The sequence below is a fragment of the Etheostoma cragini genome, chromosome 14 (assembly GCF_013103735.1).
Source record: "Etheostoma cragini isolate CJK2018 chromosome 14, CSU_Ecrag_1.0, whole genome shotgun sequence".
Taxonomy (NCBI): domain Eukaryota; kingdom Metazoa; phylum Chordata; class Actinopteri; order Perciformes; family Percidae; genus Etheostoma; species Etheostoma cragini.
In genome coordinates this window covers 6,675,090-6,745,822 of record NC_048420.1, presented here as the reverse complement: position 1 = coordinate 6,745,822, position 70,733 = coordinate 6,675,090, and the positions used below count along the sequence as shown (strand labels likewise).

Here is a 70,733-nt window from a genome sequence, read left to right as displayed (position 1 = left end):
GATTTGCGATGGCGTAATCTGTGTTATGTCCTGCCTGCTGCAGGCTCTACGAAGGCGCCCCCCTCGCCTAAACCAAACTGAGTATTTCCAGTATGTAAAAAACACAAATGACACAGACAATCTTACGTTGTGTGCTACATGTGTGAAAGGGGAACTCCATGTCATGCTAGCAGCTCCATACGACTATACTTAGGCAAAGTGATGCTTGGAGCTTAATGCTAACACAGTTAAGCATGTTAATGTTACATTTGCTAATGAGCACTGAATAGGAATTACAACTGTGGATGATGGGAATGTCAACCAAACCAAAGTACCAGAAACATTTGAACCATTTGACTTGATAATGGCACTACAGAGAAAAAGACAAGCTTGTACTGGATTAAAGTGTCCCAGTATGTACTCAAGCAACTTCACTGCAAAAAGTTTCACTTTATTCCCACACCTCTGAGCATCCTGCCGCGTTGTTCCCTTCTTTATAGAAATTAAGAAACAAAGAAATTAATTAACAAGTAATATCAACAGCAAACATCAGAACAGGGAGGTTTCACATTGATTGTTAAGGTGTTGAGGCTGTTGTTTGTAATAACAATCAGCTGAGAAACGTTGCGAGCGTGTGTACCTGTGTGAAAGTCTGATTAAAATGTGTGGGATGCAGAATAGCAGACAGGCATTGGGGCTAATAAGCATAGGCACTCCTAATCAAGGCTTCGCTTACTACTCAGCAGCAGCTTAAGGTCACCTGTGATTGATTCAAATGAGAGGCGGCATCAGCCCAGTCCTTGCGTGTATTTAAAGCCTACAGAGCTGTGTGAGCTTTAGCATTTTTGTATGCATGTATTGCTGTTACACAGACCGTTCTCACCTTGAAATCGACCGTATAGGTTGATTGTGCAAGCAGCTGTTAGCGACCAATATTTATGCTTCTTGGGGCCTTTGTAGTTATTGCTGTAGCAAACATGGAATTGAGGTATTAGCTAAACGCTAAATTCCGCGTTAAAAAGCAAGTTGTGGTGGATTAACTGATTTTTACGGACGTAGTTCATGACGCAGTTAAGTCTAGATTCAGAGCGATATATCGGCGGGCTGATGTTATCGGCCAATATTAAGCATTTCCCAAACTATTGGTATCAGCATTTATAATGGCCGATAAATAATTAAAACAAAAACAGACCAAAAACCCTTCCAACAGTGTTGGTGTTTGTCCACCAGAGGACGCTCTACACTGTCCTTTGATTTTTTGTTGTTGTCATTGTGTTTCTGTTCAAAGGACTTTAAGTTTCATATCTTAACCCTTGTGTTGTCTTCCCATCAACCATGAAAAAGAAACAAACATTTTGGTCACTTTTTTAACACTATTGCTTTTTCTGACATTCTTGTGACTTTTTCAATGTTAATAATAATTTTAATGTTGACATTTTCGGCTTATTCTGACGGCCCATTTTTTTTTACTGAAAACAGGTCAATTTGACCCAAGAAAAGCATGAGGGTTAAGTTTGTATTTTTATAAATTTTATTTTCCAGAACTTTAATATATTTTGAAGTTCTTCTGTTTAGTTGAACTGCATTATCATATTATGTTTTTATAAATAACTACAAATAACTAATTAGGTTAGGGAAATGTGTTTATGCTTTGTTACTCATTTTTGGATATCGGCCGATATATCGGAATATCAGATTTTTAAATCACCAAATCATTTTCATCAATATTGGCCTTTAAAATCCTTTATCGGTCAGGCTCCAGTTATGCTTATTTAAGTAGTTACTTAACTACTAAAATAACAGTTGTTACATTTGGTGGTACATGACTCATTTTAGGCCAATCCCTCATGATTTCTTACCCTAAGTATTTTTGCCTAACCTAACTAGTTCCATTTTACAACATTAACTACGTGTATGGAACCTAGACTGTTATGCCTACTTTCTAAATGGTTATATTAATAAAACTGCCACGTGGTCACATGTTGTGCTCGTGTATTAACAACGCCCACCGTGTGGGAGTAAATAGAACGATCTTTTACGTATGTTGTCTTTGAAGTCAGTGCTAATCAACCTATTCTGTCGTTTAGGTACGAGGTACGAGGACGTGTTGAGATTATAGTAAAAAAACAGATCACATCAGAGATTTGACTAAAATCCGTTCCATGATCTGTGTTATCCTTCAAGAGGGCAGCTGCACAGAGGAGTGTGTGAGAACAGGTGCACGGTTGTTTGAGAACATCTTGAAATGTGTGGGTGTGTGTCTCAATCATTAAATCCTCTAAATAAAAGACTTGAATGAATGTAGTCCCCTGTTGTTGCTATAACTGTTGTTTTCATATCCAAAGCTCTCTTTTCATCCACAGCTGCAGTTCAAAGCAGTGCGTCTACTGCTTTCAAGATTAAAGTTTATTAATTAAAGTTGAAGCATTCAAAGCTGAGCAACTTTAAAGTGAATCTGTGTTTTATTACCAAAATCCTGGACACTTGGAGCCAGTCCAGTTGGAGTCCTCTTCTGCATGCATAGAAGGTTTATGTAAGTGAGTTCACTTCTTTAAAAAATGTGTCACATTCCTGGAAAATCACTCTCAAACACAGCCTTCAAGTTTTCTATTGTCAATAAAAGAGAGAGAAACTTAATGTTTACAAATCATGGATCAAAGTAAGACGGATAATTCACCCATGTAAGCCTTCGTCAAATCCACAGATACTGAAAAAATATATTATTTAAAGGTCCACACATATGGTTGGCGCTCTGGACGCTATGTATGTTGAGCACAGCGCTTCAACATATATACCGTATGTCAATAATCGCATGAGTTATTTTCAGACAACATCCCATCATACATTTCACCTAAAACTACAAAACTAGATAGCATGGTGGATTGATTCAGTCTGTCTTCTGGATAATGTAATAATCCGATGTCCACCAGTTTACCTTTTTTCAACTTTTTTTCTGATAAGTCCTGCTGTGTCTATCATTTTAGCATGGCAGACCACTCTGAATACTGCAATACCCATGATCCTCTGCTGTTGTTGCTACAGAGAAGCCAGTCAGAATGCACGTGGGGAGTGGTAGTTGAGTTCTCACCTAAGGTCTTTGTTAACACTTCATCCCCAAAGACAGACATTTTAGCATGCAGCTGTTACTCTTTTGCACTGATGATTCAACTCAGACTTTCATTCCCATCCAAACCACGAAGGTGCTTCAACTATGAGTCACTTCACATTGTCTATGGAGTTAATGAGCGGCTCTTACTTCCAGAGCCAACTCTATTACGAATAACATCAACAACGTACACATGCTTTTTTTGATTGGGGTTATTTCACTCACACAGAAAGTGACATTGGACATGCACACACATACTGTACATACCGGTGACTCGCTGTAATCTGCAATCCGCGTCACATACTGTACACACAGTACACTAATAAGTAGCGGTCTGTGGGTATGTTCAATCTCGCAAGCAAAACTCAAACACAGATGTAATCCCGGTCCGGAGTGATTTGCAGACTGAATCCGGACCTTGCTTTGGATTCAGAGGTATCTTGACCTTCATCCTTATGGAGATCTAAATTAGTAAACAGCTCACAAAGCCCTCGTATATTTAGATGCATGAAGCACATTTTGAAGGTAGTTTTCCCTCCACATCTTACCCCATTGGCAGTGTGAAGGTATCTGTGCAGTCTCCCCTTTTCAAAACCTAATCCATAACAGGATACAACAGTTTTATTGGAAAGGTCTACAGCCTTACCGAACCCTATGCTTGGAGGATTTGTCTTTTCTGAATGTATGGGAAACGGTTTTATAGCTCTTTGGGGCTGAGTCGGACTCAAAGGTTCCGGACGAAAACTATTCCCAATCAAAAGCAGTCAATAAAGGTTTCTGAAGTGAGACGCCACGTCAATATTGGAGTTCACTCAACTAAAAGTGGTTCATCTTGAGATCCAAGTTGTCAAAGTCAAAGTCTGCTTTATTGTCAATTTCTTCACATGTCAAAAACATACAAAGAAATCGGTGACAAGACATTTATAACAAATTTGGTCCACAGACAAACATAACATTCAAGTAAACAACATAAAAAAAAACAACATTGTTGAAATCAAGTCGAGTTTTAAGCAGCAAAGTTATGACTAACAGTGACACCCCATATGTTTTGAAAGAACAGGAATAGCAGGCAGTGCTAAATTTGGATTCTGAAGCTGTGAGTGTCTTAATCTCACACGAGCTACTTGGAACTAACACGGGACATCCAGGAGTCAGGAGTACGCAACCGAGTTCTACACCTACAATCATGAACCCTTTCATTAGAGAACGAGAGAGTACAGAAATCTAATTCTGCTCAGAACAATGGCCATTTTAATGGCATTCACCTTTCTCAGTGCTCTGTTTTCTGAAACAGAAGGATGTTGGAGCCCTCTCTGCATGCCAGGTAATTGCAGCTCCTACAACCTTTTCGCTGTAGAAGATTGAAGTCTAAATGAAGCTCTGACCTTCAATTTGCTCAATCTCTTCATCAGTTCCTGTTTTTCTCTAAGAGGCTTGATTTCATCAGTGTTCATCGCTTTTCTCTCTTTATTTTCGTCCTCGCTTTGATTTAATCAAACCCAACGTCTCTTTGTTTCTCAGCTCACACCACATGCTTCCTTACGGTGTTTGCTAAGATGTCTCCACACTCCCCTGGATGTTTGATCTTTGGGAATTCAGCTGAAACACACAACACCACCATGCCCAATTAGTCCTCACACTATGTATTAACCTACTTCATATTTATACTTTACCTTAATCAGTAGCTCAGACCTGTGGAATCGGTGGGTGGGCGGTTCAATTCCAGCACCGACCAAGTACAGAACGTGAATTGGTAGCTGGGGAAAACTCTCCAACTAAGGGCTTCATAACACAAATATGAGGGGACACACAGAATAGCTTTGAATGTAATGCAGCTGGAAATACAGTGGTGTTAATAACATTGTACACACAGGGCCGGCGCTAGACTTATGGGGGCCCTAAGTAGGATTTGGTTTTGGGGCCCTCCACATTGCAACGTTTCGCCACTTCATTTGACACTGAACCAACTTCTATTTTATAAGCATTAATTCAAGCTCTGGCGATAGAGTGAAATACACAAGTAAAGACTAATGTGAGACCTTTCAGCAGCAACCCTATCTTTAAATAGACTACAGTAAATACAATAGTCCCCACAGAGTTTATTGCTGGAAAGCGTGAGTTTCGTGTTGTGCATATGAACAATCTTGTACAACGAGGTTATCTTTTGCGGGTGTTTTTTTAACACTGTTGGCTGTTTCCAAACGTAATAAATAATGCCAATTGTATTTTACTGTCACTTTAAAAAGGGTTTGGGAAGTTGTCTGTACAGCAGGAGAGGAAAAGTTTTAAAGTGAGATTTGTTGAAACAAAATACAGACAGTTGAGCAAAAGAAGGGTTTGTGTTTGTTGAGGTGTGTGTTTTTTCTCCTTTTGGAGAGGACAGTTCAGCTTCATACTGTCATCAGTGTTGTAAACACTGTAACACAAGGGGGAGGCTAAACCTTCCCGTGATTTGCGGATACCCAAACACAACGGGCAGCAGTTTTCCATTTAGCCAACTAAAGTACCATCTCTTAGTTTGCGTTCATAATGGGGGCAGTGCATAATAGGGCCTCTAATAGGCTCTCATGTAGGCTCCATTAATATAAAAAACACTGTACAAAATGGAAAAGCTGGAACCGATCAAATGCCCGGTCTTCTCGTCCTGCTCTTGACAGTCAATTGGAGCTCTTTTAAAATCAGGTGAAGCTCATTTCACATTGCATTTAAACACACATTGTGTTTTAATGAGTGTTAATTAGAGCTTTACAGTACATTTTGTGTTGCCCCCATGATAAATGGTGGCTTTCAAACTGTTAAAACTCTGGCATAGTGCGCTTTTATTGATCCGTCATGAACAATAACACACTGTTTCTAACCAACCGTTTTGACCAATCCTGTATCTTTAGGTGAAGGCAAACAACATGGAGGTGATGGCAAGAGACAAAGAAAAAGAGGAGAAAACAGCAAGGAAACAGCTCATTATTACAGCTAATGCTCTAGAGTCACTTATCACTAAGTAACAGCACTGGTGCAGTCGAGCCATTAGAAACAGCTCCAAGTGTGTCGGGATAATGAACGCACCCCTTTACTTTCTGGTGACGATGGAAACACCTGCAAAGGCAATTACAGACGAGGAGCAACAATGCAATGATTCAAGAGTGTTCTCAGCGCAATTCTAATTAAACTATAGGGCAGAGGGATTGGGAAAAAATCCCCATCACATTGTGTTATTAGACAAACAAAACAAGGGCAAATCTACTGTGGGAACAGTTAGACGAGGAGCAGACGAACTCCCACTTCAGGGAGTGATCAAATACACACAAATTGTAAGGGTGTAATGCATATGCGGTCTTCCTGCCTCTCTGCTGCATACTATGCTGTTGACTGAGAGCTTTAATCGTGCCTGTCTGAATGTACCTGCATACAATCCACTTTGCTGAATTCATTTGCAATCTTCCACATTAGGTAAAGGGTATAGTATGTGCATGCTCAATGTGGATTCATGTGTCTGTCATAGAATGTTATGTTAGATATACCAACCAAAATGTTCTGATGTTTTGCCTTTAAACCGCAGCATAAAGAAAATGTGCGTGTTTCCTAAAATGTCATAAAATCTTTACCTTTAAGGTGGAATGGTTTTACTTTTCTATGCCTTTGTGTTCTTTTTTCAATGTTTATGTGTTGCATTGTTTTAGCTAATCTGTTGTTTTAAGCCACCAACCTGCTAAGAACTGCGGATTAAATTTAGCTTGCCTGACTAAATCTGGCACCGTTACATGTCAAAATTGTTTTCCCTTTTACACACACACACACACACACACACACACACACACACACACACACACACACACACACTGTACATACTGTATATCTAATGTTATTAGTCAAACTGCCCACTGTAAAGTGAGTGAGACTGACTTAACTTTACGCACTATTTCCTGTAGTTCTGTTTCTTTGGTTTATAAATGTAACTGTTTTTGTTTTTTTCACAACCTGTCTTATCGTCAGACTGCTTGTCTGTCTCGCTCCGAGCCCCCATAATGAAGATGACCATACTACTAAAACAAGACCCAAAGTGTTATTCAGAGGGTTTTTTCCATTAAGTATACAAAGCAGCAGGCTATATAAACTCTGACACTTCCATAAAAGAGTCAGAAAAGCATAGATGATGGGGGTGTGAGCGCATATGGGTGTGTGTGTGTGTGTCTGCAGCCACAGGACCGACCCTCTTAGCCCAGCGTGTGCAGAGAGCCAAGCACCTGAAGAGAAGCAGGTGATTACCGGCTGTAATGGGCTTAACAAGCATGACAATGGGAGGTCTGCTGTCTGTCAATCAGAGGTGAGAAGGTCAGAGGAGAACACAAGCCATTAGAGACAAACAGAGAGAGAGAGAAAGAAGAGAAAGTGCTAGAGGGAGTTGAAGGGATGAAGGGATGAAGGGATGAACAAAGAAGAGAGGAAGGGTATGAGGTGCAACGAAGGAAACTCCTGTAATGAGCTGGGTGGCCAAAAACAAGACGGTCATTTAAAGCTCTTTAACGCTGGACAGAGATTTCTCTCTACACTGAAATTAGTCTCTCTCTCTCTCTCTCTCTCTATACATTATATATATATATATATATACACACACACACACACACACACACAGCATATATATAGTGCATATATATATAGCCATCCTGCTATATTTATCAGAGTTAGAACCTTTTCACATCTTTTTGTCACCATAGCCATGTTGCACCCCTCTCTCTCTCATCTGAGAAAAAGATTTGCATATTAACTGCGTGTTTGGCATCTGTTTTTTACATCTGAGATTAAACAGATGTAAACTGTAAAGTGTAAAAATCACTGTAAACATGGATTTATGGTTACGGTGCGCGACCACCGAAGGCCTGTCATGTGGATGGGCCAACAGCGCTGTGGTCATTATTTATACTTCGTTTTGGGGGCAACAGAAACTACAAACTATAGCTTTAATGTTAAAAGCGAATTCTACAAACAAAAACAAGAGACCTCTAAATTGAATCCGGGAGTAAGACAGCTTGTGGGAGCAGGAGGGGGGGTGAACACAACTTTAGCCCCCAGATGATCGTGGAAGTGAGAGACCCAATCTATTAGTTCTACAGCGATACCCCGACCGTCTGTTTCAGAACAATGATCTCTTCTGTGTCCTATTGGAGTCGTGAAAGACTGGAAAACAGGGTGAAGGCAGATGTGTCTGCTCTCTCTGTAGGATGTTTAACAGTGCAGTGTTTTTGTATCAACGCACGGGTTGTTAAGTAAACTGTAATGCTGATGTGTTATCAACGGTGTGGTTTTCATGTCATAAAAGTTTATGTTTCCAACCATGTTAAAAGTCTGGACCCCTCCCGTGAAAACTGAGTGCCTCCCTGTTTAATTTGTTCTGGCTGTGAGTCAGGCTGTACTTCACCCTGATGGGGTTCTATCAATCCCAGCCTCCAGCTCTACACAACATTCCCAGCCCAAACACACTACTCTCATTTGGCTAAGGGAAAATCAAGCTGGTGCTGCAGTCCATTTGCTGGCTACACAAGCTGCTGAGAGCTCTTAGATTAGGCAGAGTACTGTCATGTAATACATGGCGCTGAGTGGACAATACACCACAACTTCAGAATTTCTCTCCAGACTCTTACTTTGGTGATTCCACATTCATGGACATGCTTTTCATTTTAGCTGTAATCACTCACACATACACTTCAACACTTTTTTTTTTGTACTTTACAAAGATGTTCAATAAGGGTAAGGATCTGTGAAGACAAAGTTGTGATGGTGTAGATGAGAATAGATCTGGATGGATGGAAATGTGTCACATTGTGATAAAGAGAATGATAACACCTGTGTCTCACTACTGCAGTTCACAGAGCTTCAGCAGAAGTGGAATCAGCAGGTGGAGTAAGATATTGTCTGGGGTGCTGGCATCAAAGCCTAGAAGTATCAAACCTGATTTCATGTGAGAAAAACGGCACAGCTGATAACAAAGAGCCCCCTACCGTTTTTACTTGAATTCTTTTTTAAATATGTTAGATCCATATGTGTTTGTGTTATGTCGTGAATGTGAAAATGAACTGCTACCTCCTCTGCCAGCTCTAACCACTAGTGATTGCCAAATGAAGCTTTGGGAACCAGTGTCTTTATTTTCTGAGCCCACTAGATGGCACTCTTGGTTTCAAGAGAAAGGCCTAAGGCGTTGCAATTCAGTATATTCTCAACCAATTGTTGAACGGAGAGCGCCATCTAGTGGGCTCAGAAGATAAAGACACTGGGTCATGAAGCTTCATTCGGCCATCACTACCAACCACTGAAAAGGTCAGTGGAGAACTCAGGCCAATTACAACAGCTGGTAGTCTGATGTCATGTTGCTCATTACTATTCATATGCTCGCCCAGTGCTTGGTAAAGCATGCGGATAGCCAGGCTCTCATTGGATAGCTGTTGGCCAATCAGAGTCAAGCAGCTTAGCTCGTTGAATATTAATAAGAACTGGCATGAGCTGAGTCTTCCTGTAGGCTTTCTATAACACAATGGCTTGAAACAAGGTAACCAAGGCATTTTTTTCCAAGAAAACTATTACAGAGTCCATGGTAGAACTTCAGACATTACCACAAAGAATGAAATATGTGTGGCAGAGCCTTTAAGTAAAAATGAACCAACTTGTCGGGACTTTATTTCTTTGTCCTTTTTCGCATGGTTAGGGATGGCAAAGTCACTCGGTCCACCACTTTGGACCAGACTGAAATATCTCAAATAAGATTGATTGCTACAAAATTTGGTACCAAAAAATATTCTCACACCGCCTGTCTGAATTGACTATGTATAAATTACTCTGTTTAAGCGCCTGTCTCTTTAAGCCCCCCTCCTTTCTGCTCTGATTGGACAGCGTTTCTGAGTCTTCTAGATCTGCGCTCTTGGAGTCTGCACCGACACTGCAGCCAGGGAATGACTGTAACAACACTTTCTACCAATATATAGAATACACTTTAACTTCTGACCTCAACCTCAACTGAATGAGAACAAGTATAGTTTAGAACCTTTGCAGACACTTTTATGTGAGTTTCAAGAATTTAAAACTTTCAAATTTCAGCCTTGAACCATTTCAATAAAGTGCAAAACAATTCTTATATTTTGTAAGCAAAACATTATCCGTAGCTTTTGTTTTTTATGGCATTAATGAACCCCCAGAACCTGTTAATGACTTTCAAACAACTGTATCTTAATTAATTGTCTTTCTTAAGGTCTCAAAATAATGAAAAACCTAACTGCAAACAGATTGGTGTCGTTAGCATTTTGTGACTTCCATCTAATTGAATTTTAATGATCAGGCAGTTGTATGACAGTCATGTTAGGGCTATGGGTAAATATACCCATCATTAAGTTGCCCAGTAAAAGCATCCCTCCCATCTGTCCCGCCACAGACAAGTTAAACCAGTTGGTTAGTGTAAAATCTTTTGTTGATCACAAGAATTAATGAAAACATGGAGCAGCAAGCAAAAGAGTGAACATAAGAATTAACTAGCTTTAAGAATGAATGCAGGCAAAAAGAAATGCCAGACCTTTTATTGAGCTGCACTTTGTCTCTTTCTGCTGATTAATCTGGATCTCCTTTACAGGCACTCCCATTCTATCAGCTTGTCTCTGATCAGTCCCCCCCCCTGTTAAGCTGCTGTATAGTTTGCATTCCCTGATGAACTCCTGTCTGGATGGGGCCATTGAACCTCACAGATAAGATAGGGATTCTCACTCTTTCAGGTTGATTATTTCTGTATATAGGCCTTTGTTGCTCTCCAGCATTATTTTGTGGCTAGCTTCTGTTTCACTATTTATTTTTGCACTGACATCTTTCAACTTTCTCAAAAGCTGAACTATTCTTTCCATATTTTACACTTTGTCATCTGTGTGAGTGATCGGTGTCAGGATCCCCAAATTAAAAAAGAAATGACAGCGGCCATGGAACACACACCATCCAAGAGACTTTGGCTCTCCATACTAATACAGCATCATCCTTTTCAGCACTCCCCTCTGCCTTCTGTTCTACCCCCCTTCACTCTCAACCCTTTTTCCTTCTTATGTTCAAACCATCCGGGGATGGCCCACCAACTGTTTGAATATGACCACTAACGCATTTACATGTCATTCAAATTTACCCAGGCAATTTACAGTCTGCTGGACAACATAGAAGGGCCAACCAAGCTTAAAGCTGCCATACAGCACATAATGGGTTACTAGTTGGTACAGGATTCATCAGCTTCGCTCACATACAGTATACAGTCAATGATTGCACACAAGCTGAGATCAATTAACAAGTGACAGTGCCAGCAACTATGATAGTTATGATTCATTAACAGTATTTTTAAATGGAGGGAAAAGATGGAACATGACTGCAAAGCATGTTCCAATTGCGCTGGCACTTTCCATCAACACAGGACTCATAATGTAGTCATTATAAGTCCATCTCACAGTCATGAGATCCAGCTATTTATTATTAGGTTTTGGGCGCAGCTCTTGAACCAGATGTTTCTCAGAAACACTTTACTCCTGGCTTTGCGAATCAACAGCAGTTATAAAAACATTGATTTATGCATTTGTTTCTTTGATTTCTTTTTTTTAGAGAGATTTATTACACTTGAAATCCAGAGTTCCCGCGGGAGCACAATTTGAATCTGCTCAGCAAGTTAATCTCCCGTGGTGCAATGCTGCTCATTAACTATACCCTTATAGCCGAGCTGCACCAATCACAGCATTGTATCTGATACAGGCGGGCTAGAGGCGTGCTAAACAGATGACAACATGTTAATTTACCGGTTAGCTCCCCTGGTAGCTAAGCACATGGAGCTCTGGATTTCCAGAATAGAAATGTAATAGATCTTGTCAAAAAGAGACCATGTTATGTCACTGTTTTTTGGTTGTTGCAACCAGCGGCTAGTATTCATTTTAACATTTGGTCAGTGCAGGGGTGACTAATCTGTCAATCGCAATCTACCTAAAACATTTGTTTTGATTTATTCATTTTAACCATCTGTTCATTTTCACCAATGAGAATGCTCTCCCAGAGTGCTATTGGGAAAGCCTCACCTGCGTTAGGTCCCTGATCATTTTAAAGCAATCACTTTTTGCTCTCGTTCCACATTTAAAGATTCCCATAGACAAACCACATGGGCCTTCGTGGTAAAGAAATGATCAAGGGCAGACATTTCCAGGATGAAGCCTGACCCTCACTTTCCGCTCTGTGTGTTGCCGTTCTCAAAATCTGTTCGCTTCAGGGAACAACAACAAACTTGTGGCCAGCAAGCTACAAGCTAAAAATAGTTTTAAAGAAAATGTGGATCATGCAGCAAGGCAGGCCTGCTTAGTTCATTCAGGAAATTATTTAAAGATTGAAAAAGAATATGTTTACAGCATTTACTATGTACCTGGGCTGTTTTGGAACCTGTTGGTGGGGATTGCAATGGACAAAGTACACGGGTAGGAGCAAATTTCTTGTTTAGCTACGTATCCAAATAATTTAAATAATGTTTTGTGAGAACAGTTCACTTCGTTTAATATTGTATGTGGCGTTTTCTTTTGCAGGGTGCAATTATTCCACAAATACAAGTTCCTTCCCGAGACTATTTTGCAGATCCACCATTGCTGCGTCCAGATCGTTATACCCCAGACGATTATAAATGGTTTGAGGAAATGCAAACAACTCATAGTGTTTTTTCTCCTATCCCAGTCAGACCGTCTCCGCCGCGCCGCATTCTTCTACGAGAGCGTCTCAGAATGGTCTTTGTCATCAAGGTTGGTGCCGAGTGCTTTTTATTTGACAATGTGTTTTCTTTGGAGAAAATAAGGGTCTCTTATTTCATGCTGTACCCTAGCTGTGCTTAAGGGCCAGGCCCTGCTCAAAAAAGAATTAGTTCATACAATAGTGTTGCAAGGCAGAAACGTGTAAAACTGTTTTGAATGGTCACACTTAAAGCCAGAATGAGAAGTCAAAGAGAGAGACACTCTCTCGGTAGTGTTGTGCCCGCTGTTCTCATGAAAAGGTTTAGAGCTTTATTGAGAAGTTCTAACTCTATACTTACTTTTCTCCATGCACAGCTGGCTAATCGCTGCGAAAAGTGTTGCAAATGTGTGATTGTCGGAAAATTACACATATTGTTGGACACAGGGGGGTGTTCTGAAGCTATTTGACCATCTGACAACCATATCTGACAGAGTATTATGGTGTCCTTTTGGCAAAATATGGCAAAAAATGTTCATAGTCAAATCAGCATCTATATTTACTTTGTATTTATATATGTATATATTCCAAACAACTATTGATTTTTTAACATCCTCAATATTATGTAGTATCTGTATATGTAGTCAGGTGTGGGCTTTTACATGTATAGGGTTATGTCTGTACAATCCAGCGCTGTCTGTTTCTCCCAGAGGCTACAGGTGGCTTCAGCTGTCCACAAAGAAACATCAGAGCTGTCCTAGGTCGACATCATTTCATCTGATATGTGCTCTCTTTCTCTCTCCTCCCTCAGCTGAGATGTCTGCTAACATGAAAGAGGCCGACAGAGAGCAGTTCTGAGGGTGTTCATCATAGCGGACTCACGTCAAATGGGGAAAAGCTGGATGTCAAAATATTTTTTTTGCTGGTCTTCACTCAGGCAAACAGTTTTGTTTGCCAGTGGGTCATTCAGCCTCCATGTCAAAGCTGGCAGTCACCCCTCAATCTTTTTTACTTCATGTCATATATATCAGATCAATGCCACTACTGAGTGGTCACCAAACATGTAGTTTTTGCTTTGCCAGACATGACTTACAGCGAGACGGGGGTCTCGCTGGTCCACACAGCAATCCGGGATAGTAGAAAAATCTTGTTTTATTTGGTTCATTGGCATTTTCTCAAACCAATCACAAGTTGGACAGAGCCACAGTGCCGCTGCAAAATAGCCTCGGGAAGGAACTTTTTTGCGTGGAACATGCACTGTACGTTTAAAAGTTGTTTTAGTCATGCAACAGAAAACTGTCCCCTTAGCTGACGATCAACAATGGTTAGAATTGCGTAGCTACATCTCAAAGGCGGCAAGCCCGTGACTAAATCCAGGGCAAATTGTGACCAGGGACAATCATCCCCTGCCTGGTAGGTAGACAATCATCCCCTACCTGGTAGGGTATGATGAAGGCAAGTCAGGGGCCGATGAGACGCCTTGCCCCTGGCGCAGATGGTACTGGCCCCGACAAACTTCCGTACGTCCAAAGCCATGGACGGCCACCAGAAATGCCTTCAGAAGGAGCGAGAGAGTGCAAGCAACACCCGGAGGGCAGGAAAACGTAGGCGTGTCCCCACTGGAGCACCTGGGAGTGGACAGAATCAGGAACAAACATGCACCCCAGCGAGCAACCACTGGGGTCAGGCTTAGTACGTATCCCAATTCCCAACATCATAATTCCTCTCAGCAGGCGAATGTTTATTGGAGAATAATGCACAGCGGTGGAGCTTGTTATTTCCTGCTGAATGTATGTATGGGAAATAACCGCTCCAACCCCAACATCTGATAAGTCCATCTCCACAACGGACTGGTTGGAGGAGAAACAAGCCTTGAGCGGTCTTCCATTCACGCCCTTCCTTGATTCTGACCAGGTGGTAGGCCTTACATAGGTCCAGCTTGGTGAAAACAGTGGCTCCTACCAGAGACTTTAATGCAGAACTAAGCAGAGGTAGGGATACTTGTTCTTTACAGTTATGTTATTTAAGACACCATAATCAATTCAAGGCCTGAGAGTGTTATGTTTTTTAGACAAAGAAAAATCCAGCACCCACAGGAAACGAGGAGGAACGAATGATGCCAGACTTGAGTGACTTACCAATGTACTGCTCCATTGGCTCATGTTCAGGTGCAAATAAGTTGTACAACGTACTGGTGGGATGTGGAGCTCCGGGCAGTAGGTCGATGGGGCAGTAATAGGGTCGATGAGGTGGTAAAGATAAGGCTTTCTCTTTACTAAAGACCTCTGCCAGGTCATGGTAGATAGAAGGAACAGTAGATAAGTTGGCAGATTCTGGTTGTTGTGATTTCGGTTTGTTAATGCATGTAGTGAGGGCTGACTTGAGACAGGTGAAATGACCAAAAAGGCTCCAGCTGGTAACTTTAACAGCAGATCAGTCAATAGTGGGACTGTGGAGCTTATGATGGTTGCTAGCCAGCAACAGGGGCAGAGGGGAAATCTCATGGGAGACTCAAGCTAAAACCTTTCCTTTGAGTGTTCTGACCACTAGGAGTGTCTCAAGCGAGACTAGGCAAATCTGGTGATAGTTGACCAACTCTGAATCCACAATGTTAGCATCAGATCCTGAATCAACTAGAGCCTGGAGGGAAATCTCTTTACCAACAACACATAATACAGCTCTTATGTTAATGCATTGGCAGGGAAGATAAGAAACTATAGACTGACTCACCAGAACCCCGTCCTTTGCCGGTCAGTCTATGGATTTAAATGGTTTGGACAGGAGGGACAGGAAGCTAGTTGGTGATTCTTCTCCCCACAGTATAAGCATAGTCTCTCTTTAAACCACTGGTTCCTCTCAACAGGGGTGAGCCAATTACCTCTCAGCTGCATGGGTTCCTCCTTGGGTAACACGGAAGCAGAGTTAACACTGGTAGAAGGTTAACTGAATGTAACCCGAGAGTTTGGACTGGGTGTTGATGGGTTGGCTAAGGTGGGCAAACTCGCTGCTCTCACTCTATGTCTTTCTCTTAACCGGTTGTCAATACTGATGAATAGGATGATTAAGTCTGGTAAATTACTTGATTGCATCCCCTACCAGCTAAGCCACGCCCACAACTCACAGATAGCACAAGAGGGGGGGGAAATCATGAGGAGAAACAGACAAGGCCCACAAAACAAGGAGGAAAAACTGACTGCCATGATGACATCATGACAGCTAACTTGCAATTAATTGCACATTTTTATCTTTTGCAAATATCCCTTGATTTGTTTTTGTCCCATTATGTTTTTTCATTTTTACGCTCTTACCAACATGAAAAAGTGGATCAGCTTTGTGCAAATAAAGAGAATAGAGAATTGGCATCAGCTGTGTGCTTGGTCATCAACTGGTATTTTGGACTGGACGTGTTGCGATGATAGCTCAGTTCATAACGACAAAGCACACACATTACTTTGGACTTGTCCATGGAACCATTCGGCAACTTTAAAAAAGTGAACTTTCATTGGCATCCATTTCTGCGTCTCGCCCCTCGCCATCCACTCAAAACGTAACGTTACTACTCTTTGGCCGTCTCGCAAGCACAAACAAGTGTGTGCGGCGTGCCTGTTTGTTTTTTTCCAGTTTAGCTAGATCTGGTGTAGTGTTAAGTAGTACTTTAGTAGTTTTTCTAACTTAACCAGTTGTTGCAACAGCATGTGATAAAACGACAACGTTTGTTAGGTCAAAAAGAACGTTAATCTTGCGATAAAAAATTGACACCATTGAAACCGGTTTGCGTTAACACCGTTGAGTCACTGTGTTATTTTGCTGATGAAACGGAAGTGAAAGAAATGTTAGCTGGACATCTAGTCCACTGAGGAAAAGACAGAGACACAAAAAGAGAAATTAGTGCAAGACAAAGCCTTCTGGTTTCCATCAAGCTGGTAAACAGCGGAGTGCAATACCTCTTTTTAAATGACTCACTGATAGGAGCACAATGATAGGACAGCCACTTCGATGCAGGACACAGGAGAGGTGTCTAATGGAAGTGGGATTGCCTTTTCCACCAGCTGAGCCCTGTGGCTTGTCTTTTTTGTCACAAATTAGCAATTTACATGTGTACACTCCTTCTTGATGCTGACCACCTTTTTTGCATTTTAATATGTCTATTTGGGTCGAGGCAATGGGATCGGCGGGGGAAAACAAAAAAAGAACAAATTGAATCGTAAGTGGAGGGTAACCTTGAAAACAATCTGGTCACAATCACGGCAAGATTTTGAGGAGGGATTAGGAGCAAATGAGCAGGGCGCACCTCTCAGTACTGTGGCGCATAATTGGACAAAACAGTTTTGAGTCAACCAGACATTGTCACCTGGGAATGTGCTCCCGCATACGCAATGATCAAAAATGGCATATTATCAGTAAAAGGCCTAACATGCCTAACAAGCCATTTCTAGTCCATTTGGCAGGACATTGCTTCATAATTAGGGCCCTATTGACCCCTTTCCTTTCTTCTGGCAAATGAATCGCCTTTTTGAGGGGCTTAACATACTCAAAAACTCACCGGAATTGGCGATTACTTCAAGTCTTGTGAAAATGGACGTATTTTAAGGGATTCAGTAATAGGAGCATAAAAATGGCTCGCTAGCGCCCCCTAAAAAACTTACAAAATTGAGCCTCTGCAGTACATTTTATATAGACTAACATAACTTAGTAGACAACTGTAGCATGTCGAGACGTAAAAATAATGTCAATGGCGCCATACCCTAAACCCAATAGGAAGTTGGCCATTTTGAATTGAAGATCCACATTAGAGCGATTTTGGCCATTTCCTCGTTTGTACTTTAACAAATTCCTAGAGATTTCATGAGATCAACAACACAAAAACTTTCTGTCCAAGGGCATTGCCATTGAAACCCGAAGTGGGTGTAACTTGAGTGTACGTTGTCCAATTGGCTCGAAACTTTACCAACTCAAAGTCATAGCGCCCCCTAGTGGTAACAGGAAGTAGGCCCAAACGTTGACGCATCTGCCCGAAGTTTCATACAACTGACAAAGGTCCAGACCTGACGACAGCTAAAGGCCGAAATTGACTTTTGGTCATAGCGCCTCCTGCTGGCAACAGGAAAAGGTATATGCCTTTTATGTCAAACATCATCTGATTTCCATGAAACTTATAATGTATGGTCTACACGTGACACTGAGCTTGGCCATTGCCCACATACTCAGACCACGCTCCCTTACATAACATTTGAACCGTTTAAGGTAGAGTCTTGTGTAAGTTATCATTAAACTCAGCTGAGTTCCTTTTTAATTGGTGATAGTTTGACCTGCCACCTATGATTAAGCCACGCCCCTTTATTAACCAGTGACACATTTCTTGTACATTATTGTGTGAGGTATCATTAAACTAAATAGAGAGCGTTCTGTTTGCATTAGTCAAAGTCTGTTCCCCTTTCACAGCTAATGAACTGTATGATGTAGAGTCTTGTATAAGGTATCATTTAGTTCCCTTTTCATTGGTGACGATTTGAGTGCTGCACAAACGCACGGTCGTGAGGAGCAATGTCTGCCAGTAACCCCGACTGCGCAGAGGAGCAAGGGCCCATCCAATGCTGCTTGCAGATTTAATTAGATTTATTTTTTCCTGCTGTTTATAAAGGCTTCTGGAGCTGCTTTGAATATTGATAAGTCAAAGATGCCTGGATGCGTGCGGCAATGCTTGAAACCTCTTTAACAGACCGATATGCAGCATCATGCACATCTGCACTCCATCACACATACACGCAGACACAAACAAACAAGCTGAGCCACTTGTCACAATGAAATGTGCTTGTGTGTGTGCAAGAAGGACGAAGGAAAGGAGGTGCATTTATCAGACGTAACAATCCGCCTCTCTTGTGTTTTTCTACTCGGCCCCTCATCCCACTCTCATCTCACTCTCTCCTGCGCCTATACATCTTTAGCCATTTAATTAGCTGGACAGATAATAAATTCCATGTCTCATGTGCTGCTTTCTAGTTTAGTTATTTATCTACTAGGCCTTTTAGAGCAGTACAGAATCCAAGGGCCAGCCTCCATTATAAGGCATGTAGCATCTCCAGCCTTTTAAGTTTTGAGTCATTAGTTAATCCAGCTGACAGCGTGACAGCATGATGGCTGTTTTGTCAACTTAGGCAGCTATTGCATGCACAAAGAGATATAAGACATCTTGCGAATACATACCGTATATATTTACAGGGCAGGTTAGCTTTTGTGTGACAAATACAGGCAAATTATCATCTATAAGTCACTGAGTGTGTGCGTGTGTGTCTGTGTGTGTATGTTCCTCTGTGTGTCTGCAAAGGTAAGAGCTAGTGTAGCCAGGTCCTGCCATATCGTGTCACATCATTTAAGACTCAATGAGCTGTCAGCGATCTCATTGCCGGAGGACATATGCGTCAACTAATAGGATGTCTTCGAGGTCAGGGCGTTAGGTGTTTCCCTCTGTTCACTAGTCTGGACACAATGCACTGTCAGCAACTCCACCGCTGATGTTTAATATTACATCATATGCATTCATATCAGTGGCTTTGCTTAATCCCTCCCTAATTAAATCAGGCTAGATTTGCAGTGTTTGATAATGTAGACTTTGGTGACAGTAAAGTGTGAAGGCGTGTGCGTGCGCGTGCATGGGAGTAAGCATGTGTTAAAATCATTAGCGCTCATCTCTCACCATTAGTCAGATTGGCAAGAGCTGAAGTGTGGTAGACCTGTTGAAGATGTCCTAATTAAATGCTTACAGTGCATACAGGCATCATAATTGGCGACTCAGCTTTCACTGAGTACAAGAGGTTGGTGTTATCTGAAACATGAGGTACACCCGATGTGTATCTGATCTAATGTGGTACTTGGTATCTACAACTAGCGATTATAGCATGTTCAAGACACATATCTTCCATTTAACTTGGCCCTTTTCCTGCTTTTCCCTTCTATCCTTCAATACTGCAAGTGTTTTTCTTTGCATTTGCAAACGTATGCAAGGATGTGTATAGTATACACAAGCGTGAAAGCATAACTATGTATCCAATTGCATGCAGTGTAAGTTTTTATGCCTTTTTGTTCAAGAACAGCAATATCCCACAAGGGAGTAAGTGTTAGCAATGCCCACCCAGAGTCAGGTCAAACCTCTAAAATTATGAATTTCTGAGACTGAGAGATTTACATAGACCTACAATAGAGGCATGCACTTAACTTTACTAGCGGAACCTCTAATGTCGTAATTTTTTTTTGTATGTACTGCATAAACTTCAGTGCATATATATTCCACTTAGGAGTTCCAGATTCTGCTTCTTTAGAATTGGAAATAGGTCAGGGGACATACGTGTCTAGAATGGGACTTAAGGCAGCTTTTTATTTTGTTCCCAACATTGCATGTCTTGGAGGATTGCCCAGTTGGAGTTTTGGCAGTGTGAGTACTTTTTGTTTGTCTTTTTAAGTAGATGTGTTGCATGTTTTAACAGTTGTTATTTGCATGGTTTTGTGGATTTGCTTTGTTTTTGTTAATTGTTTGTTTGCTGGGAATTAGAATTATGAGAAGCAGAACACTGCAAAGGATTTGGTTCTTACCAAGTATAAAAAAAGTGTTGGATAATTTATCTTGTTTTAAGAGTGGGTATCTTATTTTAATTGTTCAATTTTACATAATAATCTTAATCAAGTTTGTCAAGTTATCTTGCTGCACAGATGGAGAGATAATTTCACTTCATTTGAGCACCTTTACCCTCAAATTTAGTGTTTTATCTTGTTTTTAGACACCCCTTTTTCGCAGTGAAGTGATTGCCTGGACCACACCCCCCACAGCTCATGATCGGCCACAGGATGTAATATGTGCTTGTCAAAGGCGGACACCAAACAGGTGCAGGGAAGGAAAGGTGAGGACAAGGAAAGAGAATCCCTGATGTGACCTGCCGGAGAAGAGTTGTCTTTTGAAGTTTTTTGAGTCATTTTTTATCGCTGTGCAGAAGTAACCGGTTTGACTTTAAATACATTTTTGGTAAAACCATCCTGTTTTGTTTAAACAGTGGCAACGCCTTGTTTTGCTGCTAACAAAGGACCTCACACAACCGTGTGACATATACTCACACTGGCGAGCGGCTGGAGTGCTTGATGGAGGGCCATTACATTCTCGTTAGTTCAGCTTCAGTGCTCTGGGTCTGGAACACAGCTGCCCTTGCTCCCTGAACACCAGCAGAATCCGACCCAAAACACCCCCCCTACTCCCAAATACATCCCTCTCTCCTTCCCTTGCCTCTGCCTCTGCCTCCACCCGAGTGTCTATTACTATATCTCCCACTCTCCGGACTCTCTTCGGGATCACCCAGAGCCCGGTGCCTTCGCAGCCCTCTTCTGAGAGACCGTAGACTGCAAATAGATGACTTAACAGCTAAGTCACATCACTCCGGTTTGATCTGCAAATTGGATTTAAATAGGACATCCTTGAACATCATCCTGCGTCTATTTTCTGTTAAATAAATCAAAGTTTATTCCTCTCATTTTCCGGATCATCTCCAAAGATTACTCTCACTATGAAAAACGTTTTACCTTATACTACTCCATAAAGGATAATAGTCCTATGACTTTCCAACAACTGAAACATACATAACCTTTACCTGAGTACCTGCTTTGTTTGCTTCCATGCAAACACTTGAGGCACCTACCCAACCTTTGGTTAACACTTTGGGAATCTGGCCTTTTACTTCCAATTTATAAAAACTGTGTTGTTACTCTGCAAATTATTTGGTTCTTACCAAGATTTTTTTTAAATTAAATAAATATATCTTGTTTTAAGAATGAATTTCGTATTTTTATAATCATTTTAAATCAAGTAAGCTTGTCAAGTGAAATTATTGCCACATGGACAAATAATTTCACTTGTTTTCCCACAGATTAAGTGTTTTTATCTTGTTTTAGACACACGTTTGTTGCTGTGAGATTAATGTCCCACTCCATAATCTGTCTCAATATCAAAAGCAGGTCGTATTTTTGGGCTTGAGTGCAGATAAGAGATGTCTTTTTGGAAGATGGACGATGGAACGCCTTCCGTAATGTATCTGTTATATGACTGGAGATCTCTGTTGAATGCCATTCCTCTTATCTCTCTCTCACTCCCGTGTTTCTTGTTATGTCTATACTTAACTATGAAGTCACAGTATTCCCACACATGCTTAATAGGGGGGTGTTGTTTGTGCTGTTAGAGCTGTTGACAGTTAAATCAGTGAAATGCAAGATGTTGTTGATGTATAGATAACTGCCAAGGTGTCTTGGGGGTGGGTAGGACAGTTTAGGTGGATAGATTATTTATTTCTTTCTTTCTTCTCAAGTAACTCTTATACTGTATATGTCAGTTCTTATACTGTGTGTGTCAATCAGTTGTATAAATATGGTGTATGCACCTGTGCTGTTATGTGGCCTTCAAAGCAAAGAGTTCAACAAGTTGCTATGTACAACATAAAAGCAATCCACATTTTGGAAATAGAAGTCATTGTAATTTGATCAGATTTTTTAGCACCATTTGTCTCGGAATGTACAACTGACTCCCAACCTCGGAAGGCTGACAAGAATCCTAGAATAGGATCAACAATAAAATATCTTTTCTATAGGCCCTGGTGGTTTTACCCTGTCATCTTGCTTTGGAAATGAATCAAACTATACACAACAGCAGTAAGACAACAAACACAGAGAAGTTCAAAAAGAAAAGTTTCCTGGCTGAGGTTTTGTGTGTGTGTGTGTGTGTGTGTGTGTGGGGCGGGGGGGGGGGGGGGGGGGGGGGGGGGGGGGGGGGGGGGGGGGGAGAGGGTCAACGTGGTGGTGCTGCATATTTTGTGAAGCAGACGGAAAAAAGATACACTGTCATATGCCGAATAAAGACCAGATTCAGTGAGACAGAAATAAAAGAGCATTATTCGTCCATGGGCAGCCTTCCATCAAAGTGCTCTCCTCTGCCAAGCACACACACACACACACACACACACACACACACACACACACACAAACACGTAGAAACACCCAGACGGCGCATAACACATACACCCCAGCAGACAACTAAATGCATTTCTTACTCCAGACTGCACTCTATTCTCATTCAAATTCTATAGCGAGCAGACACACAACAAGATTTGCTCCCTTTATCGCCTGAAATACATTTACCTCTGCAGCTAGTGGAGAAGGTTTATCTAAATGAAATCTATCCCTGCCACTGATCTCACTGACACGACATCGCTGCACATCTCACACAACTTACAACATACCAAATTCAAGAATGTGTTGTGTTTGTTTTGATTTGTGAAAATAACTACTTCATGCAATAATGTTGGAAAGCGGTAATGTTTAAATCCGTTAAATGGTCACACTCAAAGCCGGGGTGAGAAGTCAAAGAGAGAGGTGAGTGAAATAATGTTTTTAGACCGTTTTTAGACTTCCGTAAGTAATGGTTTAGAGCTTTATGGAGACTTTCTAGCTCTGTACTTACTTCCCCCCCCCCCCCCCCCCCCCCCCCCCCCCCCCCATGCACAGCTGGCTAATCGCTGCAAATATGTGATTCTCGGAAAATTACACATATTGTTGGACACAGAGGGGGGGGGGTTCTGAAGCTATTCAACCATATCTGATGGTATTATGGCACCTTAAGTTTCCTCTTGGGAAAATGTGCAAATAATCATAACAGAAAGTATAGTCATAATAGCAAAATCATCTGTCTATCTGTGTATGTATTGTATTTATTTAAAAAACTTTAATGTAAACTTTTATATGGAAAAGATGTTTTAATAACTGCTTTAACCCCTGTGTTGTCTTCCCGTCAACCATTGGTCACTTTTTTAACATAAGTATTAATTTTGTCACTTTTTTCAATGTTGTGGGTGCATTGAGTTTTGGGATATTTTTAATGTTTACATTTTCAGCGCATATTTTGACGGCCCATTTTTTGTGACAAATGTTTTTGTTTTTACTGAACGGGTCAAATTTGACAACATGAAGGTTATTAAAGGCCTTTTAGCCTGACTACTCAAAGAGAAGAATTTTCTTTTCCTACGTAGCCCAACAAAAAACATAATTTTTGTGAAACTTAAATTATATATAAAGGTAAAAATTATGACAAACATCAATTGGGATGTTAATACATAATGCAGAATACATAATGAGCCGGCTAAACACCACATCAACACAACAGATAAACATGAGCTGCTTTCATTGGTGGGAATATGACTTTGGCCGATAAAGCTGGAGCATCTCTAGTGTTTATAGTAAATGAAGCATGCCTACACTAGACACTTATATAAAAGAGTTAAATAAATATAAAAAGGAGTTTAGCCATAGGCTAAGTTTAGCCATTGGCTGAGTGTATGTCTGTGTGTGTGTGTGTGTGTGTGTGTGTGTGTGTGTGTGTGTTCCTCGGACTTCAGGGTTTAATCCAGGACATGGACGTCTAGCATTCTTAATGAACAGAACTGGCTCAGACAAAAACATTTAAATGATGATGAGCAGATGGCATCATTCACACCGGCTGCATAACAAAAGGCTGGCACCCTGGATCCGCTGCAAAAATAACAGGTGAAACTTCAGAAATCATCCTCTTAACTCGGGACATCACAGCAGTAATTAGATGTAAATTGCCTAGCCAGATCCATCGTTGATTAGCTTTCTTTGCGTACTGTTTCTGTTGTCTGTGGCCTGCTACTGCAAACACAGTTGCATCCCACTGTGTTGGGAGAAGTGTGCTAATACTTATATAAAAGTGTGTGACTCATAACATCAGTCATACACCCACCAAAACCTACAACAACAACTCTAAAGCGCTAACACTTTAATACATCTATACAAACATAATAAGAACTGCATGCACACTCCTGAGACGTGTCCTATTAGAGTCAAGTGTTTGGATAGAGGATAAAATAGCAAAGCTGCAAATAATAATAATGTTTGCAGAGGGTGACAGGTAAGTTATCTCTTTCTCCTGGCTGTGCTAATTAAATCAGGCACATAAGGGACAAAGAGGGGAAAACACCGTTGTAGCTCTGGGCTTAAACTGATGCTGCGCTTTGATGCGCACCAAGGTTAGCCTATCATGCAGCGTCTCCAATCATCAGGAGAGCAGCAGGTCAGCTTTGATTCCATCTAAGGGCTTTCAATTAGAACCACAATGTACAGCACTCCCATTTTAAGTGATTGAGAATATATGGCCTTCACTATACTGTTTTTTATTATTGTATAATTTGCTTTATGTTCATGCCATCAATTATTTTGGGAGATGAGTTCTTCTTTCTGAAAAGTCAGAGTTCTTGTCAAGGAGTTATGTAACCAAGGTTGCATCATATGTTTATGTCAGCGCGTGCCTCGTTAATGTATATTAGCTGTTTTTTTCTGTGGTTTGGCAATGTTTATGATAGTTCCTATTGAATAGCTCCAACAAAGTACACCTCCAAAGTGGATCAAATATGCGAAATAACTCCTCCCATGTAGGCTAATATGTGAAAAAATCCACTCTAAAGCCTAGTTCAGACCAAAGATATGCAACGGGACAAGTTCAGATTCACAACTGATTGTAATGTGCCAATGTGGAACGATCTGAAACCTGCCAGATTACTTCAATGCAACGAAACAAGATGGGGTATCATTTCCATAGCAACAACTCTCTATACTTCTGTTCTAACTTCAACATTTTCAGGCTTTTTTTGTGCATGGAAATAATTAGTAGCTTCTTCAATTATAAATAGTGATATACTTGCCACAGTTGCATTTCTAGTAGTTTTGAAATGGCAAAAATAACTTTATTTTTCGGATTCACTGCTTTGTTCACAGTTTTCCAACGTTCCAGCCAATAACGATAAGAAGGATTCGGGGATAGGCGTTGGGGGGGTTAGAGCGCAGAAGGGAGGGGGACGGGACGGGATGAGGAGGATGGAGGGGCGAGCTAGCCTTGTTTTGTCTGAAAATCCTTTGAACGTCAACAAGAAGTGATGTCACCCAACATCTCTTAGAGCACCTTAGAGAGGTTTTTAAAATTAGCTAAATCTAGCAAAAGAATAGTCAAGTTGGCAACACTTCATATTAATGTGTAAATGTGTTTATGAGATATCTCACAACAAAATAGCGAGTGTGAGAAATTATGTAATTGTAGTGACTCTTATAGGGGCTGTACTCCGAATACTGAAAAAATAGCAGGCTGGGATTTCCTTCCCACGATTCAGACTGTTCACCAACATGTGAAATACCAACCTTTTTCACCCTCAAAAAGACTACTTGGATTTCCTTTAATCACAAGCGTTTGAGGTACCTTAAATTCATGAAGAAAACAAAGTTATTGTCTCATGCCTTCACGGTGTACGGTGAATAAAAAAAAAACTGAGAAAAGTCTTGATGCATTCCAACCACCAAGGAAAATTACTTGTAACTGTTACTGACTTGGCAATAAATCCTTTTCCAATTCTGTGTGTGTGTGTGTGTGTGTGTGTGTGAGTGGCTGTGACAATATACACTTACTGTCTGTGCAGCTGTGCGCACAATGTGCAGCGCATGGCCAGTCTGAAGCTGAAAATCAGCCGAGTCAAGTCACCGGGAAATGGATTGGAGCCCCTCTAATAGATCATCATTTTAGTATCATTTTACCATAAAGCCTTGCTAAGAGATTAAGCCGATGTTTTATTGTTTACTCTTTATACATATTGTACATATTGTGAAGAGAAATCAACTTTAACTTTAACCTGAGAATCCAATTTGAAGGTTTCCCAAAACATAACACAAACGAACCCTTGTGTCTCCTCATCGACGCCAAACTTGTCGTCATTCTGGGTCAAAATTGACTTTTTGGATGTTGAGTGAATTACAGACTGGTTTGTCAAAGTTTAGTCAGGGTACCAGGGCTGCCAACTGTCACGCATTGGCCGTGAGACACACGCATTTGACCGGTTTCACACGCTCACACGCCACACCCCCGATTTCTCACGCTGAAGTGTCACCCCGGTCGGTCGAATTGTCTAAAAGATGAGTTTAGCTATAGATCTAGCTGTTGAGCCACTCGCGATCAACTAGTTTTGCTTTCAGAGACTGTGAGGGGGTTCAAGAGCGCTCCCCGGCTTCAGGTATGTGCTCTGAGTATCACAGACCCGTCCGTCGCTTCGTGTCCTCTCTCTGTAACAACAGGTGAGCAGCACGGCTGGTAGTGTAGCATCTTCAGTTAATTTTAGTGGACTCGCTCTGCTGGGGGCAGGGACGCGTTGCATCCGTGCGTAGACCTCTGATAATGATCTGCACACAGCCCCCTCTAAACTTTGTCAGAGACCAGAGACCCAAATGGGCCTCTGTGTCTGTCAGACGGTCTGCATGAGATCCACCATATCAGCGGAGCAATAACATGCACAGCAGACTATATTACAACTCTCCAGATCTCGGACAACAGAGATGGGAGGAGTTATATTTTGAATGTGCATAAAGTTGTAAACATGACAAATCTGGTGAAACACATCTGAGCTATACTAGGCCTATACATACTATACTATATATACAATACTGCAACGTTGGGCCACTATTGTGCTTCTCTAACCTCTGTGCATCTCTAAATGTAACTGAAAATAATTCATTCAATGATTCATAAAATGAACATTAGTCTTTATTTTCCCAAAAAAGTAAATACAGTAAGTGGGGCACAAAGGATGAGGGCCAAACATCACTGAGCCTTGGCACAAAGGTTAAAGGATTAGAATTTATGTAACTCAGTGGTTCTCATTCTTTAGAATTTCAGTGGTCTTAGTTTATCCCTCAACATTAATTTAACTTTGGGTCACTGGTCCCCACACCAGGGACCCCTGGACCTGTTCACCACAGACCCAAATCTTCTCAGCTGTTGCTGACATATGCTACTGTCTCTTCATGTGGTTAATTATGTTTAGCACATTGTCTGGGTCAGTTCTTATATCATATAAAGTTAATAATGTAAATGCTAAATGCCCTAACACCTGTTGATACTACAACAATGCAAAGGCTCTTAACCCTACAGTTTTGCACATATCATGTTAAACTTGGATTCTACATTTTTTTGCAAAAAAACTCTCCAGAAAGTGCCATTTAATGGTTTATTTTTCAAAAATTTTCCCTGGGGGAGCATACCCCCAGACCCCCCTAGGGAGAGCCCCGTCCCCCACAAATATAACAAATCCCAATTTAAACCCTGAAGGATAAAGACCCAAAGAAATTGCTTTGTACACGGCAAAATATGGTTCGGCCCCCCAAAATCTCACTCCAAGGATTTGGGAAAAGTTGGCAGCTCTGGGGTACTGCTTTGAAACTATTTACAATTCTTTTTACAAATGCCAACAAAATTGAATAACACAGCCAAAAATTCAATTTTACCTGCAAATGGTGTTGTATGGGTTCTGTCATGGGCTATTTTCCATTCAGCCTAAACGCTAGCAAGAAACTCCAGGACAGGTTGTTTCATTTCCATGAAGTTTACTGGGAAGTTAGTGAAACTGCAATACAATACAATAAGAAGTCTGTATTATAAATCAAACCCAAATGCACAGTATCAGTGTAAATGGCACCGCTTAGCTTACATAGCACTGTAGCCCATATGATAAACACAATCAAGCTAGTAAAACAACCAGCAGCATGAAACATGAGCTACCTTGGCCTAGCTTAGCTAATTAGCTTCTTAGCTGCCTCAATATGGTTACAAAACCAACAATGAGCAATGACTTAATGTTACACGATGAGAAATACTCACAGACGTTGACTTAGCAAAAAGGGAGAAGGAAAGGCGATCCTCTCAGAAACAAACAACTGGTAGAGCTCACACATTCCTACAGCTGATTACAGCATGGCCATTTTACTTCCTGTTTCCCAACATGCACTGGTACTATATTACTATGGTTACAAAGATACACTAACCATTCTAAACTGCTGAGACAAAGTAGAAGACACATTTTTAAGCGGCGTGACAGGTTCCATACAATGTCTATGCATCCATGTTATTTTGGGCAATTTGGTTGAAAGAAACCCATATTTCTGATATAAAAAAACATTGAAAATGCGTCAAATTTGACCAGGAAAACACAAGGGTTAAATTAAATTGAATTTAGTTTTTTATACTTTCATGTATTTTAGTTAACTCTGGCACTAAATAAGTTTAACAGAAAATGATGTCAGTCAGTCTGCGTTTTGGAGAACTCTTTGAAAACGGTGCCAAAGTAGCAGCAGTTCATTAGCAATAACATTTCAACAAGTTTCAATTTAAAAAAAAAACTTTGTTTATCTTCTCATTATAGTTTCTCTTTAATTGTGCGTTATGCGAGGATCGACAATTAATCGTGCTGCACTTGGCTCCTAGCCTGTTCTGTTCACACTTGAGACTAAACATGCACACGCAGGCATACAGTCCATGGAAACACACACACACACAATAGCTGCGTGTTTACGACTGCTAAGGAAGATTCCAATTACCCGAGCTTCAATGATCCACAGCAGCACCGCCTACTGTCAATGTGGTAATTAAATATTCATTTTAACAACCCGCACCACTGGGGCCTGGTGTTTGGCAGGACCTTGATTGCAGTTTTACAAGAGTATATATGTGTGTGTATACATGTAGGAGTATGAGCATGCCTGTGTGTCACAAGTGACCTTCAGAAACATGTGCTGCCATCTTTTTACGGTTTTCTTCCTCATCTCTCTTTTTATCCTCTTTTTTCTGTTCCCCTGTCCTAAGGCCCGGCAATTAGTGACTGTGCTCTCCGACGCAGTAGGAAGACCACTCTGCACGAGAGGAGCCTGAGTGATCAAGCCACAGGACAATCCCTGAGATTTCATTAAACCTCCATTTAAGGTTTCATCTGCCCCAGGGAGCCAGGGGAATGGGGGGGGGGGGGGGGGGGGGGGGGGGGGGGATTTGTGCCAGTGGCTGAGAGGAAGGTGGAGAGAAGCGGAGGAAGACAGCAGTTGTTAGGATCTATGATTTCCCATGTCGAATAGAGGGGAGGGTAGATGTTGCCTTGGCGACCACAGGTGTGCAGGCAGTGTGTGCAGATGTACGCAGAAACACATCAATTGCTCTCTGTTAGTTTCTCATCGCTTTTTTAACAATTGTCCTCCTCTCTTTTCTCTTTCTCTCTCTGAAACATCGAGGCAGATATTGTCTTTAACAGCAGGCATTTTTTAGCTTGTTGACTCTGTGTATGGCTGCAGATGATCAAGCAAACCCTGGGATGGATACAAATCTGAGTGGAGCAAAAACATCCATTAAATTCAGGGCCGTAACTTTGGTGACATGCTGTGCAATGGGAATGAGGACGTTTGCATCAAAGGAAGAGGTTATCATTTCGTTAAGAGGTATTGAAGCTGCCATTTCTTTTTCTTTCTCTAGATTCTTTAACTTGCTTCTTTCCTCTGAGCTGAATACGGCTGTTTGAAGTAATAAATTATCAATGCAGTTTTTTCTTTTTCTAAATACCTTTCACGCATCACTGCAAGTTGAGCTTTTACACACACATACACTGGCACAAAGTCACACATGCACACACACACACACACACACACACACACACACACACACACACACACACACACACACACACACTGAGTAATTAAAAAAGCCTGTCTCTGAGGTGGTTTAACTCTGTTCTTTTTGAAGTAAAACACATTATCATCATCATAGCTTGCTCTTGGACTCAGACACAGTGCTTAATCCAAAGGATTTGAAGAGTTTATCCTAAAGATTATCTTGTGAAAAATAAGCTTTTTTAAACAACACACATCCAATGCATTTGGATTTTGCAAGCTCTTTTTCTGTTATGCTAATTTAATGGATGCACGGATACGATGCATCCATTCTCATAAAATGATGCATTTCCTATTCCCGCTGGCTAGCTTACCAGCAGCTAGCCAGCGCTTGATGTGCCAATGGCTCATAAGCCTGTGGCAGTAGCATTTTATTTTTAGAAAAAGCTAAAACCGCAGAATGATCTTAAAAAAACGAATATTAATATATATGCTCCCAAATACTATGCTAATATCTTTGATGACGATTGTATTGGATGTGTTAAAAAAATTATCTTATTCTTCTTTGGAATTTCTAAGCTGTTACACATTGGCCTATTAGCTTCTGTAGTCAAATTTGTCTGTTGTGTCACCAAATCCATTAACATACAAGTCTAAAGCATGGTTTTAAATACCTATTGGATCTTATATTGCGTTATGTATTTCAGTACTGTGTGCTTCGGTTCCTTCATAGTACAGTGAGCTGCAATCTAAGTGTGATGAACCCATGATAAGGAGATAGGAGGTTGTGTAAATGAACATGAATAATGCATGCAACTCCTTTGGGTGGCTGGCAGCTGCCTTTGAGAGGCCTGTTTTAAAAATGGGCCTCCCAGCTTGATGCACACACAAACTTTCCCATGCTGTGTTATGTGGGGTGAATACAGCGTGGTGATATGTTCCACCGGAGTCTTGCGGAGTCCTATATCTTCAGAGGCAAGAGGATATGGCACCGTACATTTGAAGCACAGTGAATAGATATGCTCTTCAGTACCAGATCATCAACTGTGCAGCATGGAGTCTATGATGTATTTGTCCATGCATTGCATTGCATTGCATGCTGTGGAGAAGTAAAGACATTGTTATCTGTGGCTATGATATCTCTCTGTATGATTGCTGAATGTCCGTACAAATTTGTGAACCTGGCAAGCTAATACAGATTAGCTACAGCTAATACAAAAATACAGATATTTTGAGGAGCTTTAGGTCCAAAATATGTAAGGAAATTAAATACTGGATTTAAAAAAATAGTTCACCCCAAACCAGAAAATGCACTGACTGCACAACCAGTAGGTGTGAGATAGGTAGGAACAAACATATGTACTATGTGTGTTTGTGTAGCAGCACAGCCTCCAACTGATCTCAGAACTCACTAGGGACTGTGGTTCTTTGTGTTATTTCCCTCCAGCAGGGGTGGAAGAAGTCCTTATATATTTTACTTACTTTAAAGCAGCTATAGTTCAATATGTCACTTATATAAATATATTTTGGCTAAGGCTGTAACAATATGCAATATGTTACCGAAATCGCAACACTTAGATCCACAAACCTGTGTCACGGAGTAAGAAGGCAGAATCTCGACACACCCCTTCAACTCCTAGAGTTATCCTCTCCGTCCAGATCCCCTGCTACCATGTCTTTAAATTACTATTAGTATTAGTCCTTTTGGTGCCTTATACCTTTTTTGCCTGGTAAATTTAGCTTTAACTGTAAAGACGGCTAAAAGTAAAGAGGGGGGGCACTGGTAACACTAGCCGAGGTGTGACGTTACGAATGGCTGCTGTTCTGAATCAGCTACCGTCGTCTGTTTCTGACTCAGGTACCGGCGTCTGTTTCTGACTCAGGTACCTGCGTCTGTTTTCCGACGGTTCAGGAAATTGCCGTTAGCGTCCTTAGCATCAAGTTCAGTGCTGACTGGGCCAGCTGCTAGCTGGCTGGGGGCTGACTGTGGATGTGTCCCCGGGCCAGGGTTATAATGATAGTGGATGGTTGCTAGCTGGCTGGGGGCTAACTGTGGAATGGATGTGTTCCCGGGGCTGTTGTCAACTTCCATCCTGACTGAAGCCTCGCAGCGCCGGGAGACTAAGGCAAACTGGGGTGTGCTAGCTAGCAAAATTACCTTTTAGATTAGTTGTCTTTCTATACAGTTACTGATGCTGATGAATTTTTGGTAACCCCAGAGTTGTGAACCATGGCCAAAACAATTACACTAAAAAAGAATGAGCATGTTGAACAATGTTATAATCTTATGTTACCTGCCAAGAATTAGCTAATATTATTGACCTAGCGTTAGCATTAGCTACTTGCTTGTCAACCAGCACCTTTACAGTAGGCACCAAAGCACTTTTCCTCTTCGGTTTTTATCATGTGAAGTCCTTAAATCAGACTAAGTGCTCATTGTACGTGATTTTAATGTCCATGTGGACGTTGACAATGATAGCCTTAGTATTGCTTTCAACTCACTACTAGATTAAATTGGTTTCAGTCAGAGTGTGCATAAGGCCACTCACTGTTTTAAACCCACGATCGACCTTGTGCTGGCATATGGGATCGAAATTGAAGATTTAATTGTATTTCCTCAGAATCCTTTATAATCAGACCATTCGTTAATAACTTTCCAATTTCTACTACCTGACTATATGAAATTAAAGAAAAGCTTCTACACTAGATGCCTATCTGACAGGGCTATAGCTAAATTTAAGGAAGATATTCCAACAGCATTAACTTAATGATATTCCTTAACATAACAGAGGACTCTTATGTCCCTCCCAAATTGTTGATTTTGTAGATAGTTCTACGGCCTTGCTACGGACGACTTTAGACTCTGTTGCTCACCTCAAAAAGAAGATAACTAGCACCTTGGTATAACTCACAAACTCGCAAATTAAAACAAACCTTGCAAAAACTTGAAAGTAAAGGGTGCTCTACCAAATTAGAAGAATCTTGTGTAGATTGGCAAGCCAGTCATTATTTAGTCATCACTAATAGAAGAAAAAAAGAACAACCCAAGGTTTCAGCTCTGTAACAAGGCTGACAGAGAGTCACAGCTCCATTGAGCCATCTATTGCTATAGCTCTGATTAGTGAGGACTTTATGAGCTACTTTAATGATAAAATTATTACAATTAGAGATTCATCACCTCTTGCCCTTAACTTCGTCAACGGTTTACCTTTAAACGTAGTAGCACTAGAAAGAACAACAAGACTTGTAAGATACTTAGACTGCTTTTTTCCTATAGACCTGCAACAATTAATGTTAAAGGTCTCCTCAGCTAAGCCATCTACCGGTCTCTTAGACCCCATCCGAACAAGGCTGCTTAGAGAAGTGTTACCCGTAACACTTCATTACTAGATATCAACACTATGTCTTTATTAACAGGTTAGGTACCACAGTCATTCAAAGCAGCTGTGATAAAAACTCTTCTGAAAAAGTCACACTCAATCCTGGGGTCTCAGCCAATAATTTATTTCAGGACTTTCAGTCAGGATTTAGAATGCATAACAGGTGAAAATTACAACCTTCTAACGCTTCAGACTGCTTCAGACGTCTTCGTGACTAGATCTTACTGCTGCATTCGACACCATTGACCATTGATCCTGTTACAGAGACCGGAACATTTAGTTGGCATTAAAGGTAACACACTAAGCTGGTTTAAGTCCTATTTCTCTGATTGATCTCAGTTGTTCATGTTAAGATGACTCCTCCAGGCTCACTAAAGTAAGCCATGGCGTTCCACAAGGGTCAGTGAATGGACCAGTTATATTCTCCTTATATCTATTATTAAGAAACAATCAATTAACTTTCCCGGTTATGACATCACATTATACCTATCAATCAAGCCGGACGAAACCAGTCAGTTAGTTAAACTTTAAGCATGCATCAAAGATATATAATCATGGATGACCTTACATTTTCTCATGTTAAAACTCAAATGTTTTTGTGCTGGGCCCTCAACACTTCCAAACCCTATAATGTAAAAATATAGCTACTCTGGATGGTATTGCACTGGCCTCCAGCACTTCTATCAGAAGTCTAGGAGTTATTTTTGATCAGGATATATCCTTTAACACCCACTCAAAACAAACCTCAAGAACAGCATCTTTTCACTTTTGTAACATGGCCAAAATTAGGCACATTTTGTCTCAACACAATGCTGGAAAACTAGTCCATGCATTTTTTACCTTAGGCCGGACTACTCTAATTCCTTACTATTAGGTTGCTCAAATAAGTCCCTTAAAACTCTCCAGTTGATCCAGAATGCTGTAGCGCGTGTTCTGACAAGAACTAAGAAAAGAGATATATTTCTCCTGTATTAGCTTCTCAGCATTGGCTTCCTGTAAAATCTAGGATTGAATTTAAAATGCTTCTCCTGACCTACAAAGCTCTAAAGGGTCAAGCACCATCATATCTTCAAGAGCTCATAGTCCCTTATTGTGCTACAGAATGCAGAGTTACTTGTTGTTCCTAGAGTCTCTAAAAGTATAATGGGAGCCCGTTCAGCTGCCGGGCTCCTCTCCTTTGGAACCAGCTCCCGGTCTGTGTTCTGGAAGCAGACACCGTCACCACATTTAAGAGTAAAGTTAAAACTCTCCTCTTTAATCAAGCTATAGTTAGGGAGTGAGGAGTGGCAGCGTTTGCCTAGACCGGCGTGGGAGGGTCTACATCTACAGACACGGCACCCCTTCTCTTCGCTGCTTCTCTTCATAGTCGTCAGATCATCTACCGACCCTTATAGAACTGGCTCAGGTCTGCCCTGCACCAGCTTTAACCCTGCGTTGTCAGCAACTTTTAGTTTTTCTGGGTCAAAATATAAAATTATAGGCTCAAGACACTTTTGTTGCTGTTCCTTTTGTTTTAGTCATATATGTAAATTATATAGAGTATTTACTCTATCTGTAAATTGTCTTGAGATAACTATTGTTATGATTTGATACTAAACACACAGTTGAATTAAATTGAGAAACTACTAAACTCTGAGATATGAGCAAATGTTTTTGCTCAAGTTCAAACATATACTGACACAGGCGCATCTTGAGCTTAGTGTGTGCTTCTAGTCTCATGTCTTTCCATTGACTTTGTATACAATTGTCTACAGGTCATCTGACTTTATGTCTGAATACATCATTTGACAGTGCTCTCCACTGTAAAACACTGTGAAAAGGCTGCCTTCCCCCCTTTTCACTATCTGTTCCCAATTAATACTGTTTAGTGTCTGCTTAATTCTTAAATTCCCTGTAATGTTGTTGGTTATTGTTTTAATTTGTCTTTTAATTTGCATAGTAATGTTCAACAGGTTTCATGGGTTAATAGTGTTGGTTATGGTTCTGCCTGTGATGTGGGGAGTATTCCAGCTGCTCACCAACTAAATCAAGGAGAGTTGATACAGGAGGTCTTTAAGGGAGGGGCTGGTTAATCCTAAAGTGAACAACAATAGTTGAGGTAGTTCTGCAGTAAAATGACATGTTTATAATATTTGGAGTTTCTATTGTAGTGGGTACACCTATATGTACTGGATATGGGTGTGAATATAGTATTGAATCTGTCTAATTGTAATGATGTTGTGAGAAACTTAAGGGTTAGCGGTGCTTGCTCAGGTTAGCTCACTCATGTAGGTGGTATGGTCCAATTGAGGGGGGGGGATCTGAGTTATAAGGGCATCCGGAGAAGAAGAAAAATTTGTTGTTGTTTTTTCTCTCTCTCTCTCTCTCCCCATGTTGTTGTGGCAGTGTGAGATGGTATTTTTTTGCTGTTTTTCTCAATTTAAGATCTCTTTTTGCATATTTGGTTTGAGCATATTTTGGGTGTCATTTTTTGTTGATAAAGACACAAATGGTAGACTTGAAAAACCTCTTATCCAGTTGTCCATTGTGACAACCACCATTAAAACACCAACCGAGAGAATATCTTTAAGAAGAAGGGAGTTCATCCCTCCATAGAGTTCAGGGACTTTCAGAATGAATGCCATGGAGCCCTGAAGCTGTTCTGGCAGCTCGTGGTGGAACAACACCTTCTCTTTTATACGTCATCCATTAGGGCTGTGTTTCTGTTTGTTTGTTTTTGAGCATTTCTGCCTCCCCAGTGGTCAAAATGCATGTAATGCATCTCTAAGGATACACTTTTAGATACAAAGTGTCTCATAAACATGGCCTCCCAGTCACTCACTCACTCATGTTTGGCTTTAAGCACTCGGCTGGGTGAGTGTTTCTATATGTCCAAACGGAATTGTGGCCCCAGTGCTATCCATTGTGGTTTCTGGACCTCTCCATTGTTGTCATGGAAACACCATTGTTTCTGTGGCTTTGGCAGTGTACAAAATCCCTTTTGTTATTCCCAATGTAATTAACTAAATACAATATCTATAGTTAATACACAAATCTATAGTTTACAGTGCTTTTTAAATGTATAAAACATATTAGACATCATTTTACATCATTATTGACAAATGTGGTGTTGCATGACTGCAATTTTTACATACAAATATGCAAAAGCGTTTTATTTCTTTAGTAAGGAAAACACTAGGAGCTTTACATTTTAAAACCTCAGCATTGCAAAATTGTATGAAAACGTCGGCTTCACTGGTTGATTATGAAGTGCATTGCAAAAACAACAATAATCCCTGAGTATGAAGGATGATACAGATTATCTCTTTAAGATTAAGTGGCATACACTGCAACAAATAAAGAATTCTATGACATCTGCTGATCAAAGACTTGACAGCTGTGTATAACTCCCCCTGCATGTAAAGCACTCATTTGAAAAGAGTATCGGAAATGAAAAATCACATTCAATTGTGTCAGTGTTAAGTCTGATTTGACAACAAAAGCTTTGAGCTAAATAAGCAAATAGGGCAGACTTTTATTAAAACGGATAGGTATCCGGCATCACAGCCTCAACACTGTTTTGACAGAAAAATCTCTGAAACATTCAGATTGAATTCATGAATATAAACAGAGACCATGACAGCTGGGGAGGAATTCTGAGTCGGAACAGAGAACGTCTGCGGGAGGAAATGAAATGCAGCCTTGACTCTCATGTTTTCTCTCACACTGTCTACGAGCAGAGACAACTTCTGGCACCATGCCTCCCCCCCACCCCCCACTCCCACAGTCTGAGTTGCTGCTGTTACTACTGTACGTTCACAGCCAAAGGACGTCTTATGCCAAATAAAGACACCATAAAGTATGAGACGTTTTAACCACCTCTGTTGTTCTCAGAGATGGCAAAAGTACTCGCTCCCCGTACTCAAGTAGAAGTACAGATACTTGTGTTAAAAAATACTCTGGTAAAAGCAGAAGTACTGATTTAACTTCTTTACTTAAGTAAAAGTAACAAAGTACAGTTTTTAGTATAAAAGTAGAAGTTGCCTTGCAAATGATAATTTTTATGCAAAGCTACCTGGACCATATGAATGTTAATAGAAAGCAAGCTGAGAAACGGTGGACATGAAAAATGGCTCTTTATATGCCATTGATTACATTTTAAATGGATGTCTGCCGATAGGCCTAGAACACATCACGCATTTATTGTGACAGAGACTGGGACTCCAGGTTAATAAAATTCTGACTGAATGGCAAGATATGAATTCAATTATGATTCTGTTAGAATTCTCATCCAATTAGATACGGTAACTCCAATGAAATGATTTGAAACTTGTTAGTGAGGAATAGATTAGGACTGGATTTAAAACTGATTCTGGTTTCCAACTTTGGCCCAGGTCTGTCTGTTAAAACACAGATGGAGACGACAACTCTCTGATGATGCTTTATTACAATCAAGCATCAGTATGAACATGGGCATGGGTAGCACTGCTGTGCGTGTGTGTGTGTGTGTGTGTGTGTGTGTGTGTGTGTGTGTGTGTGTGTGATTCTGCAAAGAAATAAATAACATTGCAAAGGCCTTACACAATGCATAGGAATTAGATATAATGTATTCTAGCAAATTACAATAAACCCACTATCAATTACATGATCTTAATGCAGTGGAACTGTAGAATGTAAAAAAGGCACCTAACACAGACCTGAGCAAGGGCGTTGAACAATCGCCATCACATCCAATCAACAGCCTGGTGTAACCTAGCTAATCACTAGCTAACTTTTAAATTTGCCAGAACCATAGACCAATACAACAACAGGCTTAAATTAACTGACGACATAAGTCATACGACTTGCATTTCTCAAGGACTTACACAAACTTACACAATCTCAGCTGATTATCCTCTGGACAGCTAGTCCCTTTTTCTTTTCTCTCACTCTTGTCTCTGTGTGGTGAGCGCGCCCGCTCGCAGTGGGAGACGCATGTCCACGCTATTCTTCAACATGCACTCTCAATCACACCTGATAGACGACGTTTTGTACAAAACTAAAGTAACGAGCCAATTTGGTAAAATGTAAGGAGTAGAAAATACCGATATGCGTGTTTAAATGTAAAAATCTAAGTGAAAAGTTGCCACTTAATTAAATAGTAAAGTGAAAGTATCTGAAAAATCGATGTGACAAAGTATTTGTACTTTGTTACTTCCCATCTGTGGTTGTTCTTGCATCAGTTAATATCAATAAAATTTAGTGTGACAGGTAACATCCCGTACTCTACATTCTGTCTGTATATCTGTTTTTATGAACAAAAGTCAGAGTACTAATGTGTGCCCATCTGTGAATCTATACTTTCTCTGAATATCACTATCATACACAAATCAATGGTGAGAGATAATACCGCTATGACTCTGCACCCTGGGGGGATGGCATGGATTTATACCCGTAGTGTGATCCCATGAAACCTTTTACTGTAATTCTGCATGTGCACACCAGTGTTGGGCGAGTTACTTCCAAAATGTAATACATTATAGATTACTAGTTACTGTCATTTGAGAGTAAATAGTTATATTACAATATTACTGTCTCTGAATTGTGATGTGTTACACGACTTTTTCATTACTTTCACCAAAATAACAGCGGACGTTTGACTTGGCAGATAGCTTGTGAATTTCACCACTGGATCAATAAAGTCTCCTCTTTATCCATGTTATAGATTATTCATAATATTTTGTATAATTAATATGAATATGCAAAGTAACTACTGCTAGAAAAAAAAATTGTAAAATGTACAACAGGCAAGTGGAAGATTAAAAATACTCAATTTAAAGTACCGTACAGTTGTATTTAAGCACGACAATGTTCTAAAATGTTTGTTTAAAGCACTATTTGTTTAACCCTCATGTTGTCCTTCGGTCAAATTAACCTGTTTTCCTATATCAATGTTCTTTTTAACTACCCAAAATAACATGATTGATTCAACACAAACGCTATTTGGCAAATACAAATCTCTTTTTCCATTAATTTTGGCGTGTCTCATAGAATTTTATAGTATTTGGAAAAAAAATGTGGCTTTGAAATCGTATTGAGTAAAAATTGACTTATACCAGTCTGTGATTATCCATCAACATCCATTCCTTTAATTTTAGTCTAAATAATTCCTAATTTCTCCTTTTCTAACTCAAATGTTAGGTACAATTTCCTCTTAATGAGATTTATTGACCATAAATTCCAACAATAACTGTAAACTAAAGTTAATAAGGTAGTGTTATGTAGTGTTGAAAACGTCAAAAAACAAACATTGAAAAAAACGTCACAAGTGTTGAAAAAAGGGACAAAAACGTAAGAAGAAGTTTGATAAAACATTGACGACCGTCACCTGTTTTCCATTGGTTCTGGTTCTGGCTCTGACCGCGGGAACAAGGACGCGACAGCTCGCTTCAACACGGCGTAATAACTCCAGAAAATAATAGAGGGTTCATGACGCGTCATCAGACCGGAGGTCGCCATCTTGGAGATACTCCGCATCACAATAATGCCCAGACACTGAAGTAGATCCCAAACGTCTTCAAGGAAAATGGTTTTATACTGCCGTGTTTTAGGTTGTACCAATAGGTCAGACCGAGAAAAACCATTTGGAATATTATCAACTTCCAAAAGTTATTCAAAACCAGGGAGGGAGATGCCAGACGTTATCAGAGGAAAGGAGGCTCAACCTCACTCAGGAAGTGTACAGTGTAGACTGCAAACTGGGGCTCTTTGAAACACAGTTAGTTGTTTTGCGCTTTTGGTGAATTCTAAAAAACAAAAACACCACTAAATGTTGCATTAAAATACGATTGTAACCAGTTTAATATGACTGACATTCAATTAGTTATATTACTGCATTACAGCAGAAAGGAATACACTAATGTAATTGCGTTACTTTTATAATCACACAGACACACACACACACACACACAAACACACACTCACACACACTCACACACCCTCATTGACACTCTTTTCTGCAAATGCTTAGTCACCAGTCTGTGTATCATCTGTTCATTTGTTAATTTTAGTCTCTCAAGATGATGGAAAATTAACCTCTCCTTGTGAGTATTTAAAAAATGGAATTTAGTGTTTATTTGCTTTGATCTTGGAGTACAATAAAATATTACAGTACAATATTATGCAATACAATTAAAACTGGAAAATTATTCAGTGGGTTGTCTATGTTTCCGCACAACACACACGGGTGACATCATGGTAGCCATGATGTGCCACTTCAGGACGGGAATGTGTTAACATCTCCGGAGCGTTGGCATGCATCCCAGTTGACGCATGCACAGTTGTGTGGGCTTGTGTAGAAAACAATGTTTTGCATTTTTTGTTTAACTCATTTATGTGTAGCTATTTGCCCAACACACCATCTATTTTTTGGGTGGTGATGGCGCAGTGAATCTTTGGTGTGGGGGACCCACTTCGATTCCCACTGCCATACATCAGCCAGCGTGTCCATGAGCAAGACACTCTGACACATATAGCATTTGTAAGTCGCTTTGGATAAAAGCGTCAGCTACATGACATTTAATGTTATGTAATGTAATACCAATTACATAAGATATACAGATCAATACTTATTGTAAAGAGATATCCTAACACATGTATTATTAACATAGTTGAAAATTAACTTTTTCTTCCACCATCCACTTTTTTTTGTTGTGGTTTTACTTTCGTGAGTAACTAACGATTGTGTAACATTTATCTTTGCTAAAACAAATGAATACACCTATGGTTACCCATTTTTTATTCTCTCCCTCACACACACACACACACACACACACACACACACACACACACACACACACACATCAGATAGTAGACTACACACTCTGACACAGTAGGTGGCGGTATTTGCAATCCACCAATTAACACACAAGAAGTAGAAAAAACGTACTCCGAATTGCCAAGACGATGCAAGAAGAGACGTATGTAACATTTACCTGACCTGATCGTAAAGGTCGGTAAGTAACAACACCACGGTAGATGACCTGATGATTGAGTTGACTTTTTCACAGAACATTTCAATCCTTTTCTAAATGAAGCTATGACAAAATTCAGGAAGACTATACTTTTACTTGCTTAGGCCTTCTTTATATTTCACACATCTGCATTCAATCTCCTCACACATACTCACTCATTATGCCTTGCTGTGATTTATCTCTTCAGCTGATCTCATCAGCTGATCTCATCTAACCAATAGCTCAGCGACACACCTACATTGTAAGCCTATTGTCTTGCTGCTGCCATTCTCTCTGCCTTTAGTATGTTCATGCTGAAGTTTTGCTCGAGGTACGTTCACGGCTGTTACGCTATCTAAATTTGTTCTCCTCCTTGTTGTTGTCGGCTGTCTTTTCAGTATAAATCGTTACAAATGGCAACGTGCCCCTGCACCACCCCATCACCGTCATTCTTCACAGATCCTTCAGCTCCTTCAGCCTCCAACGAATCATCAGCAACCACCACCACCGCCAGTGTCTAGACGCCATGGGGGGGATTTATCATGCTGCTTGTTGGCCTATATACTGTTTATATTATTCACACTGGCTGGGAGGTTGATCAGTGGCGGGTTGGAATTTTCAACCCTGGTCATGTCTGACTGACATTAACTGAATAAATCATATTTCTTTGATGACGTCAGTGAGTTAATATTCACAGCAACAGGGCGACCTGGGGATCTGTTCAATATTTTATTGAATTTAGTAAATCAATGGCAGATATTATGGTATGATTTTTATTGTATGATGTTTAATCTCTATCATTTCTCCAGAGGTCAGGTTACTTCCCAAATGCTTGTGAGTAAAATATAAGAGAATAAAATGAACTGTTTTACAGAATTTGCACGCAAACACAATTCTGTTTCTAAAACAACAACAAAACAAGAGTAAGGGATGATTGCAGGGTATTTTTATGTCATATCCCCCTAGACAGAACAGAATGACTGAATAAAAAAAAATTAAAACTATTGATGGATGGTGCTTATTAAAATGTATGAGTATGTATGCTTGAAAATGAAAACAAATGAATGAATAAGTCCATCACTTGCTAAAACAATCAATAAAAGCGTGAATGAGTGCATTAAAATGTGCCTGACTGAGCCGATACTGCAAACAAAGCTACAGTATCTACTGGCCCTTTCAATAAAACACCGTCTCTCAACTGTAGTAAATCAATGCTCTGGTGTTTCTCAACTTGGCCTCATCCCTTTCCATCACCCTCCTCCATGACAACCCACGAGGCTGGATCCCATTAAAACTTCCCCCTGCATTTTGACAGTCAACCTATGATTCAATTCTGGGTCTCCCCCTGTAACTATTTCACCGAGGCGGGCTATCAATAATACAAAGCCGCATCTCATTGTGAATGAAATATATATGAAACCGTTCCACGGAGCATCCATGCATTTTTAGTAGAAACAGGACGTTTCCTTAACCCCCCCCTGTCACACAGACATGTTAACACTTGTCAGAACACACGGCTGCAATTTCTATTCTGGTGTTAAACTCTGGCTGCAAAACACACGCAAAGAGCCATGTCAATGTTATTTAAAGAAAGATAAAGGAATTGCATTGATAATGACTTTGACAAATGAACTATGCTTTTTCTCTTGATTTTAGTCAGCCGTAAAGGGTGTTGTGACACGTCTCGCCAAACTCGCTCGGAAATGATCAAACTGGAAACTTGTTTTTCCCCTTTTCCTGGTGAGGGCTAATGGCACATGACAGAATGTGTTAGGGAGCTGTCTGCCCTTCTACATCTCCTTCAGTTCATTTTTCTCTGCTGTGCTCTCTACTTAAGCCTCTAGTACAACACAGCACCCCCTTTCCTTCACTTCCTGCTTTGATCTGGTCTCTGATAGGTTGGGGTCATGCCACATAAGATGCATGATTGGTTGTTTACTGCGGCCAAGGGAGATGGATTCGGCCCTCATTACGGGAACATATGAGTGCGCTCGGCAGGAGATAAAGGTACACAGAAATGGGTAGGGAGGATAACTGTAAAGTGCCAGCAGAGTATGGGAAGAGTGGATGTAAACAGAAGTGACTGAGAAGATGGAAGACATGCATGATGACAAGATGCATGAAATGAGACTGAAAAGGAGAAATCGTGTGGGAAAAGGTGTCAGATTTGACAAAGCCAACTTAACCGTCACGCAAGTATTTTTGGGGGGAAAAGTAAAAAAAAGAAGAAAAAAAAGTGGTAGATGAGGTTGAAAACTACGACTTTCTTCCTCTGATCTAAGATGAAAGAAAAGTGGGAGAAAAGAGGAAGAGAGGAAAAGACAAAAGAAGCAAAGACTGATGAAGAGAGAGGAAGGGAATCAGCAGTTGCTAGCAGAGACGGTGCTAATGATACCACGTTCGGTGTCACAGCTCCAGATAAAAACAAGCCTGCAAAAACAAAGCAGAAGCCCTGAACTTCAAAACAAATTAATTGGTAGTGCTGGATGCTACAAGTGAGTGGGCGATTGGGTTTCCTTGCTGTGATCCATCCTATTCTCAGTAGGGCTCCCAATAGCTTCTTTTTTCGTCTTTATTATTACTATTTTTGAATCCACACTAAATGTCTAGATATAGACTTTGTAAAAATCCAATCAGAGACCTTTTAAAGTGTAAAAAGGTTGCTGATTTTACTCTTTCCATGAATTGGATGGCATTGTTTCTTGGCGTTTCTGTCGTTTGACAGAGTGGGATGGATGAGAAGGAGTAAAGAAGACGAGATGAGGTAGACATTTCTGCAGGGACGCCATCACAAGCCAGAAGGGGCACAGAGGTGCTTAGATACCGAGGTCTCCGTGGAGTTTCCACTCTTGGAAAATGAACATTACAGTATTTATTTCAGGCAGTCTTGGCTTGCATTAATGGTGGATACACATGCCGAGACTTAAACATTTCCACTGAGATAGAACACCAGAAAAAAGGTTTTCCAGATCAGACTTCTGTGAGCAAGCCTCTAAGAAAGCTACGAAGTTGGGCTTTTCATCCTGAGACTCTAAAAGGTCACACTGCAGAGTTAGCACGACTGCATCATGTAGCATAAAGCTGCAAGTAAATAATAAGCAGGAATACATTGTGACAGTACAGATATATATTTTTTAAGATGAATAAGAACACGTACGTACAATTGTGCAGACACATGTTTTGATATCCTGCCTGTGTTGAAGTGGAGTGTTTAGAGGCTTTGATATGTCATTTCTTTGATGGAGACAACGCTGTTTGATGCCTTCAAGAATCCCAGCCTGGGTGTCTTAAAGCTTCAGTAGGTAACTTTTGTAAAAATGTATTTTTTACACATTTGTTAAAACTGTCACTATGTCCTGACAGTAGAATATGAGACAGATAATCTGTAAAAAAAAAAAAACAAGCTCCTGTGGCTCCTGCCTGTGCTCCTACTGACGCTTGCAGAAATACACCGCTCCCGGTCAGAAACAGCCAATCAGAGCCAGGAGGACTGTCTTAGCACTGTCAATCACGCGCTGCTCATTCCAATGAAGTTTAACTTTACCTGCTAACTCCTTCACCCTCAGTAGAAGCAATATTGTTTCGATAACTACATTTAGTAAGCCAAAATGCTTTTTGTCGATCACAATTAAATGTAGCTTAGCTATGGTGAAACGCGTTTAATTGTGCGCTGTCACTGTCAACGTTTGGCAAGGCAGAATACTATTTTTGATCATTTTTAAACATACACGTTTTGTTCCCCCTCAGGATGTAATTTGTAGATCAAATGTCTGACACCAGTTCTTTATGCTCCTTCAACAGGTCAGACATGGCCCCAGACACAGAGGCACGTGAAGGAATCGTCTTCAGTCCAAATCAAAATGTTCAGTATTTCCTTGTGCAGGAGTACTTTGCAAAAAAACGCTGATTTATTTTACCCATATGCAAAATAAAACCTAAGCCAAAAACCTAACCATATTTCTAAGATGTTGTTATTCCTTGGCTGAGTGAGCTTCCTCAGTGATTCCTCATTCCTACTGAAAGTTTAGTGTTTTTAATTGATCCAAAAGGTAATTCAGTATTGTACTGTGTAAAGTATTTACATATCCTTTAATAGAAATATTTTAAATAGGCAATATGTTTACATTAAGTATTCAAAGTTTTAAAAGCACAGCACACAACAGCTATACGCCCCTCAGAATAAATCCCCTGTATTGTCCATAACAATGTGGAAAGCATCGGTGGCCCTGCTTACTAGCGTGCACGTTCACGGCATGCACCGCTGTGGGGGAGGAGCTGTGGAGGGAGAGCTGTAGCGCAGCAGAGAGCAAGGGGGAGGGACCTGTTAGGTGTGCTTGTTCAAATTTTTAGGCTAAGTCCACGTTTTCTCAGAACTCCCTACTGCAGCTTTAAGTGCAACTAAAGTTCAAGTTGCAGAATCAAATGAGTCTGTGTATTTCTGTTTATATTTATGTTGCATTGACTGTATTGACCATCTTTTATTAGTTTTTTTTTTTGCTTAATCAGATTAAACATTGCTGCAGCACTTTTGGGGACGTACCAGACCTGTAAAGCCTCAGTATTTGCTTATATTTTCAACTATTTTAGCCGGATCTTCTGTAAATAGTCTGTTGACTATTGACTATTTTTCTCTTCTTTTAGGTTATTTAAGCCACTCTTATTATTTAAGCCAGAATTTAGACACTGCAATAATAAACAATTAAAGGCCCTTACCAAACCTTCGTGAAATAATTTCAAAAAAGGCTGTGTTTCAACTGCTGAACATTTGTCTGGCCCTAAACAATAGTTGTTTATGTTTTCCACTTAGGATTTCAGCCACATCACAGCACAAGAGACAGCTCTTGTTAAAGTCTTGAATGACATTCACTGCTGCATTTGACACGGTTGACAACAACACATTACAAGACAGAGTCGAAAACTGGGTAGGACTGGTTTGAAGGACAGGGGCTCCTTTGTCTTGATTAGTAATTACACATCTGAGCATTCAGAAATGACATTTCTTATCTGCCCCTCTATTATGAACCGCACACACCTCTCAGATCAACTGGAACAGGTCTGCTTGGTTTTCTTAGAGTCAAAACTAAATACGGAGAAGCAGCGTTCAGTTTTTATGATTCACATATCTGGAACAAACACCAAGAATACCAAGTCAGTATCACTAAAAACACCAGTGAAACGTTAGTTCAGCCTTTTTGCTCCACACCCAGCCTCTTTTTGGTGTCAGGCAATGAGCTTGTACATCATTTTAATTCTAAAATTAGCAATGCAATTGATGCCATTGCACTGACTAAGTTGAAGACTGTCTTTGTTGAGAAAAGATCTCCATGGAGAAATGCCATGCTGGAAAGAACAGAATAAAGAAAGTGACCAAAAGCTTATCACAGATGGTGAAAACCGATCTCAAGATAATTATGCCATCTATAAAGAGAGACTTTGCATTTGTAATTTGGAATTGATGCAAGATGATTGTTTTCCTTGCCTTGTTAGCAACTGTCGACAAACTGACAAACCACCTTGTGTCAGTAGCATCTAACCTTCTGTCCACCAAGGCCTCCAATGAATTAATTTCTAATGAATTTAGAAACTTGGACAAGCAGTCTGTACATCCATGTCAGGGACAGGATATGCGTGGTCCCTGTGTCCACGTAAAACTAATTCAAATACCATGACACAAATGTATGCGATCAAACATAAAAACCTGGAGAACCTCCTACAACATCTGAAATCCTTCTCCTGCTGCCTTGAAATTCTATCAACAGGCTTTTTCAAAAATGTTTCAAATTGTTGCAACACACATTTCTGCTCTCAGGTGTCTTCATACAGGCTCTGACTGCAGTCATCAAGCCACTAGACATGTCATTATTGAGCTATTATAGGACCATACCAAATCTTTCATTTTTAAGTAAAATCACTGAAAAAGCAGCTTTTAACAGCTCAACAGCTTCTTGTCCCTAACCAGCTATTTTGATGTCTTCCGGTCAAGTTTTTGACTACAAGACAGTACTGAGACTGCTCTTGCTAAAGTCTCCAATGACACCCACATAAAGCCAGTGGAACATTTTAGTATTAGTTTTAATTGATCTCAGTGCTGCATTTGACACAGTCAACCACATCATATTACTTGATTGATTGGAAAACTGGGTTGGACTTTCTGGCACAGAGCTAAACTGGTTTGAATACTACTCAAAGAATAGGGGCTACTTTGTGTCTATAGGTAATTACACATCTGAGTGGACAAATATGACATGCGATGTTCCCCAGGGCTCCCTTCAGGGGCCTCTTCTACATAACATCTAAATGCTTCCACTGGCTCAGATCATGGAAACAACTAAATAAGTTACCATAATTATGCAGGCAAATATGCATTACTAGTTAGCAAATATACATTAGTCTCGGATGCTAATATGCATTTCTATGCTGATGACACAATTATTTCTTGTTTTGGATCATCCCCAGCTAAAGCGGTTGAGTCTCTGCAGAAAGCTTTTGATGTTGTTCAACACACGCTCATGAGAATAGCTATTCCAGAGAATAGCAACTTAAAACAGACCTGAGTCCGAGTCCATGACACAAGTACTCCATCACTGCCATGGTATTCAGAAACTTCAGGCAACCTCTGAGTCCTATTTCATGGAGATTAGTGACTCGAGTTGGACAGAGACGCAAGTCCTGTCAACCATCTTTTGATGTCTGTAACATGGCTGACTAAAGTCAATTAAATATGTTAATAGTGCTGTTTTTCAATACTGTTTTAATATTTGTTTTAGCAAGGCAGAAGCAGATAGGATAATCTGAACAAGCTTTCTTCACATGTTTGCAAGTGTAAAATGTCATGTATTTAATCATTATACTGTATGTGTGAACATAAAAACTCCTATTTTCTTTAAAAAAACAATTGTAGGGAGTTAGTGCAACACCAACTCCACTATTGTACAACCACATGTACATATAAATAAGCCAGGCAGTTTAAGTAACTGAACCATCTTGCCGTCAGACAGCAACGACACAATGGAACTCTTTCCCGGCTCCGATTACAAACCCTAATTGGATTACACAATAACCCGCTCAAGTGATTTTCTGGATTATTCCACACTCAAGGGGTGATGTGCAGGAATGTAAAGCTTTGGTGCTATGTTGCCTGATAAATATGATTTGTGTGATAGTTTGTGAGTTTTTGATTATTATAGCACAATGTGTCACCTCAATTGACAAGTCACTGTTTCACAACTCAGCCTGAAATTCTATCCTTTGAGGCTTTATTTAAAAAACAACAACATCAAAGCAGAAAGCGGTTTGCAGTAATAATGACATTTTTTAAGTTTCCAAATTTTCTATCATTCCTCATTCTTTGGAGAGAAACATCCACAGGTTGTTCATGACTGCAATGTTATGATTAAAACTGTCTTAAAGTGAATGCTATCAAAATCGATTACGTGCTCAAACCTCACTGAATCAAATAGGTATACATATTAAGAAGCCAAGTATTGGCTCAAGTATTGGCTCATGTACTGTTGTAAGAAGAGAATATCCAACATGGACAGGGGCTGCATTCCTCAGTACGCATCTGCAAACTATTGCAGTAGTGCTGGATATTGTTCAAAAATATTCAATACCGGTACAGATACGAATATCGTGACTTCGATACCAGTTCTTAATATTATTAAACACAGGAAATTACAACATTAAACATTATGGCACAAATACTTGTCATTTATTTTTCCACTCCTACTACGTGAGCCCCGTTTTTGTGTAATGAAGGGTTTTACCGGGTAAAGTTAGACAAGCATTATTATGTCTTGGTAGAAGAATGCTGCGCGCTCACTGATAATGATGAGATTTAAACTTTGGTAGTTTCTACACCTTTACTTTAGTATTTCAAACACAAACTATACCTATAGTACTTATTGCTTCTTCTGTTTGTGCAGTTACTATGTAGATGAAAACCAACAGTGGGTGACTGACAGATATCTCCCATCCACTTGAGAAGTGGCCTTTTATTTTTTCCAGAAGATTTTCATATCTAGCTTAAAGATGCATGCATATGCATTGCATCGTCTGCTTATCAACATGAGAATCAAATCAGTGCAAGTGCATGCGATGTAAACAACAAGATGATGTGAGTCTTGCACACTTCACACCAAAATCCACTCTTGTCTACATTCGTAGGATTTTGGATTCATAAACCAGTTTTCACGGTTTCATTTTTCTTTGGTTTTGGTATGCTATCACAGCTTTTTTAAATTACTTTGTATATACAGTATATGTATATTTAATTCAGAATAATGTCACAAGGTTATTATTTTGCATGTAGGGGCTTTATATAGACTCTCACAAACCATTTACATGGGTCTACATTATTCATCTGTTGCAGATTCCAGCTAGAGCACACTAGCATCTACAGCATCTAGCCTTTTAATATGATTGAATATAGTTTCCCCTTTGTGACTTGGTCTCCATGATCTTATTATCAGGCTCCATAGAGAGATTGTTCCCAGCTTGTTAGAAAGACATTACATCTAAATGATCATTGCCCATACAGGCCACACAGGCTTTTTCTAGAGATGGTTAGCAACCAAGAGGAAAGAGAGGGCACATAATAAGATACCATAAGAGTAGGTGTAATGATAAGCCCAAATTGGATAATTTGATGAATTATACATGCCCAGACCCAGAAAGTGGGTGGTGGGGGTGGGACAGGCCAAGGACAGGAAATCAGCCAGCCTGAGGAAAAACAGGCAGGTTTCAAGTATAAAAAAAAAAAGTACAAACTGTGTGAAGAGACATGAGCAAGGCAAGAGAAAAGAAAATATTTAGAGGACGATACAAAAGAAGAAAACTGTATATGAGTGAGAGAAAAAGTGAAAATTGTACATAAGACAGCAAGTGTAAAAGATTGAGGGAGAGGGAGAGAAAGAGAGAGAGAGAGAGAGAGAGAGAGAGAGAGAGAGAAAGGGGGGCAGGGGTTTTGTAGCCACTAATCCAAACAGAAAAAACCCCGATTAGACTTATCCGTTCCTCTGAGGATTAGAAGCTTTGATAAAACCTTCAACCCAAACCAAAATCAATTTAGTCAGGGTGTAACATTCACAAGCAGTCTCTTCCTTTTTTGTCCCCCATAGACAAACCTCAGAGTGAATCGCTGTGAAATGAAATAAAGTCTTTTATTACTTTTTCTTACTTTAGTCACTTTTCAAAGGTGCTGTACACAAACTACAAAAAAATAGTCCCAACGGACACTTTGTCATGGCCCTCGGCGTCTGATACTGATGCAAAAATGCACGTGCAGACACACAGAGGGAGTGTTACTTCATTCTCTGCCAGTGTTGGGAGTTGTGTGTTACGAAAGTAATGCAATTGCAGTATATATTCCTTTTGGTACGATTATCAATGGGCATTTTTAGGACTTTATTGAAAGCCCAGCTGAAGAAATGAAAGTGGAGAGAGTGGGGGAAACATGCAGCAAAGGGCCGCGGGTCGGAGTCGATCCCGCGGCCGCAGTAATAGAACGCATTATTAATAAAATGTTGGTAATGCTACATCCACTGCATTGTAGCCTACTTAGTTACAGTATTAAGACTGGCGTGAGTTTATCTGCCCCAACGACCATTGAAAATCCTCTTTTTATCGTTCCCAGTCAGGGTACTGTGCATTGTAACGCTCAGCTGTGTCTGTGTGTGTGTGTGTGTGTGTGTGTGTGTGTGTGTGTGTGTGTGTGAGCGCGGGCATCGCTGTACAGGATCCTGGCATGTGAATAGAGATGCAAATACAGGGGGGGTGGGTTTGTGCACTGCCTGTGTAATGTTACCTGCTGTAAATGCTTGAAATGCTAGATAGGAGAATGCATTTGATGATGGCTGCTGTAGTGCAAGTCTTTTTCTTCTTCTTTTTTTGTTAGTCAAAGTTTATTTTTTATTTTTACTCTAACGGAAGGGATTTGTAATGTAGCAAAATACAATACTTCACTCAAAACGTAATGATGTACATTGTAAAACTGATTTTAAAATACTACTTGAAAAATACAAAATACACAACAAAACGACTCACTACAGTAATGTGAGTAAATGTCTTACGTTCCTTTTCACCTCTGTTTGTGGTAACAGGTAACGGTACGTCAGTGAGACAGCAATGTGTCTGAGCAACGGACAGTTATGAACATGTTGGGAGTTAACGTTAACGCATTAGATTTTATCAGTGGTAAAATGTTTATCAATGTACATTTACACTCTGATGGCGGAGCATCGGGGGCAACTCTGGGATTAGTGCCTTGCCCAATGACACTTTGACATGGGACTGCAGGACCAGGGATTGAACCACCAACCTTCTGATCAGCAGGTAACCGCTGCACCACTGAGTCACAGCCGCCCAGGCTACTATAAGCCACTTCTTACTCTAAAATTCAGAGTCAAGTAGGCCTATTGTACGTCTTACGTCAACATTTATTTAATAGCTTACTTTGCAGATTCAGAGTAATAATACAAAATATTAGGAATAAATAAATGAGGATTTTAGGATGAGACTTAATTGATCCTGGGGTGAAATTTTACAAGCTAAAGTCATACTTCTGCGGTTATTTTGGTGAAAGTAACTCAAAAGTAACGCAAAAGTAGTGTAAAGCATTACAATTCAGAAATAGTCATATTGTAATATAACTAGTCTATATACACAACATTCTATTTTCCGGGATTGCACCGGTGTCGACGGAAATCCTGCCTGATGTCCCTCTTTTACGCCGGATATCTGTTGCCTTGGACTTCCTTTGTGTTGTAATTCTAAACTATGGAGGATTTCTGAGGACTATGGTTACCTGGTCCTCCGATCTCTGCAGGGTAAATCCAGACAGCTAGCTAGACTATCTGTCCAATCTGAGTTTTCAGTTGCATGAGTAAAACAACTTTTAAAAGTACACATGTTCCACCAAAACAAGATTCTTCCAGAGGTTATTTTGCAGAGGCGCCAAGACGGTTGTGATTGTTTTTTTTTTAAGCCAATAAAGCAACATGTTTTACCCATCCTAGAATGCTGTGTGGACTCACCAGACCCTCCTCGGCAGCGCTGTGGAGGAGGGCCTGGCAACGCGAGACTATTACAAGTCAAGTCAAGTCAAGTTTATCTCATCCATAGAAATGGAAATTACAGTGCTCACACTCGCCATCTTACCCATTCAAAACTAGAGAATAAATACAATATCACAAATGCACGACAATATTATACACAATACAATATATAAATAAATAAAAATAAAAAAATAAATAAAATAAAAAAATAAAAAACTGACAGCTGATCCACTGTATTTAACTCTCCCACCCTTTTTCCAGCCCTTTTAGTCACTCTATCAATCCTGGCCTTCTCAGTTACCCCGCCATTTCCCCCCCACCCCGCCACACAGTAACTCCAAACACTACATATGACTGACATTAAAAACATTCTCACCACATCTGTTCACCTTAACGGACTGCATACAGATGTGGTGAGAATGTTTTTTTATATCAGTCATATGTAGTGTTTGGAGTTACTGTGTGCTGGGGTGGGGGGGAAACATACATAACTAATTACTCTCAAATGACAGTATCTAGTAGCCTAATCTAATATGTATTACATTTTGAAATTAACTTGCCCAACACTGTTCTCTGCTTAGGATGCCGTTACTCCAGTATATCTTCACATAACAAATATTTTTTTAATGCTATATTTATGTTTTGAATCTCAAGTGCAGCCCCTATTTGACTTCCTGTTCTCAAAATCTTCTCTAACTGAGCCTGATTAGGGCATGTCCAAACAGCACAGCGCAACGCATGCTAAAATGATCCAGTGAATTTGCCTTATTTACTAAACTTGCTGCTTTAGTTGGGAGGTTTTTAGAAATCCCCTGGGTGCCAAAAGAGATTATCTTAAAAACATGGAGGGCTCTTGAGTGCAGCGAGTGAAAGGACACTGTAATCAAAACAAGTGTAGCAACCAAAGTGACCCCTATGAATGATTCATACAAGGGCATTCCTACACTGTTTGTTAAAGATGTCAGTCCTTTAATCACAAAGAGGTCAGGCTTAATTGAGTTCTAGCTGGGAAACATTTTGGACTACTAATTGCTGTCGTTTGTGGCTACAACACTGTTGGCCTCTTTAGGTTTAAATAGTCTTGTATGGCTGCATCAGAGTTCAATTATTAATTTTGTACTTTTTTTCAGTAGATTCCTATGCAATTATAATTATTCTGAACCTATGTCAAAGTATGCGTGCATTAGGTAAGGAGATTGCATAAAGCTCAGCGTATTATTTGTGTGACCTGTATAATTGTATAGCAGATTTTTACTATTTGATCTTCGCCACGTCCTGTAAATTGTCCAAAGCTGACACTGGGTAAAAGTTTGGTTTTTGCCCGGCAGTGAGAAACACCCTAAGGCAATCCACCTTGACTGCTGCTGTATAACTGTACCAGTCTGTGTGTATGTGTGTGAGTGTGTGTTTGCTCCCCTTACACAACAAATCAGCAGAGAAAAACTCATTTTTTCCCCCACCGTGGCACAGTACTGGGAGTTTGAGCGTATTCTTAACCGTGCTTGGCAAGCAGAACACACAGTGTAGCACAAGTCCTGAGAGAGCCGGCAGCTAAAGCTAATCACTGAGAAGACATGACACACACCCACACATCTGCCCAAGCCCACACAAATTTGCACATGCAAATGCGGTTCTCCGCACACCAACAAGCACACAGGCTATTACACACACTATTAACACAAGGGAATGCAGAATAGTGAAGGCACTCCAACCAAATTGGATTAAGAGTGTCATCTAATGTGGAACAAGCGTGAGAGGGTTCCCTTGAAACTTTGCAGTAAAGGAATAGCAGTGTTGAAAAATGAGATGCACGCTTCTCAGTTAAGAGAAAATTCAGATTGATCTTGGATGGGGAGCAAGGTGGTGGAATGGCAGGGGAATGGAGAGAGGCCTCTGTATCCAGGGAGATGATCCGCCTTTTGAGCGCCCATCCGATCATGATCAGGGCCTACATCTTCATGCATGTGGACAGCCTAAAAATACAAGGACAGAAAATGCATAGGAACACTCCATCTCTATTCTCCTGACTGTCTTGTTCTCATTTTCCTGCTACATCTCCTCTGTCCCTGTTTCTCCCTTTCTTGCAATTTCCTCCCTTAGCACTGACTGTGCGTTTGTGAATTTGCAGTGTAAGCATTCTCCGCCCGGCCATTCCTTTCTCATATATTCTCCATCTGTTCATACAAGCCCATTTCCCTGGGGTGGGCAGAACCTCAGGGGCAGCTGGTGGCGTCGATGCCCACTGGCATACCCATTATACTGCCCAAGGTGTGCCCATGGTAGTGCATGATAAGTGCCCATCGCCATGGAAAATAGCCTGCATCAAATAGGGAACATTCAGATGGAGATCACGGACAGCTATCACAAATTAAGAGGGTGGCTGTGTGTGACCATGAGAAGACTTTCAGTACTTCTTTTGGAAATGTGCTTTTTTTAAAATAAAACTGTTTTGTGTGTATTCTGGGTGATTATTGAAAAATGTACAGTATATATGATGAGCATTATGTTTGCATAGTTACACTAAGTGTCATTCAGTGACATGAAAACTAGGGCCACTAGTCTTAAAAGAAGTTCATATTGTTGCAAAATTGACAGATGAAACAGCTAAAAGGTGAAGCAGCATTTCATATGTAGCACTCGAGGCTCAAAAAGGTTAACTGTGCTACATATGATGGGATCTGTGGTGTTATGGGTAACGTGGGTGGAGGAGTGTATAGAGGTTTAGCCCATAAGTGTGTCAGCAAAGTGCTGTCTGCCCGTTAAGAGGTAGTTATGCATGTGTGTCTGTGTGTGTGTGTGTGTGTGTGTTTGTGTGTGTGGTACACATACTGTAGGTACATGCTGTAAAGAGATGTTGAGGAGCTTGTTCCATCATGCTGATGAGCTCTGTAATGCAATGTAGTTGCGATTCCCCGACAGAAGTGAGGACGCTTTCCAGAACATCATCTCCATTATCTGTGTATATATTAACCTTGAGCACGGTGGCGGGCAAGTGAAACACACACACACACACACACACACACACACACACACAAATAGACAGCAAACATTCTTGCAAGCATATACACACGGTTTTTTACATTATGTAAATTGTGCAAAAACTGCTATTCACTACAGAAAGCAGGTCCACACAGTATGATGCAGCATTGTATTGAAGCAAACTGTGCAACTGCATGTCTATGTATGTACAGAGTATGAGCAATGTAAGTACATATGGTAATTTTGGAAAAACAACAGTTTTCTGGAACACTTTTTATCATAAACGCTAAGGAAAAGCCAAAAACAACACTCAACACTGCATAGTTCAAGCTAATAGGTAGACAACAGTGCAAAATGAAGTTTATGTTGTTGATATGTTTCTTTCAGTTTCCCCCTATTTCACTTTTTCTGACTATAATGAAAGAGCAAAGCAATGTGCCAATTAAGAAAGTGAAGAAAACTAGTTCAAGCTGGTTAACATTAGGCGTGGAAGGGTTAACAAAATTCATTGTTTGGTTTATGTAACCCTTCACTGTTTTCGGTTCAGTTCAGTGCATTTGTGATATGAAGAGGGTGGGGGGCACTGCCAATCTCAAAATACTTTTCATTTATATTCATATATTTGGCAAAACGTTAACCATTTGCTTTAAAGTTCTGGCTAAGAACATAACCCATAACATAAAGACATATATTTATTGTCAAATCTTTATTAAAAGAAAAAGTTTTCTAATTAGGACAAACAATGTTTTTGTTAACAAAATCTCAACCTCTCCCGTACTACTACAATCAAAATCATAAAGCAAGTTATATGACAGTATCACAGTAGCCGCTCCCTTATGTCTTCTTCTTTTACAAACCATTTACATGGCCTCCAGATTTTCTCATACACCAACATGGCCATGCTTTTCAGTTTGGCATCAAGTTCCTCTAATTCACCTTTTTGTCTGTGCTGGGTTGCTTTGAAAAGACAGTTGTAACCATATCTAAATCCCATGCTCATCATTCAGGGCAGACAGCAAGGTTATGGACTGGCGTGCTGCTGTGGGTTATGCTAAAGAAAGGGAACCAGAAGTGCCCCTTAGAGAGGAATATTGCATGATGAACCAGTCCCTCAGTCAGAATCCTCTATTGTCAAGGACATACACTCGGAGCCTGCTAATGCTTCCATTTTAGTGTATGTGTGTGTATGTAGCAGAACAATACAGCCAGATGCGAGGTTTACCATAGTAATGATACCGTATTGATTGAGATGGGATGAGGCATTGTGAGGGTCTCCACATGCAGGTTAACATGAGCCATACAGTCAGGACATCAGTGGGGTTATGGAAGTGGTTGTGAATTGCTGTAAAATCTGGTGAGGTGGACTTCAACTTGCCACAGAGCGTATATGGTTCTACGCCGATGTGAACCAACACAATCAAGGGCTCTGACAAACCCTATGGTAAGCGCAGCGACTTGCACGTTAATGCAATCAGGGCCAATGATGGTCCTCTGGGAAACACAGACACACACGAGTCTTTACACATGTCTGTGCCTGCAAACACCCATTTATCCAATAATAAAGATGTAGACATACAGTATGTTAGCTGGAATATGGAACATCAATTGTATCCGTGTTTAGAGAAATGACAGCTGCCATGTATAATGACATGCAGTGACGTTACCATGAGGTTTGTTGCCAAAGTATTAGTACTGTTGTCCTGTGATGGCGAGTTGAAAGAGAGGGAAAGAAAGGTTTATATCTGAACTGTAAATGACCTTTTTACTTGTGTGGGAGACAAAGGGAAACTGTGCATGTTTACTTCGCAATGCGGTTAAAAATACAGAAAAGAGAGCATGTTTGTCCATGATAGCCGATGAATGTAGCTAATGGCCGCATAACAACCTCCAATTTCTATATGTGGTAAGAAAGGGGAAAGGGAGCATACCTCACTGAAAGTTGCCCTTTTAAGCTTATGCTTTTAAACTGTGAAATTTGAATCAAGCTTGTGTGCATGGAATTTAAAAAAAAAGATCCCTTATTTATTTAATTCATTGGCCATGAGGCATTGTGTTTGACATTTTGATAAATACCACAGTGATTATTATGGTAAATGAATCACATATGTGACTAGGCAGATGCTTTTATCCAAAGTGTTACATTTCAGTGAATGCACAGATTTAAAGTATAATTGGCTCTAAGTGAAGTGTGGAAGCGCTCCACAAACTTCAATAATGGATGAAATTCAGCAACGTGGAACATTTTTTTCCAGAACATTTTAAATTATATGTAAAAGCAGCCCAGCTGAGCACCACAGCTGACTTACTGTCACTGTTGCTATGCCTGTTAGTTTACTAGGAATAAAACTAATACTTTTTGATACAACAGGCCTTCAATTAAATCACATAAAAAACAGTATTCTTATTTCTACCCAAAAATGTTTTTTTGGACAGGATTATAATTGCTCATTTAATTTCAGGTTCTATTAACATAACTGTGTTTGGATGGTTACTATGGAGAAATATAGTTGGACAAGCAACACACATATTTGCATATACGTAAACATGGGTTTATCTTATAATATCGCTTGGCTAATATGTTGTAAATAACGCTAGGTGACTAATAAGCTAGTAAGCCACAAATGCTAACATTTGCAATTTACGCTACAGCAGTTTACTCTTTAATGTATTTCTTAGAATTTTGCTCTTATATTTTTAGTTTTGAAAATCCAAAAAAAAAAGACACCACCATACGAACACTTACCGGGTATCTTTCTTACTCCAGCACCATGCTAAATGCTCCAAAGTTTGGAGAAATCCAAAGCTCTACTGTTACGTCGTGCCTAGATACAGTTGGTAAGAACATTGGACAATTGCAAAAAACACAAATTAAACACAACCATTCGTATAATCTTTTCTTATAGCAAATGATTTTTTTTTTCACGTTGTGTGAATGTAATGTTTAGGATTATGTTAGCTCCATCAGGGAATTGCTAGCTGTAGCCAACAATAAAAAAGTGTCACCGGATTTAAAAAGTTAGAATTCTGTAAAAACAATATACATGTATATATATTTATATATATATGCATATGTATATATATATAATCTGTAAAAATCCCCCTTTGTGCTGTGAGATCTGTTGTCATTCCACAAAATCAGTTATGCACATTTATATGACACATGACAGCACACATAACAATGATAGCGCTCTCTCTCTCGGCCCCATCTTTATTGTAGTTCTGACAACCCCTTCCTCAATTTGACACTTACAGTACATAGAGGCAGTGAATTTCCCATGTGTTTATGTGGCATTTACACTGCATGTAGCAACATAGTTTTCAAACACCAAGAGGAAAAAATATTTTCATTTCTTCTTCCCCCTCTAAAGGAAGAAAAGCAGCGACTCCGTAGCCATTACCAACACAGGCTCCAGTGCCAAGGTAAAAGAGAAGGCATTGATACGGAATTTATTCACAGCGGAAGGAGCTTGGGTTTCAATCTCCGTGGATAATGTGATGTGGCATGGCCAGATTTTAAAGCCATTGCTTTTGTGTATGAAATGCTTTATTGCAAGCTGAAATATATGAGAGGAACAATTAAGCCTGTAGAGATGCTGGTTTCCGGGGGGGAGGGGGGGGGGATAAATCCTGAGCATGCATTTTGAATTAGGAAACCCCACGTACCCATTATTGAGTACCAGACATAAATGACATTAAAAATGCTGCCTTCAATCGCTCTGTCGTGCTGAGGATGCACACATAACAGGACACACAGGACATGAAATAGCAGTACAACATTATTTGGGACTTGTTATGGACCTGTCATTCTCTGGCTCTCTGCTATTTAGCTAATTAGAGATGATGGGCAGATGGTCTGCATATCTCCAGCATGTGTGATAGAGCCAGGTGTTGATAGCCCTGCCAAAGTCACAGTGGACTACAACAGGAAGCTTGGGACATATTGGTGAAAAAAAAAATAGGATGGGGTAGAGGAAAGAAATTGTAAACTTGTGGGTGTGGTATGAATAACCAGTGCTGGGGAGTAGTTACATGTAACAGAGTTACATAATTTAATCACAAAATAAGAAAAAAAATGTGTAATTTCACGATTTAAAGAAATGTCTAGTGCTTGTCCTGCCTCTACAATAAGATCTTTTTAGTTTGTTGAAATCTTCAGAGAGTAAGTGCCATCAACTAGCACCTGATTTCTTTTAGTCCGACAGAAATCTGAATGCATGTATGTAACCACACACGCATTCATAGGCCTACACCCATGCATGGATGCCGATGCAGACGCATAGACACACTGTTGTGTGGATATCATACTGCTTTCTAATATTTGGCCCAAATGCCAACACACATACTGGACTGCTCAGTTCCAAAGTGGGGGTAAATAATGAAAAGCGTTGTATTGTAGACAGCCCGAAGCTCATTGTGTAACGTCTGCCAGTCTGCGCTGTCTAACCAAATCAGTCGCTAGTGTGATAGATTTGTTTACCAAATCTTTTGACAAGGGAATCATTATGTAACTGCTTGGGATTTGTGTCTGTTTGTGTCTGTCTGTATGCATGAAGGTTCATGACAGACATGTAAAAGATAACAGTGTGCTACACAAAAATAATAGACAAAGAACACCCTCAAAATAACTGCTATTTCCTGCACTGAGTCCATTTTTTCTACATCAGAGCAGATGAAACAGAGATATATTGTAGTTCTAATTTTGCCACTTTACATAATAAATCGTGACAGTGTTTGCTCAGTACAATATCACTTTGTTTTTTGTCATTATCGGTTATATGCATGTGAATGAATGCTGAATGAAGTAATGAATTATGGTTTCATGTAGTTCAATGTTCACTGAGGACTGGCTGCACTGTCTGCCAATCCGATATTTCACATAGCCATGGTATACAGCATCAGACATGTAGAGTACAATAGGTCTATTGTGTGACTTTAATAAGTAGGTTATTAACCATTTCTAAGGCTTTCTTAATATTGTTGATACAAATAACCATTTGTTGGCCCTCAAACATCTTAACAGAATGTGTCAATACAGTTGCCTCTGCCTGGGGTAAAATGTCCAACAATTAGAGACGGAGCCTAATTTTACGTGTGTCGATTTGGAAAGCAACACAAATAGCTTGGCAACTGACTTAATCTGCTTACATTTTTAGTGCATCCAGTTAAAAACGGTTCTACACTGCTGGCTAGGCATGGACAGCGTTTAAATCGTTTCTAGTAAGAAATGATTGTGAATAATAGGACTAAACTTGTCTCTTGTCTCATGTGCACATTGGCAGTGACCCAAGCATTATTGCTACTTTTGTTCACAAAAGCACAGAGCATATTCATGTGGCAGATTCAGAATCAGTGGAATTTGTATCAATAAATCAATATCATATCAGCTAGGGCAACTTTAGCTTCTATGCACTGTTAGGAAGGTGTGAGGCGCAGGTATTGTACATGAAATGTTGGCATTCATGTGTCACTATCAAATACTAAGACATCTGACTGCAAAACACAATTCAGTCTTACATTTTCTTACAATTGTTCTCTTCAATTATTGTGATGTGAAGCTCTGGCTGTCACAGGAAAACTGTGTTGTGAAAAAACACAATGCTTTTTGGAAACCTATGGATGTGAAATACCAGGTGAATCGGTCCACTGTGGTGACCGAACAACAATGCTGGATGATGTGTTGATAAGAAATCCGCTTGACACTGTTCTTGAATATAAAGCTCACTATATCAAAGATTTCAGCATCAATTTACAAGCTCTGCAGAAGCTCGGAGAGTGACCCAGCCCAATGAACACTGCCTCTTGGTACATCAAACATATATAATAAGAGATATTTTAGGTAATAACTCAGATAACCCAAACTAACAAAGCCCCTTGAACCTACACAGGCACCAATCACCACTCTCCACCTAGCATATCCCCTTCAAAGACCACTCCATTCAGATGTGAGTCATTAACCCTCTGGGCTAACCTTAACCCTTACCCTAACCCTAACCCTTGGTACATCACAACAGATGACGGTGCCAACCCATATTCCCATGACAGAACCCAATCCAAAGCTCTCAGGACTCCACTCTGCACTACTTACCTATGCTTTATATTTTTTTATTGTATTTCTTTATATTTTGTATTTCGTGTCAACACTGTAAAGGGGTTGCTTCAATCATTGCACAGGTACTGCACTTGTGTAAAATGACAATAAAGTCATTCTATTCTTATCTATTATACAAGTCGTCAGATACTACACCACAAAATCTAGGTATCTTTGAACATAAATATGCAGCTTTTTTTCAGACAGACTCTTCGGTGCAAGAGGGAATGTCTTCAAGCATAGTACTTGTACTAGTACTAATTGATTATTGTCTCTTCAACAATTCTAACATTTTACCCAGTGTTACATTTCCTTTTAATACATCTGACAATGGAGAGGAGTAGAGAAAAGTGTTAGTAACCTAAACAAAGGAATATTAATTTAGCACTACACAAAGCTTTACTTGTTTGCATTTGGTCTGATGTTCTAAAATCCCTGTCGGGGTAATGGGCCACATAGGTAGTAATGCAACCAACATAGAAAAGCTAATATGAAGTATATGGAATAATAGATGCAAACTCTGTAAAATCCTACATCGGAATGTCTGATATTACTTGCGTGAAAGTCGGGGGGGGGGGGGGGGGGTGTACTATCACTCTGAAGTGAAGTGAGTCTGGTAAAACAGGAAGTTTTGTTTTTAAAGCAGTCTGAAGAAGAGCTAAAATATAGCTTTAATTAGCGGCCTGAAAAAGGGGTAAAATATAGCTTTGATTGGACGTGTTCAAAGCCCTTAATGTCTCATCAAAGGTCTGTCAGTATATTTGATGTATTTGCTTTTTTTATTTATTAGATTGCTTTACTAAAGAGCGAGTTATCTTAAAGACTCCCTGCATACTGTTATAACAGACCGCCTTGTTTTCAGTGAGTGGACATGAGGGTACCACAATCAGAAGTTCTCAGTGAAAAAAATAAAGGAAATAAAAGTGCATGATCCAGTATTTCTCTCTTCAAGTTACAATATGTGATTTAAAATGTAATTACTAAATACATTCTGGCAATACTCCTCAAAAGTGACCCTGTGAGATATGAGGTGCCGCTTCTCCTACAGTAAATGGACTGAGTGGAGGGCTGAATGTGTGATGTAGAAACTAGGGATGCGAAATAGAATGTGCTTTTGCTGGAGGCGCATGATGCTGTGAAGCTGTAAGCTGTTTGTTTGTGAGTCGGTATCCCGCAGTTCACAGAGAGGTCAACATTGTAGATGGCTAGTTTCTTTGAGCCTTGTTTTCACTCTGCATTAAAACACACAGAGAGAGAGAGAGAGAGAGAAAATGCAGGAATGCAAAGCACACAGAACATAGGTCATGATCAAAATTAATCAGGTTTAGATTTCTGTTGGTTTACTTATGCACACGCATATGCAAAGTGTTGTACACTGCTAAACCGGGGGTTTCTAAAGTCTGAAACTGCAGGTTAGGATTGCCATGTCCCATTTGCACATAATGTAGGAATACAACATTCGTTGTACGATCAGCATTTTCATGTTCTGCAACTCGGTGTTTTGGTCTGCTTTTTGTGTGGTTACATAGAAACAATCCAAAGGCCACTTAAGTCTATAAACATGTGGTGTTGCAATTAGCAAATCTTCTCATTTGAAATATGCAGGATATGGTCACGTCTTGAAATGTTTTCTTGACATTATTGCAATGATTGCAACTATCACATTTAAAAGGTCCAACTAGTTTATTCGTATGGGACGGGAAAGGTGGCGCCGTACCACCTTGCCTCTCAGGCTCGATCCACTGCAGAATGAGAACAGAGGTGCTTCTGTGAACACAGGTTGGAGAGCTGCCTCCCTCTGAAGAATCTTCCAATAGGCTTTAACAATGATTCTTATTTGAGATTTTTGTTCACTATGTTTCATCACAAAATTCCTTTTTGAAGACTTGTGTGGTTTCATTTTGGTTTAGAGTTTTCTATTCGTGGATGTAGCTCTTTGAAGTGATTTTTCAACTGTTTCTTTGTACTCTTGTTCAGTGAAGCGCATCAACATGTCTGTAGCCTTGTCATCATACCCTTTCACTGTGTCCCATATATGTCTTGGGCGTTGAAACCGGCCAAATGTGGTCTGTAAGAGTCTCTGGATGGAAGATATCTGCCCTTAAGATTGTATTTCAATCAGTGGCAGTGCTTTGTGATTGTCACATCTAGGAAATGTATTTTTAGTTTTGCTGTATTCCAAAGATAGTGTCAGGCTTTTATTGGTATTGTTCAAATATTCATGAATCTGGAGCACTACATGTTCTTCACATTGCATAAGCAAAATTAGATTGTCTATGCAACGTCCAAACCATGTCACTGGATTATTTTGATACAGAAGAAAACTTGAAAATGAGTGGATTATCTGATGCAGTGTCTGTAGGAGCATCTATTTCCTCTGTTTTCAAGGCAAATGTGTGTATGATGTCTGTGTTCAACTTTGACTGAGCTGTGAAAGTAAACAAGCGCTACAGCGTTTTTAAAGCACCTTATTTGCCACTATGAGCTGTGTGTCACAGCTGCTGACCGTGTTGATTACGAGCCAAACTACAATAACTAACTTCCCATTGTTTCGGCGCGTCTCTTCCACTTCACACACTGTCTTTGGCTTAAATGTGACGAAAGACCAGGGTTGAAGAGCAGAGAGGTATGGGGTAATCACAAAGAGGAAAGAACTGTATTTCCAAAACTTGGTTATGCAACAAAACATATTTGCATTTGAATTAAATTCATCCCAAGCCAAAATACCCAACATAAAATATGACTTGTTTACCCCGACTTATTCTTATTATTAGTGGTGTCAGAGCATTCATATCATATCAGGATCATAAGATGAAGCTAGGACCCTTAATCACTCAGTAATTTACGTCTTGATTTCAACTGATCAGTCATGTGTGATGCCAACAAGCATAAAGCATCGCAGACCAAGCATCAATACTTTACATCCATTTAATTTTTCAGATGCAGAAAGCTCATCTGAGCCTACAATAATGTCTTGCTCATATTAAGGAAATACCCCAAGCCTTCGTTGCTTAATACATTATGGTTCAATTTTCAATCCAGTCTCTCACCACAATAGAATACAAGCCATTACCTCTCCCCAATGTTGGGCCGACCTTTGTTCTTCAGTGATAATGCCATGAGAACAAGTGTTTTAGGTAAGAGCTGCTCTTTGAACTGTCATATCTGGGACCTAGTTCAGTGAAACACATTGTGGATTTCTTTTTTTCCCAAACATGCCTGCTCATTTGTCTTGTCACGTTGACTGCAGTCCCTTATTAATTGACTCTTTTGTCCTGTCTCCCAGTCTGAGCATCTCTGCTTGCCTGCTCTTCTGTTTTGTTCTGGCATCTGTACACATTGAAAATCAAAGCCGTCCCTGTCTCCCTATTAATCGCTTTCTGTCTTGTTCTCGTCTTTGTTCTGTTCCCACAATTGTTGAAAAAGAAGCAACTATGACCAGTTTAGAGCAGGGAACCATGCCAATAAAGCCAGTCCATTGGAGCATTGCTTTGCGTCTTTTCAAGGCCTCTGGCAGTTTGACCCAAAATCCCGAATCTACCTATCACTTGTTGAAGTTAGGAAACAAAACCTGACCATGTCCAGGTGTTCAATTGTAGCTGACAGACACACTACAGCAACATGCTCTTATCTCTTTCTCACTCTCTAAATGTTCTGCCATCACGGTGCTGACGTAGCCAGGAAATCTAGACCCAAATCCCAAAGATTAAGGCATTGGGTAATGAAAGTTGCCCATCTCAAGAGGTGGCACCAAGCGTGCATTTTATAATCTCACTGCATGCAGTTAGATAACACTACGACCACTCACAACAACACACGGGGTGACATATCCGGAGCCCCATTCGCTTTGCTCCCAGCAGAGCTAACTGGTAGATTAAACTGTTGTCATCTGTTTGGCTCGCCTCTGGCCCGCCTGTATCAGATACACCGCTGTGATTGGTGCAGCTTGGCTACAAGTTAATAAGCAGTTAATGAGCAGCTTTACTCGATGCAAGAGGAACTCGCTGAGCAAATTCATACTGTGCTCTTGCGAGAACACTGGTATTCCAGAGTAGCACTGACTTGGAGAGAGCAGACAGGGCTGGCCCAGCCAGCTCACTTCAAAGTTGTTCTTATCTAAGAAGGTCTCTCTCTTTAGGGATAAAGTGGAAGGTTATCCACTGGAACTCACTTCTTACTGTCCCTAATCTATGTGCCATCAATTCATGGTGAGTTTACGGGTTTTTCAGGACTGATACCAATATGATCTTAATGTTTTGACCTTTTTCTCTCTTTTTTTTGAAAGATAACGAATAACATAGAACTGTATTACCTTCAGGATGGAAAGACTTTAGGTAGGGAACTCTAAAACATGCTGTGTGAACAATCAACAACAACCAATAATAAATAGTGTTGCTGTAAAGCTGACCATAAATCAAGAAGTAAATGGATATTGCAAATCATTGGATACATTAGCTCTTTTATTTCATTAATGTAGGCATATGCCATATCCTGTTTTGAGTATATGGCCTTATATTTGCCTTTTATTGGATTGCAGGAAAATTAGCCCAGATGGTGGATCCAGTCATAAAAAAATTAGCATTAATGATCTCTTTTATAGTAATTTCTTTAATACGCGTGTGTACTTTGAATGCAATTTCATTCAAAACATCAAGACTAAAAGCACAAAAAAGAAGATAGAATGCTCCTATTTAAAAAGTAAAAGTCTGAAAGAGCATTTTGAAAAGATTTACCTATCTATTTACTGTAACTGTACAGTACAAAATACCAACATGTGGATCATTTATCTGTGGCTGCGTTTTGTCACCTTTCATTTAAAGAAGTTCAGCAAGACTGCCTCTTTTATTGATAAAGATTACTTTTGCTCTTCATTCACATAATAGTATTGATCCGCAGCTATAAGTCGTCCTCTGCCTGCAAATCCATCTGGCTTCCCTCTGCTGGGTTTATTATGTGTTTTAGTCACGTGATAACCATTGCAAACACAGTTAGCACTTGGTGCGAGCATGAGTAAAGAGTTAGGCTTGACAGAGCGCTAATGGAATTCTCCCATGAGTCTTTAGAAACCTTTCATATGTCTTAATGAGAAAATGCAGAACGACTGCATAATTTGAGTAGTGTGTGGCGCTGGGTGAATATGCCTTGTCTTCTGCATTTTTATGTGCATGTTAAGGCATAGATACTTGTTAATGCTGCATTAGCGGCTAAGCCTCTTAGTCCCTTCCAAGCTAGGCCCCTACTCCGCCTGAGGTTAACACTGTTGTAGAGACCCGTCACCACAATTATCCCCAATCTTGTCATTTCTACCCTCCCATTGCTCCTCTAACCACCTCCCCTGAATAAAACACTTGCGCTAAATTACCTAGCATGCACCGCAGTGAACACATATTCCCTTTATTTATCATCCAGGGACCAACTTACTCTTATTGATCTTTCCCATGTTAATTGAGGTAAGGGGTATTTTTCTACCAATTCCTCTATTGATCATGCATCAGATCAATGCAATCAGTCAAAGGCTTAATTAAGCAGTTAATAGAAGGAAATGCCATTGATCCAGTGTCGTTATGGCATTTGTGTTTGTGTGTGTGTGTGTGTGTGTGTGTGTGTGTGTGTGTGTGTGTGTGTGTGTGTGTGAATATTTCGGAGTGCTAACTAATAGTCTCTTAATTAGCAATAAGTATGCTAATTATTTTTAGGTAACGGGTGAACTTAATGGACTTGGCAGTAATTGAGAATAAGCAAGAGCATTTTAGAAATGTTAATGTATACCACACTACATTATAACCTCAGTCTAATTGGAACTTTCTGGATATGCATTTTTCTGTTCCCTATGATGCATTGACATAAGCCTGCATTGCTTCAGTTGCTACACCTGATGTGTCAGACTTACTGTAGCACGACTCAGAAGGAAATGATGCATTCCTGGCAACTTTAGATGATGACACAAGGAGAGGGTTGTCAGGAACTACCATCCCTGGAGGATTTCATTTATGTCAAGAGGACTTTTCATTGTCTTTAAGATTTTTCACCACGCTATGACACATCTCCTTTAATACTCTTACTGATAACATGGGTAGCACCAGGGAGGGTACTGGGGTGCTGTAGCAACCCCTAGGATGGCCGTAACATCCCCCCTTGCACCCTTAAGAAACCCAGGTGGTTTATTTATAATTGGTGTGAAAAGTATAATTTCTAATTTGAGAAAAAAACTATTATTTTAGAGTAAAAGACATAAAACCAACAAAGGTGATCCGATTCGGCCAATGGGCACAACACATATGGAACTTTTGACCTTACTTCCACTTCCTGTTAGCCACAGCACAATGTTTTGGAAACAGCATGTGGAGACTCAAAACCTGGAAAGAAAATTGAACACTAGTAGTCACTGACCAAGACCAAGAAAAACCAGAAGCTGGAGATGAGGAAGGGGACCTCCCAGGGATTGCTGGCATTGCTGTAGATGATATTCACATTGTTTTGGTATTAAGATGTCTAAGGGTAAAGTGCATTCTTTTGCAAATGTAAGGCATTTGCGGGTTGAGGCAAAAAGTATAATCCCTACAGTTATCTATATTGCGATGCTCATTCATATAACATTAGGTCTATTTAACAGAATACTGTTGATTCATTAGTCGAGATGTTGGAAACTGGCAGCATAAGTTGGTGATCTCAGAATCTGAGGCTGAGCTCGAGTCTGTTGCTTGTGCTCGTGTGCGAGCCCACTGTTACATTCGAGGCGTGTTCACTTATGCAGGCTTGTGAACCTCCCACCTTTATCTCTTTAGCTGAATATCTTGCCTTATGTTTAACACAGAAGGACTCTGTAACTGTCATGGAGTTTAGGGGGTGCAGCAGTACAAATGTAAACAACCCCCTCATTGGAAAGACCAGCAACTCCAAAGCTTCAGCAAAAGAAAATCTCTGGTACCCATTCACTATGGGCATAAAAGTCCTAACTGACCATTTTAAGGACACAAGAGCACATACTGAACATTTGTGTGTTCATTTTGCATTCTGGTTGCACAGGATTCAATCATGATATGGGCATTGGGTCAGGGATATATTAATGCTGATGCATCAAATTGTTTTCACTAATTTAACTTTTGTTTTTGCATGATGTGTGAAAGGGCTCCATTGTAAAAATATAGGTATTACTACAGTTATTAACAGTCAACCAGTAACGTTGGTAAGGTAACTGGCTACATCGGCTGTCTGACATCCTTTGCCACATACTGTGATGATTTACTACAGTCAGCTGTGGATGCTGTTTAAGTCCGGTCTGGTTGAAGAACAAAGACAATGAATTAGTGATTACAGAGTTGTCTACAATACTTAGTTCCACCACTTCTGTGACAAAAACAGCACGTGTGGTGTTGACTAGGTTTGAAGACAGCTCTCCTCCCACTTAGCATATGGTGTCACCAAAATATCAACTAAGGCATAGGTTAATCATCTCTGTACTCCGGAAAATGTCACGAGGCTGTACTTTGTCAGATGCTTGCATGGAAACAGGACCCTTATTGTAAAAAGGATGGAGGAAACTACAAGTATGTCAAGCTTACTTCATGATAAACGCAGCACATCCCCAAACTGTTCTGCCGTTCGGCCCCTTCAGATTGTTCTCCACGAGAACATGAAAGTTAACTGCTTGGATTTAGTAATGACATTAAGTATTTCATCTCAATAAAAGAAAAAAATGGTCTCATGTCACTGACAGTTTGAACAGTAAGCTCTCGAGTAAAACACATGGTGACATTTTAATTTCCGCGGGATACACACACACACACAAACACACACACAGTAACTGTGCAGTGTATTGTGTGCATATCTGCAAAGAGAGTCCAAGGCAAAAGCTTTTCTTGTTAGGAGACTGAGATTACTTCACATTTTAGTGCTTTCTGTCATCTGTCCTGTTTCTTCTCAAACATCAGAGTGCAGCTAGAGTGCATCATGCACAGAGGACATAATCCCCTTGTCCTCTTGCACATTTTAGCCATCCTCTGGATAAGGCTGTGCTCTGCTTTGAGTGTTTTGTGCCCTCTCTCTTTTCTCTTCCTCTTGGTTAGCGTTCCTATTCTCATCTCTACTCATTTCAACCAGAGACTAGAGAAGTCTTTTAACAGTCTCTAAAGTCACTGAAAATTACATCAGCTTTGGCAGCCTTTTGGGCTCTGGTGTGTCTCCGACCGGAGCATGTTTCCTTCCCATGTCCTCTTGCTCTACCTACACACTATCAGTTAACATCAAAGATCCATTAGCAACTGCACAGGGCCACATGGCCATTCCAAGCTGCTGCTCATACTATACACTCCGAATGGGATGTGAAATTGAGCATGTAGTGTGTACAGTGCTCTTTGCCAGCCACTCTCCTGATCAACCAAACAGTATGTTGATTTATGTATGTATTTATGTATGTACATGTGCTGTGTTACTACATCAGACTTACATTCCTTTACTTTAACTGCTAACTTTGTGTTTTAACTGCTGACTTTGCTGTTCTTCTAGGTGTTTTATGTCTCACTTGTTAAACATAAAATTGGTTTCATGACACCTGGGTTTGCACTACACACTGTGATATACCAAGATTATAAGCTGACATTTTGGGAAACATTCTTATTCACTTTCTTGCCATGTCTGGACATTAAATATGAAGCTACCTACCAACAGTAGGTTAGCTTAGCTTAACTGGAGACAGAACTGAACTTAAGACTGGAAACAAGGGGACAACTGTTAAAAAAGTTAGAGGAAACCACCTACCAGCACCTCAATCACTAATTAAACTAAACAGTCACTAATTAAACGGTCACTTATTAGAACTTCAAATCTTTTTTGTTTAATTTGTACAAAAACAAAAGTGTAAAAAATGACACATGGTGGTTCTTGGGCGGACGGTTCCCCTGCACGGTAAATAAACTCGCCGTTTTTCGGAAGTGCTGACTTCTTTCCTAAATTGTAAGCATTAAACCGTCA

General features: G+C 40.1%; 1 long non-coding RNA gene across 1 annotated transcript; it reads right to left on the bottom strand.

Moving 5' to 3' along the window:
* Positions 1 to 14,401: 14,401 nt before the first annotated feature.
* LOC117957205 lies at positions 14,402 to 35,083 on the bottom strand. Its single transcript, XR_004659447.1, has 4 exons — positions 34,772 to 35,083; positions 27,916 to 27,919; positions 27,472 to 27,476; positions 14,402 to 14,415 (listed from the first exon to the last, which is right to left on the bottom strand). It is a non-coding gene; the product is annotated as an uncharacterized LOC117957205 (long non-coding RNA).
* Positions 35,084 to 70,733: the final 35,650 nt, after the last annotated feature.